This window comes from Symsagittifera roscoffensis, chromosome 3 (genome assembly GCF_963678635.1).
Source record: "Symsagittifera roscoffensis chromosome 3, txSymRosc1.1, whole genome shotgun sequence".
NCBI classification, from domain to species: domain Eukaryota; kingdom Metazoa; phylum Xenacoelomorpha; order Acoela; family Convolutidae; genus Symsagittifera; species Symsagittifera roscoffensis.
Window position 1 is genome coordinate 31,031,871 of NC_087064.1, and position 64,340 is coordinate 31,096,210.

The window sequence follows — 64,340 nt, forward strand, 5'->3', positions numbered from 1 at the left end:
GATTAAGCACAAATTGCTGCACAGTTTTTTAAACGAAATATAAAAACATGTTCCATTTAGTTCTCTTTTCTTTTAGGCTGTCAAACATTTTATTTGATGACCCCGTCGGTCAAGAACAAACAGATATTCCAGGAATATCTGATGCAGCAATATCTGGGTTGGAAACCGATGTTTCCCGGGGATGACCCTCGCTGTGATGCTGGAGGGTGTCAGAAAGTTGTTCTGACGGAGCGCCAGGCCCTTGTTATGCCAGGTGACATGATACACATGGTGGAAACGCATTCAGAGTCAGTGGCTCTGGGTGTCAATTTCATTCATCGTGGACAACTGCTGACGGCTGCCAGAGGTTTTCGACATGAGCGGAAAGATGAAAAGCCTTTCAGCAGTTGCTACCCTGCTTTTCCGATGTCGGCTCTGAATGAGCTTATGGTGCATCTGTGGTTTGTATCAAAGATTAAACATACATTTTTGTCAAAATAAATGGAAATAGAGAAAGTTAATTTTATAGCACCAGAGACGCGATCCCGCCGCAAGAATTAAGGATCTGCAGGAGGTCTGGAGAATTCTGAAAGCGCACGACAAAGCCTTAATTACCAATTTGCTTAATTGGAAAATTAATTTTGGATTCTGTTGTGATTTTTTAATTTGGCCGAACCGGCTTGGCCAAACTTAAGGAAACAATTATGAAGCTTCCTAGCGTCATAATTGTTTCGATATTTTTTAAGCCGTCAAATAAAATAGTCACTAATTGTTTCTTGAGTTTGATTAATCGGATTTTCAAATGTTTCATAATCCAAATGGTTATGGTAATCGGAGGAGATAAACCAAATGGTTATGGTTATCGGAGGAGATCACTAATTCTTGAAATACCAAGTTTAACTGTACCTTGTAATTCTAGGTTTTACCCTTTTTTCCTGTGATTTTTAACTTGACCTGGGTTAAGCTTCAAAGCCACCGGATAGACTTCATAATCAACTAGAGTCATAATTGTTTTGATACTTTTTAAGCCGTCAACTAAAAGAGTCACTAATTAGTGTTTCTTGAGTTTGATTAATTGGATTTCCAAGTGTTAGATTTCATAATTAGTGATTACCATAGGCTCCTCATATACGCTCGTCGTTTTTTCTGTTATATGCTTTCTTGGAAAAAGTGTTTCACCTTCTAAAATAATTTTTTCCAGTAAACAAAACACAAATTATATCATCGTTTCTGAATTGTATGAGTAGCCGTTTAGTTTATTAACCCACCCCAACTACGGAAATAGTCCGTTCAGCTTTGCAAAATCTCGTTAATGGCGCCGTTCAGTCTATTTATCATCCCAAATACTGAAGTAGTCGTTCGTTCGAGGTTTGTAAAATCTCAAATCTTGACGGAGAGGAATGTGTAATGGCGCCGTGCAGTCTATCCCAAATACTGAAAATCTCAAATTTTGACCGAAAGGTGCCGCTCAGACTATTGCCCATCCTAAAAACTGAAATAGTTTGTTCTAATTTTGCAAAATCTCAATAGTTGTTGTTGCAGTTTAAATCAATCTCAAATACTGATCAGTTCGTTCCAAATTACATTACAAATTTTAACTCAATGAGAAAATCTCAATATACACTGACAAGTTTTTTGCAGTTGCAAAATCCCAAACACTGACAAAATCCCACTACTGACAAATTCCCAAATATTGACAAAATCCCAATTACTGAGAAGATCCCAAATACTGAAAATCCCAAATACTGACAAAATCACAATTCATGACAAAATCCCAAATACTGAAAAAATCCCAATTACTGAAAAAACCCAAATGCTGACAAAATCCCAAATATTGACAAAATCCCAATATATGACAAAATCCCAAACACTGACAAACCCCAATTACTGACAAAATCCCAAATACTGACACAATGGCAAATATTGACAAAATCCAAATTACTGACAAAAAATTCTGCATTTGCAGAACTCTTTTTCAGTAATTGGGATTTTGTCAGTACTTGGGATTTAGCAGAACTGCAACGAACTATAATCAGTATTTGGGATTTTGCGGAACTGCAACAAACTATAATCAGTATTTGGGATTTTAAAATGGGGGGTAGTTAACAGGGTAGAAAACTCGTGGGGGCAATTTAAGGGTATATATCTTTATAGGGTGATATTCCCCAGGTTGCGCCTTATAGTGGGCAAACCGGGTCGCTACAAAGGTACCGCAGAGGGGAGAAAATAACAAGATCCAAAACCTCGGTTTTGGATCCTGTTATTTTCTCCCCTTTATGGTACCTTGTAACGAATATGCCAACAATAATTTTAATTTAAATTATTATTTCTTGAAAATTGATTTTTAGTATTGAAAAACCGCGGTTGATCTTATCACTTTAATTTAAATTTATTTTCAGATCTCATTCGGTTTTATTTTCGATTTGATTTCTTTTATTCATTACCGATCAACCCAATTTATGACTGGCTTCGAGTGCAAAAGTAAGTTTATCATGATTCTTAACGTTTATCTTAGAATACTAACGGGTCTGATGGCCTTGAGGTAAAGAATATGGCTCCCGAACAAGAGGTTAAGTGATCGAATCCGCGCCTCTGCAGGATGTTTTTAAAACAACGAAGTAAACGTGCATCACAATTATTGTGGCCTAAAAGACTTTTTAAAAAAAATAAAAATGTGTATCATGATAAAATTTAATGCTCGCATTTCACAATTGAGGTACCGGTTTCACATCCTAAAGGTTATCACAAAGTTGATGTGACAAATGTTCTAAAATTTTTGATCCTGGCTTCCAAAAAAATGATATAGATAGTGATTAAAAATTTGCGGATTCCACTAAAATCATTGGATCATTTTCATTTTCCCCGACCTCACACATGAACCAATTTTATATTGTATGGAGGGCTTTGCTATTAATCCTTTCTTGGACTGATTTTTTTCTTTTCGTTTCCAGATTACGACCTACAATTTTCACAGAAAAGCAACATGGTCCGTCATTTTGCTGAAAAGCGATGCCAGAAGAGGGGTGCGAAACTGCAGAAAATGATTTGCATGTTCTGTGGCACGGAGGGCTTCAGCGATTGCTACAGAACTGCAGAGCATGTGTTGTCGCCTGGATGCTGGGAGAGATCGAGGATCTGGTCTCAAACGAAAGCTGCTGTCTCCCACTAGTAAAAGTTATGAACTTGTGCGGGACACTTATGAGGGGTGCCAATTACCATTCAGAGCGAAGCAGAGGAGGGCAAATTTGATCTGCGAAGATTCAATCGGCGATGATCAGAGTGAGTGAAGATGTGTGCTTTTGAAATAAGATATATATTAAGATATGTTTTTTGACTTCATATTTAAACTGTTTTAGCACAAAGACAAATAATTCAGTCTACGTCTGCGCAACTAAACTGTATCACGACAACGACAAAGAGGCAGACGAACTACCGTAAGAAATGCGTTGAGAGCCAGCAGAAAGACAACCAAGACCAAGCCGACGAGCAGGACGACCCCCTGGAACAAACACGAGCCGTGCAGAAATGGGCATGATGTGACGACTACCTGGTGCAAGCAGGAACCAAACATGCCAGATGCGATGAGCGGGTACAAGAAGGAACAATTGGCGATGTTTTGGTGCAAAATGGAGCCGGAGGATGAGGAACCCAGTTTGACCATTCAAATTGTGTGTAACAAAACACCGTTTTTCTTTTATGCAATAGTCTGCAATTAAATAAACATCACTGTTTTAGTTCTCTATTTCATTGAATGACGGTGAAATCTCCAAGGGCACTGCTCCAGGTACTGTTGGTACTACAGTTACTGCTTCAGAAACGACAATTACTATCAATGAACAAGGGCACTGCTCCAACGGCACTGCTCCAGGTACTGTTGGTACTACAGTTAGCACTCCAGAAGTGACAAGTAATATTGATGAACATACCTCGAAAAACACCCATCGGTGCGCTAAGTTGCCCATCGGTGAGCCAGCTGCGCCAATTAGGATGGTATCACTTCCCGAGATACCAAATGGACCGTGTCTGAGGCCAGATCAACTTCCTCTCGAACCAAAATTCGTTTCGCATTTTCCTCTACCAGGCTCCATTTCGCCACTTCATAGTCTGGTTGAAGCAGATCTGAGAACAGATGAACAACCTCCTCTGGTGCGGATACAGAAACCAAAAGCTCTTCGGGAAAAACCGCAGAGTTTTGCCGTGGTTTTAGGCAGCTCTTGTAGCACGAGTGCCAGTCAGATTGGAATGTTACCTCCAATTGACCATGGCAAACCAAGAGAGAGACTTTCGCAAGTAAGCATCTGAACCTAAAACTAGCTCAAAGTCGTTATAATTACATTTTGATCAACTTTTTTGGGTATTTTGTTAGCTCATGCCTGCCTCAAGTCTAATACAGTGCATGCCTGCGGTTGATCTTGTCAACTGAATCCAGTCAGACTGGTTTATTGGCCAACAAGGAGCTTTGTTAGCTCCATCGGCTAAATCCATCAAAGGGTTTTAAAGCCAACTAGCGGATAGTTGCCAGTTTCACAGCCGAATGTATGGGGACAATTTCATTCACGAAATTTTAAAGGAATACCCCGAGGAACTCAGAGCTAGGCGGTACATCTTATAGGAAAAGGTAATCAGTTTGTAAAGTAATTAGATTCCTAATAAGACTCCAGTTTTCAAATAAGTTTAACCTCACATTTGTGTTCAATCCTAGGAATATATACGATCAATTAAGCTGTTCAAACTTTGTTCAAACTTTGTTCCGATCAATGCCGCCAATGTTCTGGAATATCATTGATGCTGATGCTTCCTTCTCGGCTGCCACGAAATTCTCTGTTTCAAAAGCAGTCAAGGATGTGTCGTTGGGACACATACATAAAAGGAAAATGGAGAAGACAGAAGTACCGACGAAGGAGTCAAGCTACCTGCTGTTATCGCAGGCTGGTGCAATAACACCATTTCACCAGGATTTCTCCGGTACATCTGTGCTGTACTTTTTAGTGAAAGGTTAACCACAAATTGCTGCACAGTTTTTTAAACGAAATATAAAAACATGTTCCATTTAGTTCTCTTTTCTTTTAGGCTGTCAAACATTTTATTTGATGACCCCGTCGGTCAAGAACAAACAGATATTCCAGGAATATCTGATGCAGCAATATCTGGGTTGGAAACCGATGTTTCCCGGGGATGACCCTCGCTATGATGCTGGAGGGTGCCAGAAAGTTGTTCTGACGGAGCGCCAGGCCCTTGTTATGCCAGGTGGCATGATACACATGGTGCAAACGCATTCAGAGTCAGTGGTTCTGGGTGTCAATTTCATTCATCGTGGACAACTGCTGACGGCTGCCAGAGGTTTTCGACATGAGCGGAAAGATGAAAAGCCTTTCAGCAGTTGCTACCCTGCTTTTCCGATGTCGGCTCTGAATGAGCTTATGGTGCATCTGTGGTTTGTATCAAAGATTAAACATACATTTTTGTCAAATTTAATTTTATAGCACCAGAGACGCGATCCCGCCGCAAGAATTAAGGATCTGGAGGAGGTCTGGAGAATTCTGAAAGCGCACGACAAAGCCTTAGATAACCACCTTGCCAGAATAATTTACGTAAGTACTTCTGGCCGAATTTCATCCTAAAAACTGGAATACTTACTTCCGTATCCCAAAAACTGCACCCAGTTTAATCGCATAAACTGAAATACTCAATTGATCCCAAAATTGAGTTTCGTCATCCCGTATACTGAAAGGCTTAATTCATCCCAAAAACTCAGTTCAACTTCTCATGCTAATTTTTGATAAATTTGTATTTTAAGCCAACAACTAAGGAAAGGCTGGCGAATAAAGAAGAGATGAACATTCTCTTCCAACACCATCGTGGATCATGCGGAGAATTGCCAGTGGGGGCGTTGCCGGCCCAAATATCAGTCAAAAGGGCCTGAAGACTTTCTAATACCACATTCAAATATATAATCAGGACAGTTTTTGTTAATTGATATTTAAATGACTAGATTTATTAATTGATATTTTAAAAACTATTTTTTTTTCTATAATTTGAATTATGATTCTAATTTTTAGAATGCCGTCTGAGTAACTAACTGAATTAATAAATTTCAGAAAACATGAAGGCGACTACTTCAACAGATAGTGAAATGTGCCCCATCTGCTGTCATGATGGACGGCATCTGTACAAGATACACGATGGGGCTGTGGAGCACGAGCTAAGCTTTGTCTGCTGGCGGATGGCACAGGATGAGCCTCATCCAAAGTTCCACTTCTGTCGACAGGACCTGCCGCTTTTCTCTAGCTTCTTGCCGCACTTGTAACTATTGCTTTTGACCTCGTTTATTGCATGTTAAACTAACTAAGCCTGGTGCCATGTGAGCAACCTCTTCTTTCCACCTCTTACCACTAACTTGAACCTTCCCAATGTAAAACAAAAAAGAACATCCAACCCTTCCTCCATATCGATCATCTTTTACCTTTGCTTAGTTCCTCTGACACAGACAAGGATACACATAACGAGGATGACGATGAGGTGGGAGGAGACCAGATTGAAGCCGAGACGGTGGTGTGGGAGGGGAAAGCGGGCGGGGGCGCAGTCGCGGACGAGCAGCGCCGTCAGTTACCGCGACTGCAAACCTGCCACGTGGTCGTCCAGTATCAATGCTACGAAATGCCCTACTTATCAGTAAAAGGTTCAAAAACTCAAATCTAAAAAAGTATTGCAAATTATTTTTATGACTAGTTTATTAAAAAACTGTTTTTTAGCAGTCACTCCAGAGCGCTCGTCCAGTATCAATAAAACAAAACGTCCTATTATCAGTAAAGGTTGAAAATCTCAAATCTCAGAATATATTAAAAATTATTTTTTTGACTAGTTTATTAGAAAACTGTTTTTTAGCAGTCACTCAACACTCCTCACCCAGTATCAATCCTACAGTATGCCCTATTTATCAGTAAAAGTTCAAAATCTCAAATCTCAAATTATATTACTAAAATATTTTTTGACTAGTTTATTAGGAAACTGTTTTTTAGCCGTCACTCAACAGCGTTCGTCCAGTATCAATGCTACAAAATGCCCTACTTATCAGTAAAAGGTTCAAAATCTCAAATCTAAAAAAGTATTACAAAATATTTTATGACTAGTTCATAAGGAAACTGTTTTTTCAGCCGTCACTCAACAGCGTTCGTCCAGTATCAATGCTACAAAATGCTCTACTTATCAGTTAAGCTTCAAAATCTCAAATCTAAAAAAGTATTACTAAAATATTTATGACTATTTATTAGAAAACTGTTTTTTTTAGCCGTCACTCAACACTGCTCGTCCACTATCAATGCTACGAAATGCCCAACTTATCAGTAAAAGGTTCAAAATCTCAAATCTAAAAAAGTATTACAAAATATTTTATGACTAGTTTATTAGAAAACTGTTTTTTTTAGCCGTCACTCAACAGTGCTTGTCCAGTATCAATGCTACGAAATGCCCTACTTATCAGTAAAAGGTTCAGAATCTCATATCTCAAAATATATTACAAAAATATTTTATGACTAGTTTATTAGGAAACTGTTTTTTAGCCGTCACTCAACAGCGTTCGTCCAGTATCAATGCTACAAATTGCCCTACTTATCAGTAAAGCTTCAAAATCTCAAGTCTCAAAATGCGTTAGAAAAATATTTTATGACTAGTTTATTAGAAAACTGTTTTTTTAAGCCGTCACTCAACAGTGCTCGTCCAGTATCAATGCTACAAAATACCCTAATATCAGTAAAGGTTCAAAATCTCAAATCTCAGAATATATTAAAAAACTATTTTTCGACTAGTTTATTAGAAAACTGTTTTTTAGCCGTCACTCAACACTGCTCGTCCAGTATCAATCCTACAAAAAGCCCTATTTATCAGTAAAGGTTCAAAATCTCAAATCTCAAAATATATTACCAAAATATTTTATGACTAGTTTATTAGGAAACTGTGTTTTTTAGCCGTCACTCAAGAGCGCTCGTCCAGTATCAATGCTACAAAATGCCCTACTTATCAGTAAAAGGTTCAAATTCTTAAGTCTAAAAAAGTAGTACAAAATATTTTATGACTAGTTTATTTAAAAACTGTTTTTTTAGCAGTCACTCAAGAGCGCTCGTCCAGTATCAATGCTACAAAATGCCCTATCATCAGTAAAAGTTCAAAATCTCAAATCTCAGAATAAATTAAAAAATTATTTTTCGACTAGTTTATTAGAAAACTGTTTTTTAGCCGTCACTCAACACTGCTCGTCCAGTATCAATCCTACAAAAAGCCCTATTTATCAGTAAAGGTTCAAAATCTCAAATCTCAAAATATATTACCAAAATATTTTATGACTAGTTTATTAGGAAACTGTGTTTTTTAGCCGTCACTCAAGAGCGCTCGTCCAGTATCAATGCTACGAAATGCCCAACTTATCAGTAAAAGGTTCAAAATCTCAAATCTAAAAAAGTATTACAAAATATTTTATGACTAGTTTATTAGAAAACTGTTTTTTTTAGCCGTCACTCAACAGTGCTTGTCCAGTATCAATGCTACGAAATGCCCTACTTATCAGTAAAAGGTTCAGAATCTCATATCTCAAAATATATTACAAAAATATTTTATGACTAGTTTATTAGGAAACTGTTTTTTAGCCGTCACTCAACAGCGTTCGTCCAGTATCAATGCTACAAATTGCCCTACTTATCAGTAAAGCTTCAAAATCTCAAGTCTCAAAATACGTTAGAAAAATATTTTATGACTAGTTTATTAGAAAACTGTTTTTTTAAGCCGTCACTCAACAGTGCTCGTCCAGTATCAATGCTACAAAATGCCCTAATATCAGTAAAGGTTCAAAATCTCAAATCTCAGAATATATTAAAAAACTATTTTTCGACTAGTTTATTAGAAAACTGTTTTTTAGCCGTCACTCAACACTGCTCGTCCAGTATCAATCCTACAAAAAGCCCTATTTATCAGTAAAGGTTCAAAATCTCAAATCTCAAAATATATTACCAAAATATTTTATGACTAGTTTATTAGGAAACTGTGTTTTTTAGCCGTCACTCAAGAGCGCTCGTCCAGTATCAATGCTACAAAATGCCCTACTTATCAGTAAAAGGTTCAAATTCTTAAGTCTAAAAAAGTAGTACAAAATATTTTATGACTAGTTTATTTAAAAACTGTTTTTTTAGCAGTCACTCAAGAGCGCTCGTCCAGTATCAATGCTACAAAATGCCCTATCATCAGTAAAAGTTCAAAATCTCAAATCTCAGAATAAATTAAAAAATTATTTTTCGACTAGTTTATTAGAAAACTGTTTTTTAGCCGTCACTCAACACTGCTCGTCCAGTATCAATCCTACAAAAAGCCCTATTTATCAGTAAAGGTTCAAAATCTCAAATCTCAAAATATATTACCAAAATATTTTATGACTAGTTTATTAGGAAACTGTGTTTTTTAGCCGTCACTCAAGAGCGCTCATCCAGTATCAATGCTACGAAATGCCCAACTTATCAGTAAAAGGTTCAAAATCTCAAATCTAAAAAAGTATTACAAAATATTTTATGACTAGTTTATTAGAAAACTGTTTTTTTTAGCCGTCACTCAACAGTGCTTGTCCAGTATCAATGCTACGAAATGCCCTACTTATCAGTAAAAGGTTCAGAATCTCATATCTCAAAATATATTACAAAAATATTTTATGACTAGTTTATTAGGAAACTGTTTTTTAGCCGTCACTCAACAGCGTTCGTCCAGTATCAATGCTACAAATTGCCCTACTTATCAGTAAAGCTTCAAAATCTCAAGTCTCAAAATACGTTAGAAAAATATTTTATGACTAGTTTATTAGAAAACTGTTTTTTTAAGCCGTCACTCAACAGTGCTCGTCCAGTATCAATGCTACAAAATGCCCTAATATCAGTAAAGGTTCAAAATCTCAAATCTCAGAATATATTAAAAAACTATTTTTCGACTAGTTCATTAGAAAACTGTTTTTTAGCCGTCACTCAACACTGCTCGTCCAGTATCAATCCTACAAAAAGCCCTATTTATCAGTAAAGGTTCAAAATCTCAAATCTCAAAATATATTACCAAAATATTTTATGACTAGTTTATTAGGAAACTGTGTTTTTTAGCCGTCACTCAAGAGCGCTCGTCCAGTATCAATGCTACAAAATGCCCTACTTATCAGTAAAAGGTTCAAATTCTTAAGTCTAAAAAAGTAGTACAAAATATTTTATGACTAGTTTATTTAAAAACTGTTTTTTTAGCAGTCACTCAAGAGCGCTCGTCCAGTATCAATGCTACAAAATGCCCTATCATCAGTAAAGGTTCAAAATCTCAAATCTCAGAATAAATTAAAAAATTATTTTTTGACTAGTTTATTAGAAAGCTGTTTTTTAGCCGTCTTTCGACACTGCTCGTCCAGTATCAATCCTACAAAATGCCCAATCATCAGTAAAGGTTCAAAATCTCAAATCTCAGAATAAATTAAAAAATTATTTTTTGACTAGTTTATTAGAAAACTGTTTCTTTAGCCGTCACTCAAGAGCGCTCGTCCAGTATCAATGCTATAAATTGCACTACTTATCAGTAAAGCTTCAAAATCTTAAGTCTCAAAATAGATTACAAAAAATTTTTTTGACTAGTTTATTAGAAAACTGTTTTTTTTAGCCGTCACTCAACAGTGCTCGTCCAGTATCAATGCTACGAAATGCCCAACTTATCAATAAAAGGTTCAGAATCTGAAATCGAAAAAAGTATTACAAAATATTTTATGACTAGTTTATTAGAAAACTGTTTTTTTAGCCGTAACTCAACAGTGCTCGTCCAGTATCAATGCTACGAAGTGCCCTACTTATCAGTAAAAGGTTCAAAATCTCAAGTCTCAAAATATATTACTAAAATATTTTATGACTAGTTTATTAGGAAACTGTTTTTTTAGCCGTCACTCAACAGCGTTCGTCCAGTATCAATGCTACAAATTGCCCTACTTATCAGTAAAGCTTCAAAATCTCAAGTCCCAAAATATTTTACAAAAATATTTTTTGACTAGTTTATTAGAAAACTGTTTTTTAGTCGTCACTCAACACTGCTCGTCCAGTATCAATCCTACAAAATGCCCTATTTATCAGTAAAGGTTCAAAATCTCAAATCTCAAAATATATTACTAAAAAATTTTATGACTAGTTTATTAGGAAACTGTTTTTTTAGCCGTCACTCAACAGCGTTCGTCCAGTATCAATGCTACAAAATGCTCTACTTATCAGTTAAGTTTCAAAATCTCAAATCTAAAAAAGTCTTACTAAAAAACTTATGATTAGCTTATTAGAAAACTGTTTTTTTAGCCGTCACTCAACAGCGCTCGTCCAGTATCAGTGATACAAAATGCCCTACTCAACAGTAAAGGTTCAAAATCTTAAATCTAAAAAAGTATTACAAAATATTTTATGACTAGTTTATTAGGAAACTGTTTTTTTCAGCCGTCACTCAACAGCGTTCGTCCAGTATCTATGCTACAAAATGCTCTACTTATCAGTTAAGGTTCAAAATCTCAAATCTAAAAAATATTACTAAAATCTTTATGACTAGTTTATTAGAAAACTGTTTTTTAGCCGTCACTCAAAAGTGCTCGTCCAGTATCAATGCTAAGAAATGCCCAACTTATCAGTAAAAGGTTCAAAATCTCAAATCTAAAAAAGTATTACAAAATATTTTATGACTAGTTTATTAGAAAAATGTTTTTTTTAGCCGTCACTCAACAGTGCTCGTCCAGTATCAATGCTACGAAATGCCCTACTTATCAGTAAAAGGTTCAAAATCTCAAATCTCAAAATACGTTAGAAAAATATTTTATGACTAGTTTATTAGAAAACTGTTTTTTTAAGCCGTCACTCAACAGTGCTCGTCCAGTATCAATGCTACAAAATGCCCTATTATCAGTAAAGGTTCAAAATCTCAAATCTCAGAATATATTAAAAAACTATTTTTCGACTAGTTTATTAGAAAACTGTTTTTTAGCCGTCACTCAACACTGCTCGTCCAGTATCAATCCTACAAAAAGCCCTATTTATCAGTAAAGGTTCAAAATCTCAAATCTCAAAATATATTACCAAAATATTTTATGACTAGTTTATTAGGAAACTGTTTTTTAGCCATCACTCAACAGCGTTCGTCCAGTATCAATGCTACAAATTGCCCTACTTATCAGTAAAGCTTCAAAATCTCAAGTCTCAAAATACGTTAGAAAAATATTTTATGACTAGTTTATTAGAAAACTGTTTTTTTAAGCCGTCACTCAACAGTGCTCGTCCAGTATCAATGCTACAAAATGCCCTATTATCAGTAAAGGTTCAAATTCTCAAATCTCAGAATATATTAAAAAACTATTTTTCGACTAGTTTATTAGAAAACTGTTTTTTAGCCGTCACTCAACACTGCTCGTCCAGTATCAATCCTACAAAAAGCCCTATTTATCAGTAAAGGTTCAAAATCTCAAATCTCAAAATATATTACCAAAATATTTTATGACTAGTTTATTAGGAAACTGTGTTTTTTAGCCGTCACTCAAGAGCGCTCGTCCAGTATCAATGCTACAAAATGCCCTACTTATCAGTAAAAGGTTCAAATTCTTAAGTCTAAAAAAGTAGTACAAAATATTTTATGACTAGTTTATTTAAAAACTGTTTTTTTTAGCAGTCACTCAAGAGCGCTCGTCCAGTATCAATGCTACAAAATGCCCTATCATCAGTAAAGGTTCAAAATCTCAAATCTCAGAATAAATTAAAAAATTATTTTTTGACTAGTTTATTAGAAAGCTGTTTTTTAGCCGTCTTTCGACACTGCTCGTCCAGTATCAATCCTACAAAATGCCCAATCATCAGTAAAGGTTCAAAATCTCAAATCTCAGAATAAATTAAAAAATTATTTTTTGACTAGTTTATTAGAAAACTGTTTCCTTAGCCGTCACTCAAGAGCGCTCGTCCAGTATCAATGCTATAAATTGCACTACTTATCAGTAAAGCTTCAAAATCTTAAGTCTCAAAATAGATTACAAAAAAATTTTTTGACTAGTTTATTAGAAAACTGTTTTTTTTTAGCCGTCACTCAACAGTGCTCGTCCAGTATCAATGCTACGAAATGCCCAACTTATCAGTAAAAGGTTCAGAATCTCAAATCTCAGAATATATTAAAAAACTATTTTTCGACTAGTTTATTAGAAAACTGTTTTTTAGCCGTCACTCAACACTGCTCGTCCAGTATCAATCCTACAAAAAGCCCTATTTATCAGTAAAGGTTCAAAATCTCAAATCTCAAAATATATTACCAAAATATTTTATGACTAGTTTATTAGGAAACTGTTTTTTAGCCATCACTCAACAGCGTTCGTCCAGTATCAATGCTACAAATTGCCCTACTTATCAGTAAAGCTTCAAAATCTCAAGTCTCAAAATACGTTAGAAAAATATTTTATGACTAGTTTATTAGAAAACTGTTTTTTTAAGCCGTCACTCAACAGTGCTCGTCCAGTATCAATGCTACAAAATGCCCTATTATCAGTAAAGGTTCAAATTCTCAAATCTCAGAATATATTAAAAAACTATTTTTCGACTAGTTTATTAGAAAACTGTTTTTTAGCCGTCACTCAACACTGCTCGTCCAGTATCAATCCTACAAAAAGCCCTATTTATCAGTAAAGGTTCAAAATCTCAAATCTCAAAATATATTACCAAAATATTTTATGACTAGTTTATTAGGAAACTGTGTTTTTTAGCCGTCACTCAAGAGCGCTCGTCCAGTATCAATGCTACAAAATGCCCTACTTATCAGTAAAAGGTTCAAATTCTTAAGTCTAAAAAAGTAGTACAAAATATTTTATGACTAGTTTATTTAAAAACTGTTTTTTTTTAGCAGTCACTCAAGAGCGCTCGTCCAGTATCAATGCTACAAAATGCCCTATCATCAGTAAAGGTTCAAAATCTCAAATCTCAGAATAAATTAAAAAATTATTTTTTGACTAGTTTATTAGAAAGCTGTTTTTTAGCCGTCTTTCGACACTGCTCGTCCAGTATCAATCCTACAAAATGCCCAATCATCAGTAAAGGTTCAAAATCTCAAATCTCAGAATAAATTAAAAAATTATTTTTTGACTAGTTTATTAGAAAACTGTTTCCTTAGCCGTCACTCAAGAGCGCTCGTCCAGTATCAATGCTATAAATTGCACTACTTATCAGTAAAGCTTCAAAATCTTAAGTCTCAAAATAGATTACAAAACAATTTTTTGACTAGTTTATTAGAAAACTGTTTTTTTTTAGCCGTCACTCAACAGTGCTCGTCCAGTATCAATGCTACGAAATGCCCAACTTATCAGTAAAAGGTTCAGAATCTCAAATCGAAAAAAGTATTACAAAATATTTTATGACTAGTTTATTAGAAAACTGTTTTTTTTTAGCCGTAACTCAACAGTGCTCGTCCAGTATCAATGCTACGAAGTGCCCTACTTATCAGTAAAAGGTTCAAAATCTCAAGTCTCAAAATATATTACTAAAATATTTTATGACTAGTTTATTAGGAAACTGTTTTTTTAGCCGTCACTCAACAGCGTTCGTCCAGTATCAATACTACAAATTGCCCTACTTATCAGTAAAGCTTCAAAATCTCAAGTCCCAAAATATTTTACAAAAATATTTTTTGACTAGTTTATTAGAAAACTGTTTTTTAGTCGTCACTCAACACTGCTCGTCCAGTATCAATCCTACAAAATGCCCTATTTATCAGTAAAGGTTCAAAATCTCAAATCTCAAAATATATTACTTAAAAACTTTATGACTAGTTTAATAGGAAACTGTTTTTTTAGCCGTCACTCAACAGCGTTCGTCCAGTATTAATGCTAAAAAATGCTCTACTTATCAGTTAAGTTTCAAAATCTCAAATCTAAAAAAGTCTTACTAAAAAATTTATGACTAGCTTATTAGAAAACTGTTTTTTTAGCCGTCACTCAACAGCGCTCGTCCAGTATCAGTGATACAAAATGCCCTACTCAACAGTAAAGGTTCAAAATCTCAAATCTAAAAAAGTATTACAAAATATTTTATGACTAGTTTATTAGGAAACTGTTTTTTTTCAGCCGTCACTCAACAGCGTTCGTCCAGTATCTATGCTACAAAATGCTCTACTTATCAGTTAAGGTTCAAAATCTCAAATATAAAAAATATTACTAAAATCTTTATGACTAGTTTATTAGAAAACTGTTTTTTAGCCGTCACTCAAAAGTGCTCGTCCAGTATCAATGCTAAGAAATGCCCAACTTATCAGTAAAAGGTTCAAAATCTCAAATCTAAAAAAGTATTACAAAATATTTTATGACTAGTTTATTAGAAAAATGTTTTTTTTTAGCCGTCACTCAACAGTGCTCGTCCAGTATCAATGCTACGAAATGCCCTACTTATCAGTAAAAGGTTCAAAATCTCAAATCTCAAAATATATTACTAAAAAATTTTATGACTAGTTTATTATGAAACTGTTTTTTTAGGCGTCACTCAACAGTGTTCGTCCAGTATCAATGCTACAAATTGTTCTACTTATCAGTAAAGCTTCAAAACCTCAAGTCTCAAAGTATATTACAAAAATATTTTATGACTAGTTTATTAGAAAATTGTTTTTTTTTAGCTGTCACTCAACAGTGTTCGTCCAGTATCAATGCTACAAAATGCCCTAATATCAGTAAAGGTTCAAAATCTCAAATCTCAGAATATATTTTAAAAATATTGTTTGACTAGTTTATTAGAAAACTGTTTGTTAGCCGTCACTCAACACTGCTCGTCCAGTATCAATTCTACAAAATGCCCTATTTATCTATTTATCAGTAAAGGTTCAAAATCTCAAATCTCAAAATATATTACTTAAATATTTTATGACTAGTTTATTAGGAAACTGTTTTTTTAGCTGTCATTCAAGAGCGCTCGTCCAGTATCAATGCTACAAAATGCCCTACTTATCAGTAAAAGGTTAAAAATCTCAAATCTAAAAAAGTATTACAAAATATTTTATGACTAGTTTATTATAAAACAGTTTTTTTAGCAGTCACTCAAGAACGCTCGTCCAGTATCAATGCTAAAAAATGCCCTTTTATCAGTAAAGGTTCAAAAGCGCAAAGCTCAAGTCTCAAAATATATTACAAAAAAAAAATATTTTATGACTAGTTTATTAGAAAATTGTTTTTTTTTAGCCGTCACTCAACAGTGTTCGTCCAGAATCACTGCTACAAAATGCCCTAATATCAGTAAAGGTTCAAAATCTCAAATCTCAGAATATATTTAAAAAATATTTTTTGACTAGTTTAATAGAAAACTGTTTTTTAGTCGTCACTCAACACAGCTCGTCCAGTTACAATCCTACAAAATGCCCTATTTATCAGTAAAGGTTCAAAATCTCAAATCTCAAAATATATTACTAAAACATTTTATGACTAGTTTATTAGGAAACAGTTTTTTTAGCCGTCACTCAACAGCGTTCGTCCAGTATCAATGCTACAAAATGCTCTACTTATCAGTTAAGGTTCGAAATCTCAAATCTAAAAAAGTATTACCAAAATATTTATGACTAGTTTATTAGAAAGCTGTTTTTTTTAGCCGTCACTCAACAGCGCTCGTCCAGTATCAATGTTACAAAATGCCGTACCCATCAGTAAAGCTTCAAAATCTCAAGTCTCAAAATATATTACAAAAATATTTTATGACTAGTTTATTAGAAAATTGTTTTTTTTAGCCGTCATTCAAACAGTGTTCAACCAGTATCAATGCTACAAAATGCCCTATTATCAGTAAAGGTTCAAACTCTCAAATCTCTGAATATATTTAATAAATATTGTTTGACTAGTTTATTAGAAAACTGTTTTTTAGCCGTCACTCAACAGCGTTCGTCCAGTATCAATGCTACAAATTGCCCTACTTATCAGTAAAGCTTCAAAATCTCAAAATAAATTACAAAAATATTTTATGACTAGTTTATTAGAAAATTGTTTTTTTTTAGCCGTCACTCAACAGTGTTCGTCCAGTATCAATGCTACAAAATGCCCTATTATCAGTAAAGGTTCAAAATCTCAAATCTCAGAATACATTTAAAAAATATTGTTTGACTAGATTATTAGAAAACTGTTTTTTAGCCGTCACTCAACACTGCTCGTCCAGTATCAATTCCACAAAATGCCCTATTTATCTATTTATCAGTAAAGGTTCAAAATCTCAAATCTCAAAATATATTACTTAAATATTTTATGACTAGTTTATTAGGAAATTGTTTTCTTAGCCGTCACTCAAGAGCTCTCGTCCAGTATCAATGCTACAAAATGCCCTACTTATCAGTAAAAGGTTCAAAATCTCAAATCTAAAAAAGTATTACAGAATATTTTATGACTAGTTTATTAAAAAACTGTTTTTTTAGCAGTCACTCAAGAGCGCTCGTCCAGTATCAATGCTACAAAATGCCCTTTTATCAGTAAAGGTTCAAAAGCTCAAATCTCAGAATTTATTTAATAAATATTTTTTGATTAGTTTATTAGAAAACTGTTTTTTAGCCGTCACTCAACACTGCTCGTCCAGTATCAATCCTACAAATTGCCCTATTTATCAGTAAAGGTTCAAAATCTCAAATCTCAAAATATATTACTAAAACATTGTATGACTAGTTTATTATGAAACTGGTTTTTTAGCCGTCACTCAACAGCGTTCGTCCAGTATCAATGCTACAAAATGCTCTACTTATCAGTTAAGGTTCAAAATCTCAAATCTAAAAAAGTATTACCAAAATATTTATGACTAGTTTATTAGAAAACTGTTTTTTAGCCGTCACTCAACAGCGTTCGTCCAGTATCAATGCTACAAAATGCTCTACTTATCAGTTAAGGTTCAAAATCTCAAATCTAAAAAAGTATTACCAAAATATTTATAACTAGTTTATTATGAAACTGGTTTTTTAGCCGTCACTCAACAGCGTTCGTCCAGTATCAATGCTACAAAATGCTCTACTTATCAGTTAAGGTTCAAAATCTCAAATCTAAAAAAGTATTACCAAAATATTTATGACTAGTTTATTAGAAAACTGTTTTTTAGCCGTCACTCAACAGCGTTCGTCCAGTATCAATGCTACAAAATGCTCTACTTATCAGTTAAGGTTCAAAATCTCAAATCTAAAAAAGTATTACCAAAATATTTATGACTAGTTTATTAGAAAACTGTTTTTTAGCCGTCACTCAACAGCGCTCGTCCAGTATCAATGCTACAAAATGCCCTATTATCAGTAAAGGTTCAAAATCTAAAATCTCAGAATATATTAAAAAAATATTTTTTGACTAGTTTATTAGAAAACTGTTTTTTAGCCGTCACTCAACACTGCTCGTCCAGTATCAATCCTACAAAATGCCCTATTCATCAAGCAATAAAGGTTCAAAATCTCAAGTCTCAAAATGTATTACTAAAATATTTTATGACTAGTTTATTAGGAAACTGTTTTTTTAGCCGTCACTCAACTGCGTTCGACCAGTATCAATGCTACAAAATGCTCTACTTATCAGTTAAGGTTCAAAATCTCATATCTAAAATAGTATTACTAAAATATTTATGACTAGTTTATTAGAAAACTGTTTTTTAACCGTCACTCAACAGTGCTCGTCCAGTATCAATGCTACAAAATGCTCTACTTATCAGTTAAGGTTCAAAATCTCAAAACTCAAAATATATTACTAAAACATTTTATGACTAGTTTATTAGGAAACTGTTTTTTTTAGCCGTCACTCAACAGCGTTCGTCCAGTATCAATGCTACAAAATGCTCTACTTATCAGTTAAGGTTCAAAATCTCACATCTAAAAAAGTATTATAAAAATATTTATGACTAGTTTATTAGAAAACTGTTTTTCTAGCCGTCACTCAACAGCGCTCGTCCAGTATCAATGTTACAAAATGCCGTACTCATCAGTAAAGGTTCAAAATCTCAAATCTAAAAAAGTACTACAAAATATTTTATGACTAGTTTATTAAAAAAACTGTTTTTTTAGCAGTCACTCAAGAGCGCTCGTCCAGTATCAATGCTACAAAATGCCCTATTATCAGTAAAGGTTCAAAATCTCAAATCTCAAAATATATTACTAAAACATTTTATGACTAGTTTATTAGGAAACTGTTTTTTAACAGTCACTCAACAGCATTCGTCCAGTATCAATGCTACAAAATGCTCTACTTATCAGTTAAGGTTCAAAATCTCAAATCTAAAAAAGTATTACCAAAATATTTATGACTAGTTTATTAGAAAACTGTTTTTTAGCCGTCACTCAACAGCGCTCGTCCAGTATCAATGCTACAAAATGCCCTATTATCAGTAAAGGTTCAAAATCTCAAGTCTCAAAATGTATTACTAAAATATTTTATGACTAGTTTATTAGGAAACTGTTTTTTTAGCCGTCACTCAACTGCGTTCGACCAGTATCAAAGCTACAAAATGCTCTACTTATCAGTTAAGGTTCAAAATCTCAAATCTAAAATAGTATTACTAAAATATTTATGACTAGTTTATTAGAAAACTGTTTTTTAGCCGTCACTCAACAGTGCTCGTCCAGTATCAATGCTACAAAATGCTCTACTTATCAGTTAAGGTTCAAAATCTCAAATCTCAAAATATATTACTAAAACATTTTATGACTAGTTTATTAGGAAACTGTTTTTTTAGCCGTCACTCAACAGCGTTCGTCCAGTATCAATGCTACAAAATGCTCTACTTATCAGTTAAGGTTCAAAATCTCAAATCTAAAAAAGTATTATAAAAATATTTATGACTAGTTTATTAGAAAACTGTTTTTCTAGCCGTCACTCAACAGCGCTCGTCCAGTATCAAAGTTGCAAAATGCCGTACTCATCAGTAAAGGTTCAAAATCTCAAATCTAAAAAAGTACTACTAAATATTTTATGACTAGTTTATTAAAAAAAACTGTTTTTTAGCAATCACTCAAGAGCGCTCGTCCAGTATCAATGCTACAAAATGCCCTATTATCAGTAAAGGTTCAAAATCTCAAATCTCAAAATATATTACTAAAACATTTTATGACTAGTTTATTAGGAAACTGTTTTTTTAGCCGTCACTCAACAGCATTCGTCCAGTATCAATGCTACAAAATGCTCTACTTATCAGTTAAGGTTCAAAATCTCAAATCTAAAAAAGTATTACCAAAATATTTATGACTAGTTTATTAGAAAACTGTTTTTTAGCCGTCACTCAAAAGCGCTCGTCCAGTATCAATGTTACAAAATGCCGTACTCACCAGTAAAGGTTCAAAATCTCAAATCTAAAAAAGTATTACAAAATATTTTATGACTAGATAATTTTAAAAAAACTGCTTTTTACTAGTCACTCAAGAGCGCTCGTCCAGTATCAATGCTACAAAATGCCCTATTATCAGTAAAGGTTCAAAATCTAAAATATTTTTTGACTAGTTTATTAGAAAACTGTTTTTTAGCCGTCACTCAACACTGCTCGTCCAGTATCAATCCTACAAAATGCCCTATTCATCAAGCAATAAAGGTTCAAAATCTCAAGTCTCAAAATGTATTACTAAAATATTTTATGACTAGTTTATTAGGAAACTGTTTTTTTTAGCCGTCACTCAACTGCGTTCGACCAGTATCAATGCTACAAAATGCTCTTCTTATCAGTGAAGGTTCAAGATCTCAAATCTAAAAAAGTATTACTAAAATATTTATGACTAGTTTATTAGAAAACTGTTTTTTAGCCATCACTCAACAGTGCTCGTCCAGTATCAATGCTACAAAATGCTCTACTTATCAGTTAAGGTTCAAAATCTCAAATCTAAAAAAGTATTACTAAAATATTTATGACTAGTTTATTAGAAAACTGTTTTTTTAGCCGTCACTCAACAGCGCTCGTCCAGTATCAATGCTACAAAATGCCCTACTTATCAGTAAAGGTTCAAAATCTCAAAACAATTTATTAAAAAATTTTATGAACAGTTTATTAGAAAACTGTTTTTTGTAGCCGTCACTTAACAGCGCTCGTACCAGCTTTATCAGAGTCACTCAGGCAGAGTCACTTCATCACTCTATCATTCAGTCAACCACAGTATGCCTCACATTATAATCATATCAGCCCACTTATCGGTAAAGAAGTCTATTATAAAACTTTGGTTAGTTAGTCTTTTGTGCCAAAACTACTTTGCTTCCTACTGTGCTTTCTACTGTGCTTCCTGATGTGAAATCTTCTATATTGATGCACATATCATTTAAATTGTTTAGTTTTTGTAGTTAGTGGAATTAAATTACCAAATATTTTTTTTTGATTTGAGAAAGTTGGCTCTATCGAAGCTAATTGTAATTGTTTTTCGGATCCACTCGTGTAATATTATATATGCGCCCAAATGATAAAATTTTTTTTGGCTGTATAAGTTAACTAAGAATAAATGCTCACACTCAAAACGGGCTCATGACGATCGAAATGTAGCGGTCTTCTCCTTTCTTAAAAACTATAGAAATAAATCTTCAATCCTCATTTTATTAACTCACTGTTCATACCTTCTTTTCCCTTCTATAGCTACGTCAGAACTCGCCGGTCCAATATCAGATTTTCCTGGATTTTCAATTGATCGCTTCAATGGTGAGAACCTCAAATCTACGGTTTATTTTTGTTCGCACTGTCATACAGATCACATGATGGGCCTTATTGAGCCTGAGCTCTTCGAAAGGTTAAAACATTATAACTTGAAAATTTATTGTCATAAAGTTTCGGCTGCTTTCTTGAGTGCATTGCCGCTTTATGTTCTTTTAACTCCATATATAGTACCTCTGGATTCAGATAATGAGACAACATTGAATGTTTCATTGGAAGGGGACGAGACTCACACCCTAACTGTCACTCTTATTCCTGCAGGTCACTGTCCAGGTTCAGTAATGTTGCTTCTAGTTTCCAAAGAAAAATCTGTCCTTTTTACTGGCGATTTCAGATGGCAAGATGGTCATACGAAGCAAACCAGTCATCTTTATCGACAATTTACAAGAAGCTGTAGTTCATAATTTTGATAACATTTTCACCGACACAACGTTTTGCAAAACAGATTACAATTTCATACCTTGTAGGGAGAGCTGTCTTTCAGCCATCTTTCAAGCCGTGTCCGCATGGCTCTGTTCATTTCAAAATAATGTGGTCCATTTTTGTAACAAAACTCGCTACGGTTATGAGTTTATTATGAAAAAGCTTGCACTTAGATTCAACACTAAAGTTCACGTTTCATTATGTCAGTATCAACTGTACAAATTTGTTCGGTTAATTCAAAATTGGCTCACCTTAGATGGCAAAAAAACCAATATCCATTTCTGCAAGCCGTCGTCTGCGTCTGCGAACATAAAACTGCCTTGCAAGCCGGGAATCCCAAGTCCAGAAGTGCTTACAAACATTCCAACTGCAATGTTCTTCAAAAAAATTGATGCCTGGGAGATTGGTTAAGGCAGTGTCTGAGAGAACCATTCGGTGCTGTTGTTCTTCGCACTCTTCAGCTGACGAAAAAATTGATTCCTTTCGAGTCTGCAGTTCGGAAGTATTACAACCTTCGTTTGTCCGGATAAAGATACTCCACTTGACTCTGTGAAAGCTTTTATTTTAAATACACTCAAACATCAGAATCCAAACACGTCAAACGATTCGAGTACAAAATTATGGAAAGAGAAAACTGTATTCAATAACAGAAGTAAACGCAAACGAAGGAGGAATTTTTGGTTCAGAAACAGCCAAAACAGCCGAGGAGACAAATATTTCAACAAAAACACCAAACTATGAATACTATAGTGAGCCATTAAGGGAACACAGACGCTTTGACGAAAGTGGAGATTTCGAGGAAAAGGATTCAGAAAAAAAAACAGAAAAACTGATCCAACTGCTCAACAATATTTAAAAACAATATTTTACTTTTCGTACTGTATTTTTTAGTTAACGCTTGTATAAGTTTTCCTTTTCAGTTTTAATTAAACGAGGAGTTTCAATCCGAATAATTGATCCAACTGCTCAGCAATTTTTAAAAACAGTCTTTTACTTTTCGTACTGTATATTTTAGTTACCGCTTGTAGAAGTTTTCCTTTTCGGCTTTAATTAAACGAGGAGTTTTGATCCAATTTTCAGGGGAAATTTCAGTTCAGCTTTCAAAAAATACAATTGAGCCGTCCTTTTTTGGAAAGGGTTCAGAAACAGCCAAAACAGCCGAGGAGACAAATATTTCAACAAAAATACCAAACTATGAATACTATAGTGAGCCATTAAGAGAACACAGACGCTTTGACGAAAGTGGAGATTTCGAGGAAAAGGATTCAGAAAAAAAAACAGAAAAACTGATCCAACTGCTCAACAATATTTAAAAACAATATTTTACTTTTCGTACTGTATTTTTTAGTTAACGCTTGTATAAGTTTTCCTTTTCAGTTTTAATTAAACGAGGAGTTTCAATCCGAAAAATTGATCCAATTGCTCAGCAATTTTTAAAAACAATCTTTTACTTTTCGTACTGTATATTTTAGTTACCGCTTGTAGAAGTTTTCCTTTTCGGTTTTAATTAAACGAGGAGTTTTGATCCAATTTTCAGGGGAAATTTCAGTTCAGCTTTCAAAAAATACAATTGAGCCGTCCTTTATCTCGTCTCAAATGCTGATGAGTGCAATGATGATTTCTGAACCAACTAAACCATCTCATCTTAAATACTGATGAGTGCGATGATAATTTCTGAACCAACTGAACCATCTCAACTCAAATACTGATGAGTGCGATGATAATTTCTGAACCATCTCATCTCAATACTTATGAGTGACTTAGCTGCCATTTCAAACTGAACCATCTCATTTCAAATACTGATGATGATTTCTTATGCAGAAATGAATGATCTCATCTCAAATACTGATGATTGACTTAACTGCCCCCATTTCAAACATGAATTGTCATTTCAAACCCTGAAAGATTCAAACGATGCTACCAACGAATTCCATTTTTTTTAAACTTTTTTATTTTTTTTATTTTTAGGTTTCAACAAACCTACTTATGGGAGACAACCAACCCCTGTGGATGAGAATATAGCACACACACACACACCAACAGCACCTTTAAAAGTACAAAATTGCGCAAAACCTATCCTTTACAAATGTTTTGCCGAGAAAATAAAGGACAAATCTTTCCCTAGGATCACACTCAAATCATGAACATGATGCAAACAGAAACCAAATTGCTCATTTTAAGTGTAGACCACACTATACGAATGATAGTTACTTGCAGATAATTGAGCAAAATCATAGTGTTAACTTTCGTTCTCTAAACGATAATGGTTTGAGCCAACAATGAGCCGATATCTTGGATCCCTCCAGCGATTTTTTCTTATCCCTCTGTTTCATCGCTCATCCTTTTTTGCTGCTATCAAAGACCTCCTAACCTCTCGGCAACCGGTACGACTTTCATTTCTTCCCACTATATCCTCTATTTCATTTCTTATGCACTCTGACGATTCGACACAAACCGCTTTTAGTCTCCGCAATTTTTTTATACAAATCTCAGAAGTAGAGGCTCCAGACAATTTTTTAGACTCGGAACCCAGTTCAAACACCAAATGTTCCCCTATCACTTCATAAGCCCCCGTCATTGCCCTTTCATCAAACTCCTGTTCTTTTTTCACTGACGCTACCCCACTTGAAATTCACTAACCCTCTTAGTATCCCTTCTAAAAAATCGACAATGATAACCTACCAGCCATCATTATACGTCAACTGACATGCACAAATCACCTCGACGATTTCAATAAAATAGCTCTTTCTCAAACACAAAACAGATGCGTTGCACGAAAATCTAATCAACTTCTCATCGCTTATTATGATCATAATGTTCACAGATACATGGAATATTCACCACGTAAATATGATGCCGATGTTAACCCGCAACTAACCGAAAAACTAGAACCAGGAACCGAGAACGTTTCATCACTGATTTGAAATAGAACGAACACAAATATTTCAATCACTAGCACCAGCAGTTTTAAACATATATTATGCAGGATACCTCCTTTTAGGAAAACGATCAAATTTTATCGATTACAAAGGAAACATCTCTTGATAATACACATTTATGAAATTAGTATCAACTCTAAAAGTTTTTGCAGATAAAGGATGCCACCAAAACAAACCAACTTAATAAAAATTGTTTAAATCTTTTTATAACTTCGCGCGATAATTTTCAGTTAAAGAAAGTATTTCAAACTTCGCAAACCGTTGATAACAACTCTTACCAGCTTTCGCGGTTTTCAAATTTTCTTTTCAAGCGATTGGAACAAAGCATGAATAACCAACGCAGCAGCCTATTCATCACCTCCGCACTACTAACGCACTACCAACATTTACAGGGAATTTCCTCTGAAACCAGATCAAATTGGATGAATATGCTTTTGCAACCAAAAACCGATTTTAATTAAGAACAAATATAACTGATGTAAGCACCCTATACACTCATCATAGACAAGCCATTTTAAACAAGTGAATACAACCACAAAAAATAATTGACAGAACACCAGGTAATAGAAAAGAAAAAGTTGTAATCAATAGAAACATTTACTTAAAAAACCACTCCCAGGTATACTCCGACAATTGGCGTAACCCCAGCAGAAAATCCCGAGCAAGCGCTAGAGCCGGCTTCTTCAACCGAGCTACTGCACGCTTAGACACATGGCTCTTTTTTAAGCTAAGAGTGGCTCTAGTGTGACCTACCCTTCAAAATAGCCAAACTAAGATAAAAGCTTCTGCGATAACAACTAATTTATAACTAAAACTGAAATTACTTAAGTGCATAACTAAATTTGTAAAGAGCTGGACTGGCTCTGATTTTGTGGTATGCTCATTCGCTCAAAACCATCAGCAGTATTTGAGTTCGAAATAGTTCAGTTTTGTTAAACTTACTCTGTAGTCAAAAAAGGTTTTTCAAAAAACGTTAAGAATACAGAATTAATAGCAAAAAAATTGCAGAAAAAAATACCTTTTCAATTTCGCCTCCTTAAGTTGATGAAAAAATTATAGTGTTTACGTTTTCAAACTTCGGAAAAGTTAAAACCGTTTAAAACACAACCATTGCAAAAAACTGAGCAATTGTTCCGAATCACTCATCTGGCTTTTTTTCCTTTTGATTGCAGCCGCGATCCCTTTTTAGTAAATCCCTTCAATTACAGAAACTATGGCTGTAATAATTACCATTTCAACATTGAAAATGTCTTTTTCTTACAGTTTCAATTAAATTAATCAATATAATTTCACAATAGTTAATCTTCTACATCTGGTCAGATTAGATATAACTCATTTTAATACCAAACATTTGGTTTATTTGGACTTGCTTCCATTGCCCATAGCTGCGAGCACGGTCTGCTTCTGTACAGTCTGCTGTACAGTCTTCTTGGTGCCCGCCAATTCCACCTTCCCCTCCAACGCATCCTTCAATTGGTCCTTCGACTGACCTAGAGCACAAATTGAACACTTGTCTCATTACCATCATCATGTTATAAACAATACAGTATAAATATTAGTACATTTCATTATACTTTATAATCAACGTTTAATTCATAAATTCATAATAAAAATTCATACTTTAATGAGATGTGTCAGTTGAAAAAAAAAATTGACGTGAGTTATTCACACCAATCGCATATGTGTGAATTTGACTTGTTTACAAATTTACTCGGTCGCGGCTAAAGTTTTGTTTTGATTCGCTGTTATTTTTCTTTGGTAGCGTCGGCCGTGAATATTTTTTCTCCATCTGCGCCAGCCGCGGTTATCTTTTCCTGGGTCGCGGATGCATCTGCTCGGTTTGCAAAGTTTTGAAGTACCAAGTTTTGGTCGCGGCAGTTTATTTTCTGCCTCACTGGGGTCACCGAGACAAACAAGACTGCTCGTATCAGCGCAAAGCAGTGATTATTTCCCGTATTTCAAAGTTTTCAATTAAAAAAAATTGCGGCTAAATCTCAAAAATTTCAAACCAGTCGTTTTCGACAACAGGACAAATTTTTTATTTTTTTATTTCGTTCGAATTACGACTGAAAGGGCTTTAATACGAAATAAAACTCGACCGATTCCGATGATCTTTTGTGGTTCCTGATTTTGCAGGGAAAACAAAAAAAGAAAAAAAAAGGAATACAAAGTTCCGAAAAACAGAACTCAAATACCCGAACACAAAGTTCATCTCCATTTTCAATGGTCGGAACAATAAGCAAAAGTAAGATACCGAGAAACTCTGTATGACTACGGTTCAATTCGTTTCAACAACTATAGGGCGATTTCAGATTATTTTCCCGAAAGCCTTCACAAATGAGGGTTTCAAATCAGTTGCAATAGAGAAAACTGCTCAAGGCCCTCAATGAGATGATGCTGAATAGATTGCAATTGATGGATCAGTACAACAGTGCCGAAGTACAACAGTGCCGAAAAAAAATTAGTTAAACAGAGCCGAAAAAGAAAACTTTGTTAAACAGTGCCGAAAATTTGAACCAATTTCAACAAATTAAGTGCGGCAATCAAACACTAAGCGGCAAACTTTTACAATCTTAGGTGCCCTTGTAAGATTTTGACCGAGAAAATTTGCGAAAATAATTGTTTAATTTGCAAATTTGCAATTGCAGACAATTTGGCACCAAAATTGGAGTAATTACTTAGTTAATTAGCGTCATTATTTTCCCACTCTTAAGAAAATGTTGGAAAATGCGTTTAAATTATTCTGAAAGTTTCCCGCCTTTTTCGGCGCTATTGTACTTCGGCACTGTTGAACGCCCCCAATTGATTTTTCTCCCTATGTCTGCTCCTGGTATTTATTTAGTTTTGTTGCTATAGTCTGTGTTACTCTCCTTTTGCTGTTTTTCATTCTCAGCGTTTTTATATTAGCGAATTTTATTTCTGCTGCATTCCAATTGGTCGAAAGTTTGAATGCTTTATATCGTATTCGTATCATTCAATTGCGATTTCTAGTTTTGCTGCATTCTGATTGGCCGAACATTCGACTGTTTCATTCAACTGAACAATTTCTCTCCTTTCTTAAAAAGAGGAGATTGTTAAGTAGATCCAAAGACGAGAATAATGAAAAAATTGATGACAGCGACGATAACGATAATAATTTACAGACAAAATCATGAAATGTAAAAAAAAGCTTTTCAAAAACAGAAAACACAAAATTTTTACATAGAATTTATCTTTGTAAAATTAGTTTTGAGGAAGACGTCATTGATTACAAAATGTTAGCAAAAACTGACAGTTATATAGTTTATTTTTAAGTCGATGGTTCAAAAAAAAACTTTTTGAAACTAAATCAAAATTGAATTATTTTTTTTGATACAAAATGCATAATTTTCTAGGCTGAAATTGCAGATTGGAAACTCGACGAAACTAAAACAATCTATAAGCGTTTACCAGTCTTATTCAGAACTACTAATTTGCAAAAATAAAAGAATTAATTGATTTCAAGTTTTCTCGAATGCTTTGTTATGGTAATTAAATTAGATCACGAATCATTTTAGTTCTATTTCCATATATTTCATTAGTTTAATTCAATCTGTCAAGTTCTGGTACTCGCAGGTGTTGACCTTCGGAGTTGTTCGGCATCTTTGGTTGACTTCCAAAGGTGACGATCAACCTTATGCATTCGAAAGCTGTCCTTTTATACATCAGATATTAAGCGTACTGATTACTCTTTTCCAACATGGCGCAGCCAACAGACAAAGTGGGACTAAAAACCTCTGTTCAATTAACTTAATTTTGGACACTGAAGCTTGCGGAACCACCCATTATATGAAAACAATGGTTCAACCTAGTTCAATGGGGGATGGTAACGAAGCATGGGATTATTTCGATTTTTTGTTAATGCTTGAACATGTTAACGATAGCCCAAGTTGCTGCTTCAGCGTCGGTAATAGACGGAAAAAAACTACTTGGGCCGGAACAAACGCCAACGTCTCATTTTTGCCGTTGACTGGGGAGAACGGACAGGATGAATTCCACAGGCGAAATACGACATCTGGATCTGGGGACGACCTGTTATTCGAAGGTCCTCGTTGCGGCTGAAGCGCAGTTTAAAATAGAGAGAAACGAAATTTACGAACCTTGCAGCTGTTATCGAGAAAACAAGCACTTCAAGGGATGCATTAATTGAAAACAAGAATAACCGAGAATGAGCTCTGCAGATCAACCAAAACGTCGACAAAGGTCATCCGGATAGCCTTATCCTACAAGCGAGGTGATAAGTACATAAAAAATTTACGTGCCAAGACCAAGCGGAAAAACCGGCGGAGCGTTCCAAATAAAAACAGAAAAAGTGGGAGCAAAAAAGGGAGGATAGCATGTCAACCGACCACGTGCACGAGGGCCATACCAAGGACAGCCCGAGTTCCGACGGCGAGCACAACCAGGAAGTCGACGATGCTATAACTGCCGACAGGTTGGGTTACAAAGATCCAGCGAGAGGGACTACAAGTAATTTCTCCTGGAAAGTGGGGCACTATGAATTTATCTGTCGGGAAATGCGCAGAAATTGAGAGCCAACCACAGTGGGGTTAGTTTAAGGACAGGAAGACCGAGACATGAAAGAGTCGGATGAGATGGAATATGTCCTCTTACAACATGAAAGCTCGGTAGGCTGGGTTAACATGTCGGCGGAGAAACACAACTCATAGGATTTGGGCAGCTCAGAGGATTACGTAGTGATGGCGATGCAATCAAAACAAAAAACTGAGTTAAAGGTAGCTCGAGCGAAATTGCCGCTTAAAATCAACGGGAAACGGACAAATTTGAGGATCGACCGTGGCTCAATTTCACAATCAGCGAACTATAAAGGACGTTGGGCACTGCATGCGAGAAACTGAACATTTTGCAACCGAAAGACAATGAAATCCGTGATTATGGAAATAACTCTTTTTACTTGGAAGTGGAGCTGGATTCGAATGGATGCGTGGTTTCGTCAAGAATCAAGTTGATTGGAGGAAACCGACCGAAGTGGAATTGGAACTGGAGTCAAATGGCCGTTGGAAGTGGAAATGGATTCGATTGGATGGGTGCAACGACGCGAGGCGTGCAACGACATATACACGTAGATCAAGGAACAAACTTCATGTCTAAAGATGTCAAAACTTTTTGAAATGGAGAAGGAATAGAGATCATTCAGCCGCCGGTGAACAATTATCAGGCGACAAGGTGGGTAGAACGAACGACTGATAGACAAAAATTTCAGTATTAACAAATGCTCGTGAAGACAGATCGGAACCCTTTAAGACGATCGAGCACTAAAATTTTCAAATAAGCTACTCTTAAAATTAAACTATTTGCAGCGCACCGCGGTCGGGAAGCAAATACTGTGCTAAGGAAGCTCACAAGGAAACCATCATTAAGAAAACTAAACTTGTATAACGTAAAGCGATCAAGTTCTGCTTGCTTAGATGTACGACACCCAGCGGTCTGAAACATTCCGCATCTATTGGATACGTACTGCGGTTTCTGATCAGAAATCGAATAAAACGTTAGCAATAGAAACCATCCGATTTGGCTGGCGAAAGACCAAATTACAAACCACGAAGCCGTTGGTTCGGACAAAGAAAGGACCTTCAGCGAAATATATTTCCAAGAAGAAAAGGAATGTTATTTTGAGTAAATTAGTTTACGAATCATTTTAGTTCTAATCCCATTACTTTCTTTACGGTCAACCAATCAGTCAAGTTCTGGTACTAGCATGCTGAAGCCTTCGGAGTTGATCTCCAATTCATTGTCTACGATGAGCCTTTTATTCAGCTGCCCATTTACACATCTTAAAGTAACAGTGCTGATTACTCTTTCTAACAGATGATGACTTTCAACGTGCCAATTTCCTTGCGACTTTTTTATGCAGTTTTTTCTAAAAACTAATTTCAATTTTTTAAAAAGAAATCACGAGTTTTCAGTTTCATTTTTTCCATCCCTCTCAAGCATCATCCCTCACACGCAATTTCAAGCAAAAATGATATTTTTTCGTCTATTACCGTAATTTTTGGATAATTAATTTAACTCAATTCAACTTGAAGTAATGTCTGAGCCGGAATAGTTCGCGCTGTCTACGTAACTTGTTATTAGACGATTGTTTGCTCGCCCTAAAAATAAAAATCTCAAGTTGTCCGAAATTCCAATCTACAAATCTACAAACTCTCATAATTTTATCAAAAATGACCACCGAATATATATATATATATATATATATATATATATATATATATGTATAAAATATATTTAATTTTGAGTACTAAGTAACATTTCTCTCAGATAGTACTAAGATTTCCTTAAAAATTATCAGCTGAAACGTAAAATTTCGTCTGGATAAAAATCAGCACGAGCTCAAATACTCCGTCACTTTCTTTACAAGTTAAAAAAAGAAGAAATTGCTAGCTAACCGCAAATGAAGCTAATGTTATGAAAAACGTTTTTTCTTGGAAAATTGATTAGTTCATCAAAATATTAGTTTGAAACAAATTATTAAAGCATAACCTGCCGGTTGAATAAAAGTGGAAACGAGTCGGCATTGACATTGATAATTGGCATTTGAAATAAACACCTTTGCCAAGTTTGGAGCCTGTAAGCACTGTTTTTAGGGAATCGTTTGACTTTTTGCTCGTCTTGGTTAGAGCTGTTACCAGGGCCATTGACTTCTCAGCTCCACATAGAATGCAATCACTCCCGTTTTTCAGGCGCTGCTTCCTGGAACACATTAAAACTTTTCAAAACTTCAAGAAAACTTTGATATAAATCCGAAAAAAGTGTAGCCTATAATTTTGCCCAATTTCGTACCCGTTTAAAATTTCAAAATTTTATGATTTCTATTTTCTTCGATAAAACCTGCAGAATTTGAGAAAACTGGACCAAAATGAAAAAAAAATTTGAATCAGCTTATAAAGATAAATGTCAAGCTTCGTTTTTAGCGTTTTTTTGTTATTGGAGAGCGCAATTGGCCTTCCCACTTGAAAACTTGAACACAAATCAAAAATCAAAATTACCAAAAATCAAAATTACCAAAAATCAAGTAGAAAAATGTACATGGATAACATAAAGATTTTTCCTGAAAAAAAGATATATGGCCAAAATAAGTGAAATGCTCCACAATTTATTTACATAAAAACACTCAATGCATGTTTAAGGGGCAGTCGCATTAGTCAGAGCTCTGTCTTTTTTTGGAACAACTGTGGGTCTTTGAATTACCTTAAGTTTAAAACATGCCAAATTTGACAGGGTAATTTGTAGTTTACTCCGACAAGTACTTGTAAAAATCCCGTGGGCCGTATTTTTTCCTTCACAAATAGTTCGAACTGGCACACACCCAAAAACGTTGCAATTAAAACATTTGCATAGAAAATTCTTGCTACTGACATTAAATTCTGCTGGTGAGCAAACCTCAAAGCATTGTACAATTAAATACAGTTTTTTAAATTGCACTTTGCTTTGAGGTTTGCTCACCAGCAGAATATGATGTCAGTAGCTGGAACTTTCTGTATAAATATTTCAGTCGTAGATTTGTAGGGTTTTGCATTTGTCGGGATCCATGAATGAATGCTAGCTACGACTGAAAAGGAAACGCTAACTGAATGCATAAATTTGGTTTTTTAGAATTAATACCCAACTTCATATGATGATAAAAACTGAGTTCAATAGCATCTGAATTCACTTCAACGAACTAACCGAAAAAGAAATAGAGAATTGTAAGAAATCAAATATGAAAAAAAACTGCACGAAAAATTTAATTTCTGAAGATGAACTCACACGCCGAGTTTTTCCTCGATCTGGTCCACATTACACTTGTTGCATGTGTCCATTTCACATTTCTTACAAGTGAACAGAACTGCAGGCGCCTTACACTCTTTACACACCATGTTTAATTTGCTTGCACTTCTTCGGAATCAGATAAAACTCAAAAATTTAAAGCACAAAGAATGAATGTTATGGTATACTTAGATGTTGGTATGCGAAAATTTTTGAACTGTGTAAAAAGCGTAGTTTATAGTTGACTTTTATGGTTAGTTATCTTTCATATGGTAATTAAGAGATGTAAAAAATAAAGAAGAGTTTGTTGAAGAGTGCAACGCACAACCACTTACAATAAATTTTCTTGGCTATGAATGATGTCATGCTAGTGAAGCCAGTTCTTAAATGACTACTCTCGTTTTTTGAAGAATCTAAGAGCTCATATACGGCAATTGACTAATTTCTAGGCTAATTTCCAGACCAAATCAATGAAGCAATTAATTTTAGACCATGTTTCGACTAAACTTTAGACCATGTTTCGACTTATTTTTAGACCATTTCAGGACCAATTTTAGGAATAGGTCGCGGTGATTTTTCCGCGACTGAGATAAGGTTTTTTCACACTTCGTCCGCGACTATAAAACCCTGTCCAGACAAAGTCAAAAAATTAATCGCAGACTTCGAACCAGGAAACTTGAGTTTAAGTCCGGGGTGGTCCTAAAGTAATTTCGGATGAGGCAAACCGTCTGTTCGTCATGCTCATTTTCGGCCGGATAGAGAGAGAGAGAGAGAGAGAGAGAAGAGAGATGAAAAGAGAGGTATTTTCACACTTCGTCCGCGACTATAAAACCCTGTCCAGACAAAGTCAAAAAATTAATCGCAGACTTCGAACCAGGAAACTTGAGTTTAAGTCCGGGGTGGTCCTAAAGTAATTTCGGATGAGGTAAACCATCTGTTCGTCATGCTCATTTTCGGCCGGATAGAGAGAGAGAGAGAGAGAAGAGAGATGAAAAGAGAGGTTTTTTCACACTTCGTCCGCGACTATAAAACCCTGTCCAGACAAAGTCAAAAAATTAATCGCAGACTTCGAACCAGGAAACTTGAGTTTAAGTCCGGGGTGGTCCTAAAATAATTTCGGATGAGGTAAACCGTCTGTTCGTCATGCTCATTTTCGGCCGGATAGAGAGAGAGAGAGAGAGAGAGAGAGAGAAGAGAGATGAAAAGAGAGGTATTTTCACACTTCGTCCGCGACTATAAAACCCTGTCCAGACAAAGTCAAAAAATTAATCGCAGACTTCGAACCAGGAAACTTGAGTTTAAGTCCGGGGTGGTCCTAAAATAATTTCGGATGAGGTAAACCGTCTGTTCGTCATGCTCATTTTCGGCCGGATAGAGAGAGAGAGAGAGAGAGAGAGAGAGAGAGAGAGAAGAGAGATGAAAAGAGAGGTATTTTCACACTTCGTCCGCGACTAAAAAACCCTGTCCAGACAAAGTCAAAAAATTAATCGCAGACTTCGAACCAGGAAACTTGAGTTTAAGTCCGGGGTGGTCCTAAAGTAATTTCGGATGAGGTAAACCGTCTGTTCGTCATGCTCATTTTCGGCCGGATAGAGAGAGAGAGAGAGAGAAGAGAGATGAAAAGAGAGGTATTTTCACACTTCGTCCGCGACTATAAAACCCTGTCCAGACAAAGTCAAAAAATTAATCGCAGACTTCGAACCAGGAAACTTGAGTTTAGGTCCGGGGTGGTCTTAAAGTAATTTCGGATGAGGTAAACCGTCTGTTCGTCATGCTCATTTTCGGCCGGATAGAGAGAGAGAGAGAGAGAGAGAGAGATGAAAAGAGAGGTATTTTCACACTTCGTCCGCGACTATAAAACCCTGTCCAGACAAAGTCAAAAAATTAATCGCAGACTTCGAACCAGGAAACTTGAGTTTAAGTCCGGGGTGGTCCTAAAATAATTTCGGATGAGGTAAACCGTCTGTTCGTCATGCTCATTTTCGGCCGGATAGAGAGAGAGAGAGAGAGAGAGAAGAGAGATGAAAAGAGAGGTATTTTCACACTTCGTCCGCGACTAAAAAACCCTGTCCAGACAAAGTCAAAAAATTAATCGCAGACTTCGAACCAGGAAACTTGAGTTTAAGTCCGGGGTGGTCCTAAAGTAATTTCGGATGAGGCAAACCGTCTGTTCGTCATGCTCATTTTCGGCCGGATAGAGAGAGAGAGAGAGAGAGAGAGAGAGAGAGAGAAGAGAGATGAAAAGAGAGGTATTTTCACACTTCGTCCGCGACTATAAAACCCTGTCCAGACAAAGTCAAAAAATTAATCGCAGACTTCGAACCAGGAAACTTGAGTTTAAGTCCGGGGTGGTCCTAAAGTAATTTCGGATGAGGTAAACCATCTGTTCGTCATGCTCATTTTCGGCCGGATAGAGAGAGAGAAGAGAGATGAAAAGAGAGGTTTTTTCACACTTCGTCCGCGACTATAAAACCCTGTCCAGACAAAGTCAAAAAATTAATCGCAGACTTCGAACCAGGAAACTTGAGTTTAAGTCCGGGGTGGTCCTAAAATAATTTCGGATGAGGTAAACCGTCTGTTCGTCATGCTCATTTTCGGCCGGATAGAGAGAGAGAGAGAGAGAGAGAGAGAGAGAGAAGAGAGATGAAAAGAGAGGTATTTTCACACTTCGTCCGCGACTATAAAACCCTGTCCAGACAAAGTCAAAAAATTAATCGCAGACTTCGAACCAGGAAACTTGAGTTTAAGTCCGGGGTGGTCCTAAAATAATTTCGGATGAGGTAAACCGTCTGTTCGTCATGCTCATTTTCGGCCGGATAGAGAGAGAGAGAGAGAGAGAGAGAGAGAGAAGAGAGATGAAAAGAGAGGTATTTTCACACTTCGTCCGCGACTAAAAAACCCTGTCCAGACAAAGTCAAAAAATTAATCGCAGACTTCGAACCAGGAAACTTGAGTTTAAGTCCGGGGTGGTCCTAAAGTAATTTCGGATGAGGTAAACCGTCTGTTCGTCATGCTCATTTTCGGCCGGATAGAGAGAGAGAGAGAGAAGAGAGATGAAAAGAGAGGTATTTTCACACTTCGTCCGCGACTATAAAACCCTGTCCAGACAAAGTCAAAAAATTAATCGCAGACTTCGAACCAGGAAACTTGAGTTTAGGTCCGGGGTGGTCTTAAAGTAATTTCGGATGAGGTAAACCGTCTGTTCGTCATGCTCATTTTCGGCCGGATAGAGAGAGAGAGAGAGAGAGAGAGAGAGAGAGATGAAAAGAGAGGTATTTTCACACTTCGTCCGCGACTATAAAACCCTGTCCAGACAAAGTCAAAAAATTAATCGCAGACTTCGAACCAGGAAACTTGAGTTTAAGTCCGGGGTGGTCCTAAAATAATTTCGGATGAGGTAAACCGTCTGTTCGTCATGCTCATTTTCGGCCGGATAGAGAGAGAGAGAGAGAGAGAGAGAAGAGAGATGAAAAGAGAGGTATTTTCACACTTCGTCCGCGACTAAAAAACCCTGTCCAGACAAAGTCAAAAAATTAATCGCAGACTTCAAACCAGGAAACTTGAGTTTAAGTCCGGGGTGGTCCTAAAGTAATTTCGGATGAGGTAAACCGTCTGTTCGTCATGCTCATTTTCGGCCGGATAGAGAGAGAGAGAGAGAGAGAAGAGAGATGAAAAGAGAGGTATTTTCACACTTCGTCCGCGACTATAAAACCCTGTCCAGACAAAGTCAAAAAATTAATCGCAGACTTCGAACCAGGAAACTTGAGTTTAGGTCCGGGGTGGTCTTAAAGTAATTTCGGATGAGGTAAACCGTCTGTTCGTCATGCTCATTTTCGGCCGGATAGAGAGAGAGAGAGAGAGAGAGAGAGAGAGAGAAGAGAGATGAAAAGAGAGGTTTTTTCACACTTCGTCCGCGACTATAAAACCCTGTCCAGACAAAGTCAAAAAATTAATCGCAGACTTCGAACCAGGAAACTTGAGTTTAAGTCCGGGGTGGTCCTAAAGTAATTTCGGATGAGGTAAACCGTCTGTTCGTCATGCTCATTTTCGGCCGGATAGAGAGAGAGAGAGAGAGAGAGAGAGAGAGAAGAGAGATGAAAAGAGAGGTATTTTCACACTTCTTCCGCGACTATAAAACCCTGTCCAGACAAATTCAAAAAATTAATCGCAGACTTCGAACCAGGAAACTTGAGTTTAAGTCCGGGGTGGTCCTAAAGTAATTTCGGATGAGGTAAACCGTCTGTTCGTCATGCTCATTTTCGGCCGGATAGAGAGAGAGAGAGAGAGAGAAGAGAGATGAAAAGAGGTATTTTCACACTTCGTCCGCGACTATAAAACCCTGTCCAGACAAAGTCAAAAAAATTAATCGCAGACTTCGAACCAGGAAACTTGAGTTTAGGTCCGGGGTGGTCTTAAAGTAATTTCGGATGAGGTAAACCGTCTGTTCGTCATGCTTATTTTCGGCCGGATAGAGAGAGAGAGAGAGAGAGAGAGAGAGAGAGAGAGCTCCCTCATATCTACGCAAGCAGCAGTAAATTATAACTAAGATTGGATTGTGTTTTGCCAGTCGTTTTTGAAATCCGAATTGCAACTGAATAAAAAAACTTTATATGATTCTTCATTAGGATGATGATGGCAATGCAAATATCAAAAACCCATTTTGAAGGGTCGCAATTACTCCTATTCGCTTTTTGTGGGTTTTCTTCCTTCAATTTTTCTTTTAGCTGTATCCATCAATGTGAAGTATCAGAGTATTGTATACCAAATATTTAAACAAGCATCTTGTGACAAATCTCAAGCCGACGTTGAAATTTTTTTAAACAAAAATTCCGGGCATATACGGAATTTTCATGCCGTCAAAAACTAGATAGATATATTACTACTTGTTCTGCACTTAATTTACGCTTATTTGAGTGGGTAGCTTAGCTTTTCAACCGCAACATCTGTTTCACACAGCCTCACTTTGAATCGGATGGAATCCTTCATTGGCGAAGGACCAAATAAGCGAAAATAAAAATCAGTCAATCTGATTTCAGTATTCAAAAATTGGAAAGAAAGCGTGAAATTCTTGAAGAATGTAATTATTAATAACATTAATATTGGTCAAATATCAGTACGGCAGAAATATGCAAAATTTTCGAACTGTCCTTTACCGCTGACAAATACGAATAAATCTAATATTTCAAAGTTTTCATTATAGAAAAAACAACAGACTTAAACACCGTATTTATTACAGATGCGTCGATTATAATTGCAAAGCCAAATTAAGTACAAAGATCCCTCAAAAAATAATTCTTTCTGTCGACGAATTTTTTCCCAATGTACCCAATCATCAATGTTTTGTCAGAAACAAAATTATAAACACAAAAGAACAAAAATTTCAAACTTTTTGTGCGAAATGTTTGCCAAAAGATTCATTCCTCAGAAACAGAATTTAGTAACAGTTTACTACGATCGATTTAGAAAAAAAACAAGATTGAATTGTGGAATGTATACAGCAGGCCCTACAATTTACAAACAGCTAATATCTGCAAAATCTGACATTCCAGTTGATACCTCAAAATTTCCCGTGTCAGACCAGTATTGAGGACGATAATGCTGTTCTATAAATTCAGTATAAGAAAAAGCAGATAATTTTTCCCGGATAGAAAATGGCGAAAAAGCAACATAACAGACAATCAAATGGCGGCAGCTGCACGCAAAAGTACGAGAGAACCTTACGAAACTGGTATTGTAACTCTGGATCAAAATGAGAACAATACTTTCGTTGTTTCCCTAGATTTGTAGTTTTTTATACTTGTTTTGATATATTATTCAACTTAATTTGATTTATTTTATTATTTAAAATTGGCAATTGGCTCATTTTAATAATTAAACTTTGACTGTTTTTGTTTTGATTCAGAATCGTAAATTTTTGTCCAGTATGAACGGTAGAAAAATAAACGATCTGTGATCGGTTGAAGTTTTTCAACCATTCGGTTCTCCGCCCATGAGAATTGCCCCATTTTAATTGGCCAAGCAGTATTTTCTGGGCGTCCTTTACTGTTCCATTCGTTGAAATTGCTTAGGGTTTCTCCGATCAAAGTGCCAAGACTTTTGTTTTGCACTCTATAAGCGTGTTTTTGGTAATAGTATGAGAAATTGAAAATCGAGAAGAGCTTCAGATTTTCTTTTGTTTTATTATCATTTATGGAACTGTTCGTGTTGCTGTAGACAAATTTTATTTCAGTTATTGGTTACAACATTAAAAAAAGGATCTCGCACATAGTCGCTTCAACCTTAATATCATTTTTCATGTGAGATAGCATTCAAGTTTTTAGTTTTTTTTGGGTTCTCCGTTTTTCCCAGTAAGCTGAACGAACTATACTTGTGTAGAATTTTTTTTGAACTTTTATATATGCTCTTTTACATCTATTGTCCTTGTGTAAACTGGCTCGAAAATGCATAGATTTTTTCGGAAAAAGTTTCTTTCAACAACAGAAGGTAAGTTTAAGCGCCAAAAAACACAAATGAGCTTCAGTGTTAGAGTCTGCTTTATCTGGTCCGTTTGAACGGGGTTTAAGGTTTATTTGTCCAGTCGAGCATTTTATTTTCATCCGACCGCAATTGCTTCAAGTTTACCTCAAAATTTGTGAGCGCAAATGGAATATTCTGGACATAACAGTGTAGTTCATACGGTCCTTCAAAACTCAATCCAAAACTAATTCCACACTGAAATTCCCGGTAGCTCAAAGATTTTATGGCGCAATTTTTTCACAAGTAAAAACTTTCAATTGCTGAAGAACACTTCCATCATTCCCCAATATATTCCTCCAGCTTTCGATCATGAGTAGAGCACCTCAATCGGTGGCTAAAAAAGTTGGGATTTATTAACAGCAGCTTCTCATATATAATTTTTTTGTTATTTATTTTTATCCAGACTGGCATAGTCAAAAGATCAAAAGTAACTCTTTATTCGGGATATTTCTTTTCTTAAGTCAACCATCCGAAGCCTAACCAGAAGGTTATTTGTATAGAGTTGCAAGAGCGCATGTATCTAGCGCCTATTAAGCTACGATTTACCTGCAAGAAGTCACGTTGCAAATTGCAGCGCATGTTCATATGATTGCTGGGCACCATCACAACAGTTAAGTTAATTATACAGAACATATCGTAGTATAACAAACAGAGCTATCACGAGGAGGAAGTCGGTAGTTGTTCTACTAATACTACATTTGCATTGTTGATAAATTGTCCCAGTTCGCTCCTTCTTTTGAAACATCAGTTTGACCTACAATAGCATATAGTGTTTTCATGTTTTTCAAATTGAGATATTTGGTGAAGCTTTCTAAGACTGAATCAGTTCCTCGGCCGCATCCGATCTTTTCTACTGATTTCGAAATGTTTTGACTCTTGACCATAGCTACCGGCTCGATGTATCTCCGATGTTAAGGTCATCAAACTCTCAAACAAGTCAAATAACTCAAACCCACTTAGGGTTTCGTTTCTCAAATTGTTGAGTTGCTTAGCTCATTCAAAATTTTTTTTTGATATAATTGTTGTTCTACAGCGTACAACAACTTTACTTGTAGTAGTTCGGATTGGATAACCGCTGATTTAATTGCAGCGCACCACTTGTAAATTATATGATTTGTAAAATACTTGATTTTCGCTAGTCACATGTTTAAATATGAATGACGTAAAGTTGAAACTTAAATTGAAATTACAGATATTTGTGAAAAATTAGGACTTAATGACCAGCGATATAATTTTTTCAATGTTAACATACATTGCGTAAGCTCGGTGGTGTAGTGGTTGCCTTTCCTCCCGTCGATCATTCAGCCAACATTCGAGGCCGCAACGTGAAACGCATTTACTCGTTGCTTAAGTCTGAGAGGAGATTATCCAAACCGCAACCATCTTGATGTAAAAACAACACTACTCATATATCAGAGCAAAGCCCTGAATAATCCGACTGCCGCATAATTGGAATCGAATAATGGAAAAAATTTGAAAAAAAAAAACAAAATTTAGACAAAATTTAAAAACAAGTGTCAAAAAATGAGTATTATGAAATTATTCACCAATTAATTTTCTTCGATTCAGTTTGGAACAATTTTGAGAATAAATAAACCAGCCGAAAAAAAAACAACCGAAAATGCGCGGAGTATATAAGCCAGCCGAAAAATTACATCATATGAATGAATTTGCATAACTTGCGTAACTGTTACATAATTTTTACATATCTGTTATATAACACTTACGTAGTTTCGGCTTCTTTATATATCACCACAATTTTATGGTGCGGGATATTTCATCTAACATATACAAAACTCATTGAGCTTTCAGCATCATAAATAAAATCTTCACAGCGCGCATAAATTAGAACAGAAAATGGCATAAATGTCAATTTTCAAACCACCGACGCTTTAAAAATATAATCAAAAATGAACTTTCTTTTCACATTTGAACTCAGGGAGTCAATATCTTTAATTTGGTATCAAAAAACTTGAAGAAAACTATGATTTCGATTGTCGAAATTTCATTGAATGACAAAACCACCCCATCAAACATACATTTTCCGCGTTTCTTCGACAGTCGAAACAAAAACACTGCTCGTATATTAAGGCCATGCTTTGAATGTTTTGAGAGCAATTGAAGGCCAAATAAAAAGTTTAGAAAATTGACGCACTAATTGAAAAAAAAATCTTCATACATACTAATAAAAACTCAAGAGGGATATATTTAGCGTCTCGTATCCCAAAAAAATGACCTGCCTTAATTAAATTTGGAATGCAATTAAAATTGGATCCGCCAATAAAACTGAGTCTTTTAGCAAACCAGCGTAATAAAATGATACATGATTGATTGACAGACTCAAAATGGCGCTCAATCTGGGATCAAGCTTCCCCAATTCACACAATTATCTCACAATTTGTCAAAAAAATTATCAACTTCAAAAACACATCAGTCTTTGCGCAGACAATAACACTGGTGTTGAATGGAAGCTCAGCAGAGCAAGCGGACGATAATCGCCAATGCCGCGTTTGAAGTTAGCTTTCTGTCTAAAAGAGAGCTAAAAGAGTGATATGCTGCAAAACCGGTCTGCTAAAAGAGTGATATGCTGCAAAACCGGTCTGCTAAAATACGTACCCCCAGCAGTGTGTCTAACGTCTTCAATACGTTTGTTGACACCTATAGAAAGGAGCTGTCATTCGCAGACCACATTTTGTTACACCATTTTGCGTGTCTCAAGAAAATTTAATTAGTTAAGCATTGTAAGAATGGCATATCAAGTTCCCCACTCGCTGAAAAATGGCCGGTTGGCTCTTCAGGCATGACCAAAAGCATTTCTTGATTAATTGCATTTTTATAAACTTTTATTGCGCAAGCTCGAATACGCAATTAGCGGCGGCAAAATGTTTGATCCTAGTTAAAGATGCAGTTAGTTCGTATCTGTCCCGTGTCTGTACAAAACAGTCCCATACAAAACAGTTCAAAACAAAACAGTCCGAAAAAACATAGCAAAGTACAAAAAAACAGTCCCATACAAAACAGTCGAAAAACAGTCCCATTGATCGAAGTGATAATTGTTCTAGAAGCTGATAAGTAAATTTATCTCATATTAAACACATTTTGATTCCAACTAATTCGGATAACAATAGATTGCTCAAATTCAGTTTTGTTTTTTCCATTTGAGTCAAAGTGTCTGGCGACATGTTCAGTCGTCAGGCAATACTCACAATTACAACAGTGACCTTAATTTTCGCGAACTTATTCGAATGCTTCTCGCAACAGCATTTCTGCCCGTAGAGGACGTCCCCGCAGCTTTCGAGCTTCTGCAAGGTATGGCATCTGAAGAAAGTCAACCGATTTTCAATTATTTCGAGGACACATATATTGGTAGACTGACTTCTCAAGGACGACAGAAGCCCAGATTTGATATGGAGCAATGGAGTTGCCATGAAAGAGTAAAAAACGACCTTCCCCGCACCAACAACGCTGTAGAAGGTTGGAGCAGCAATTTCGTGAAACTGGTCAATAGTAAGCATCCATCATTCCCAAAACTGATCGAGAAGTTCCAGGACGAGCAAAAAAATGCGGAAATACTGTTGGAAAAAATGTGCGCAGGACAAAAAGTAGCCAGACTCAAAAAAGCTAAATACCAAAAACTCGACACAAACTTGATCACTATGATTAAGTCATATCAACCCAACGATATCATTGGGTTTTTGAAAGGATGTAGTTGTAATTTTAAATTATAATCAGATTTTTCTTTTTTTTTATTTTTCACATTTATTCCATATTGCCAAGCAATAAAACTTTTCCAAGTTAATTAATTTCCTTGGTTTTTCAAAATTGAGCTAGAGTCGATTTGAAATCGGCGAAATAATGAATACATACAAGGTGTTGATTTTTCTTTTCCCTCCGCTCAACCCTCTAAGGTTGAACCCTTTGTTGTACCCTACATATACCCGTTATCATATTTACCCGAATTTCAACTTTTTTCGAAAATTGGAAAATTTTTTGGCCACCGGAGGTTCGATCCTTTGATCTCAATAGTTTGAGACTAACGCTTTAACCACTATACCATAAGTCCTTTGATTTTCATCCGAATTATTGTTCCAACTTTGGCTCTTTGATGTTTAATTGCTCCTATTTGAGTTTTCAAAGCGTAGATCAATTCTGTCGGAGCCAAAAGATCAAGGCCAAGAAATTCAACTGGTTTTGGACTGTTTTGTATGGGACTGTTTTTAGAACCTTTTTTGATGTTTCGGACTCTTTTGTATGGGACTGTTTTGTATATGCTCCATCTGATCTTGGAATACGCTGATTGTGGACATTTAGTGCATCGGCGGCTCTTTCATGATGGAGGGACCGAAGGTTGAAATTTATTTTCAGCCAATCAGAATTGAGTATTAAAAACTCTCAAAGAAATCGCGAAAACCTCAAATAAAGCGAATAAACCCAGGCCATTTAAATTAAAATTCACCGAAAGTAAGCAGATACGTTGTTCAGATACTGCGAAATCGAAGTAAGTATTGGAAAAACTTAAAACGCATTACTACAAAACAAAACAAAAAAACATTATTCTATATCTGCACGAATTGTATATCAAAACTTTGCTCTGTTGTTATAATTCATTTTCTGTTAAAAATAACTTCGGTTTTAATGAAAAAAAATTGAGCGTTTGTTCAATAGGAACCTCTAACGATTCTGATTGGTTCAAAGTTTTCCACCACTCTAACCCTCCATCATTAAACCGAAACGGAATCAATTAAATAAAATTCAAAAATCAAAATGGGTTTAAAACAAGGTTTTACAGAACAATATGAATCATCTAAGTTCATCGCGTAACATCGCGTCAATATCAATAACTGAATTACGCTTCATATAAATTGTTTTCTCTTTATTCTTTCGCAAGTGCAAAATTCACGTCATCAACGGAAACGCCAAGAATAACTTTTTGTGCCAGTCCGTATTTGCTTCCTGAAAACACAATCAACTTCATCGCGTTCAACTTTCCCGCCAGTCTGATCAAAACCGTCGGTTCCACAGGTATTTGTCCTTCTAAATTACAAACTGTACGGTACTGCGTGTAAACATTGACCATCTGCGCTTCTTCCAGACCACACTTCCGAAACTCGCTCACAATTGCTTTTAGAAGAAACTTCTCATGCATGTTACACTTTTTGAGAGCCTGCAACTTCTTAGATGAGAACATTTCGTTGAAGGCATCTGTTATGTTATTGATATTCACAAGTTTTTGGTTGCTACTCTGGGCCAGTTCGGTCGCTCTTCTACATATATCCAGGGATCTCCTCGCATCTCCAGACAAGGCTGACATTTTTCTGGCCGCAAATTCAATTGCACTCTCTGTGAACACTCCGCTGGATTGAACTCGCGATGAGATAATTTGCTGCAATCAAATTAATCAATTTATCTTTCTTAAATATATAATTTTTATTTTGGCCAGTCTTCTTAGTTTGCTTTAATTTAATGATAGAAGCCTCAAAAATAAATTCCAGCATTGAATGACATCTTTTCAATGTGCGCAATTAGAACTAACTCAATCAGGCCTTTGATTCTGTCTCACATAATTGATGGGGGAGGGGGGGGGGGTTTGGCGTAGCAATATACAGTGCATGAAGACAGCCATTTCACAGTTACCTTTAGCTGCCCGTGTGTGTATGGTTGGAAAACGACTCTGCTCATTCCGAGTCTGCTCGACACTCGTTTCATCATCACTCTCTCGGGCAGATCCATTGTGTTCGCAATACACACCACAATCAATTTCGACTTAGCTTTACTCGATGGCCACTCGAACAAGTTGTACAAAATATCCTGCTTGCTAGTCAGCAGTAAATCCAATTCGTCTACAAGTAAAACAACAGGCTCTCGGTTAAATGAATGTTCTCGGAGAAAAGTTTCTTCCAAAGACGCCAGGGCGGCATCCGCTCCAATATAAACACACTTGAGTTGATGCCAAATCTCCGAGTAAACCTGCTGCGGAGCTGTTAGTTTCATGCCATTTACTTCCAAGTACTTGAACGTTGGCAGCTCTTTCTCTTTGGATAGGTCAGACAGGTAGCTGCAATAAGTCACATATCTGATAAACTTTGAAACACTACATACGAAAATTGGAACATTTTGATGCTGATTTTGGGGTGTAAAAATAGCTATTTCGCCCGATGCTAATGCACTTCTTGAACCAATGTATTTCCCAAAACTTTTAATGCAGAATCACTTGGTTCTATTAAGCAAAAATTGACATAATTACTTTCGTAAAATTGATCAACAAAAGTTCAAATAACATTAGCTTAACGCGGTTTCTACTGCTGAAAATTAATAATCTTTGCTTCTTAATCACATGTGATTTCAGTTTCAAACAATATTTTCAATCAGAAACCCAAAAGAGCTGTAGTACAATTTTACACCAGTGTTATGAAGCCCATCACACAAAACTCACAAGAAAAAAGCATCAACTTTGTTGAAGACTTGGTTGATGTACATTGCCTAATTGATACACTGTTTTAATTGTTATACGTTTAACTATTAATGCTTTTGCCCAACGGCACACTCCACTTTCTTCAACTGGAAGCACAGAAACCAGTTTTTGTACTGGTCGAGATACGACATAAATTGAACCATCATGCCATTTTCACTTCGACATCTTTTATCAAACCGTCTCTTCCTCGAGCAACATCTTTAATTATAGTATTTCCATAAACCCCTGATTGAATTAGAATCTTCCACCAAAACATTGACCTTTTTGATAATGCGTTGAGTTCTTTTCCGACGCTTATAGAACGCCATTCATGGCAAATATTTGTTCTGCCACTTTATCCAGAACGCATCTAAAACGTTTTCAACTAAATTATGCCTCGCTGACTCGTGGTTAGACGAACTAATGAAAGGAGAGTACCCATTAGAACTTCTCCCCAACAATAAATTGTTTGGATATAGAAAGGAACCATCATAAGGATGAGTGGGATTGCGTCCGATTGGCATCTCGTTAAGCAGATAAGCAGCCTCAAACAGAACAGTTTGAAACACAGTAATTGACAGCACTTGTTTGCCGATAGATATTGTCAGGCATTTTTTACCTGAAGTACTTACCTTTTCAGCGCACGCCTATTGCCATGGAGCTCCACCTGGTGAAAATTCCCATCGTAAATCTTCTAGACCCAATAGACTTCTTAATGTACTTTTCAGAAGTGCAAGATTTTTCTGTATTAAATTGTTAACGCCGACTATTGGTCAGAATAAATAATTTCAGGGCAGCCTCGCAAGGCAATAAAACGCCTCAAAGGAAGTACCAGCTTGTCAGCACAACAATCTTCCGTAAAATCTAGAAAGACTGCTCTTAAAAATAGACACGCTATGATTCAACTAAAAATCTTTTTCAACGTCTTTAAGCCCCATTTAACTTCGTACGGCTGAAAAAGATCTATGCATACATTCGTGAAAAGTAGGGATGACTCCAGTTGATGACTTCTATAAAACTCATTTGCGTTCCTCTTGTTCAATAATCTGCACTTTACACACTTATGTATATGATGTTTACAAATATGCAATAAATCAATAATCCAGTAATGTGTACGTAATTTGCTTGCTGTAGACAATTTGGCCAGATGACTCGGCTCGGGAAGTTCTCGAACACTCAAATCAGTTAGCGTAGATTTGCGCAGAAGTGGAACAGGCTCAGTAATACGCTGTCCAACCACAATAATTTTGTCGCTGTTCTCAACATTAACGAGGCTCCGGAATTTCTCATTTTAACACTCTTTAGGAATCTCTGTATTGATGGAAAAGAAGGTTTTTCCACAATCTATCGATCATTTTAGCATCCGATTCGCGTCGCATTAAATAGAGTGAGTGCGTTTCTTTCAATGTTGAGAGATGTGCTACTATTCTTTTCAAAATTGATACTGAAATGACTACAATCAATAAAAATGAAAGCCATAGCTCTCGTTTTTGACAAGAAACCTGTAGTTTTTGGCAGCTCCGGCAACTCTAAATCAATAACACATTTACAATGAACAGGCTACATTTGGAATGGCGGTTTGTTCACAACCATTATTTGTTATTTCAAGTTCTACGTCCTGGTTATCCGAAAGAACCTAGTTTCTTATTTTGAACAATCCTTTTAAAAGCATTTTTTCTACTTCTTTCATTCTTTGATTAGCTACGTTTTCTCTGACTCGACGCTATCTAAGATATCATCCATGTAACCATAAATTTTCCTCGAAATTGTAACAGAATACCTAGCAGGTTACTCAAAAGGTCGGGGCTTTAGACCAATAGTCATTCAAAACACGACCCTTAAAGTTTGCCAAAGAATTGAAAAAAGCGACATGGGATGGAAGCTGATTCTTTGAGAACCTCATGAAGACTTGTGTCGTGAATAGGTCAGTCGTAGTTCATGTCGTCTTTAGTCAACTGTTTAGCAACACCTTGTTCAACCATATCCATGATCTGCTTCTGGTATGTAGCGGCATTCTTCTCATTTTTCAAAAGCCTTTTTCTGTCCCAAATAACATTTTTCAGCAAAAAAAATCTGTTGTTAGGCAGGTTTGTCTTGTCTTTGAACCATGGATTAGCAGCAGTCCAAAAATAATCGTTGAGAGCCACACCAGAATCTATCAACTCGAGTTACTTTTGTTCTCGAAACGAAAAATTAGAAGTACCGATGGCACAATTTCCGCGACAGCAGTTTCCACATTAAGACTTGCAGTTCACTCCCAAACACTCAATTTCGTAAAAATTATTCAATCTGACTTAACAATTAGCAAAATTGACTTTCTGGATGCACGAACAATTCATAGCTCCCTGAACAGTACCTCCAATACATCTTCCAAACGCATTTTTCATTTACACCATGTCAGCTTTATACTGCAGTACCTACAAAACATCTTCCAAAACCGATGCTATGCCTGAAAATCCATAATCTATAGGAAATACGTCTGGAAAAATATCATGATTGCGCTTTAAGTCAACGGAGTTATTCGAGATGCGACTGGCACCATATGCATGCAGAGAAAGCGTGATGCCCTTACCGTCCTCATGATCTAAAGAATACAACTTTATTTGCACATTTGGAAGACGATCTAAGGTTTCCATCCTGATGGTTACACGTTTGCTAGGCAGACGCAGTTTTGCGCCACTGAATTTCGAACTAAGTAAAACGAAACGGTAGCAGACGAATCCCAAATACAAACATTTTCACGCGCGAACCTACTACAAAGATCAATTGGCATTTTTTTGCAGAAAAGCTTCTTTGCTAGTGTTCAGTAGTCTACATTTGGCCGCAAATTCACGAGTACTATCATTGGGAGGGGTTTCAAAAGAGTGGTTTATCTTATTTTGAACGATCCTTTTAAAAGCATTTCATCTATTTCTTCCATTCTTTGATTAGCTACGTTTTCTCTGACTCGACGCTATTTAAGTTATCATCCATGTAACTAAAATATTTCCTCGAAATTTTAACAGAATACCCAGCAGGTTATTCAAAAGTTCGGGGCCTTTAACCCAATAGTCATTCAAAACACGACCCTTAAAGTTTGGCGAAGAATTGAAAAAAAGCGACATGGGATGAAAGCTGATTCTTTGAGAGCCCCATGATGAATTATGTAGTGAACAGGTCCGTCGTAGTTCATGCCGTCTTTTGTCAACTGTTTAGCAACACATCGTTCAACCATATCTATGATCTCCTTCTGGTATCTAGCGGCATTCTTTTCATTTTCTAAAAGCCTTTTTCTGTCCCAAATAACATTTTTCAGCAAAAAATCTGTTGTTAGGAAGGTTTGTCTTGTCTTTGATCCATGGATTAGCAGCACTCCAAAAATTTATCACACCAGAATTTATCAATCCAAGTTCCTTTTGTTCTCGAATCGAAAAATTAGAAGTACCAATGGCACAATTTCCACGACAACAGTTTCCACATTGAGAATTGCAGTTCACACCCAAACATTCAATTTCGTAAAAATTACTCAATCTGACTTCACAATTAGCAAAATTGACTTTATGAATGCACGCACAATTCATAACTCTCTGAACAGTGCCTCCAATACATCTTCCAAACGCATTTTTCGTTTAAACCAAGTCATCTTTATACTGCAGTACCTCCAATACAGCTTCCAAAAGCAATTTCATTAACACCAAGTCAGCTTTATACTGTATGGCATCAGGGTAGTATCGTGCAATTTTAAGCCCTAATAAAACCGATGCTGCGCCTGAAAATCCGTAATCTATAGGAAATACCTCTGGAAAAATATCATGATTGCGCTTTAAGTTAACGGAGTTATTCGAGATGCGACTAGCACCATATGCATGCAGAGAAAGCGTGTTGCCCTTACCGTCCCCATGATCTAAAGAATACAAGTTTAATTGCACTTTTGAAAGACCATCTAAGGTTTCCATCCTGATGGCTACACGTTTGCTAGGCAGACGCAGTTTTGCGCGACTGAATTAAAAACTAAGGAAAACGAAACGGTACCAGCCGAATACCAAATACACAAAACATTTTCACGCGCGAACCTACTACAAAGATCAAATGGCACTTTTTTTGCAAAAAAGCTTCTTTGCTTGTGTTCAAAAGCCTACATATGGCCGCAAATTCACGAGTACTATCATTGGGAGGGGTTTCAAAAGAGGGGTATCTTATTTTGAACGATCCTTTTAAAAGCATTTCCTCTATTTCTTCCATTCTTTGATAAGCTACGTTTTCTCTGACTCGACGCTATTTATGATATCATCCATGTAACCAAAAGATTTTGTCGAAATTTTAACAGAATACCTAGCAGATTATTCAAAAGTTTGGGGCCTTTAGCCCAATGGTCATTCGAAACACGACCCTTAAAGTTTGCCGAAGAATTGAAAAAAAGCGACATGGGATTAAAACCGATTCTTTGAGAACCTCATGATGACTTATGTAGTGAAAAGGTCCGTCGTAGTTCATGTCGTTTTTAGTCAACTGTTTAGCAACACCTCGTTCAAGCATATCCATGATCTGCTTCTGGTATGTAGCGGCAATCTTCTCCATTTTTCAAAAGCCTTTTTCTGTCCCAAATAACAATTTTCAGCAAAAAATCTGTTGTTAGGAAGGTTTGTCTTGTCTTTGATCCATGGATTAGCAGCAGTCCAAAACCTTTTATTGAGAGTCACACCGAAATCTATCAGCTCAAGTTCCTTTTGTTCTCGAATCGAAAAACTAGAATAGAAGTACCAATGACACAATTTCCACGGCAATAGTTTCCACATTGAGAATTGCAGTTCACACCCAAACACTCAATTTCGTAAAAATTACTCAATCTGACTTCACAATAAGCAAAATTGACTTTCTGAATGCACGCACTATTCATAGCTCCCTGAACAGTACCTCCAAAACATATTCCAAACGCATTTTTCGTTTAAACCAAGTCATCTTTATACTGCATACTTCCAATACATCTTCCAAAAGCAATTTCATTTACACCAAGTCAGCTTTACACTGTATGGCATCAGGGTAGTATCGTGCAATTTTAAGCCCTAATAAAACCGATGCTGTGCCTGAAAATCCATAATCTATAGGAAATGCCTCAGGAAAAATATCATGATTGCGCTTTAAGTTAACGGAGTTATTCGAGATGCGACTGGCACCATATGCATGCAGAGAAAGCGTGTTGCCCTTACCGTCCCCATGATCTAAAGAATACAAGTTTAATTGCACCTTTGAAAGACCATCTAAGGTTTCCATCCTGATGGCTACACGTTTGCTAGGCAGACGCAGTTTTGCGCGACTGAATTAAAAACTAAGGAAAACGAAACGGTACCAGCCGAATACCAAATACACAAAACATTTTCACGCGCGAACCTACTACAAAGATCAAATGGCACTTTTTTTTTTGCAAAAAAGCTTCTTTGCTTGTGTTCAGAAGCCTACATATGGCCGCAAATTCACGAGTACTATCATTGGGAGGGGTTTCAAAAGAGGGGTATCTTATTTTGAACGATCCTTTTAAAAGCATTTCCTCTATTTCTTCCATTCTTTGATAAGCTACGTTTTCTCTGACTCGACGCTATTTATGATATCATCCATGTAACCAAAAGATATTGTCGAAATTTTAACAGAATACCTAGCAGGTTATTCAAAAGGTCGGGGCCTTTAGCCCAATAGTCATTCGAAACACGACCCTTAAAGTTTGCCGAAGAATTGAAACAAAGCGACATGGGATTAAAACTGATTCTTTGAGAACCTCATGATGACTTATGTAGTGAAAAGGTCCGTCGTAGTTCATGTCGTTTTTAGTCAACTGTTTAGCAACACCTCGCTCAACCATATCCATGATCTGCTTCTATTATGTAGCGGCAATCTTCTCATTTTTCAAAAGCCTTTTTCTGTCCCAAATAACAATTTTCAGCAAAAAAAATCTGTTGTTAGGATGGTTTGTCTTGTCTTTGATCCATGGATTAGCAGCAGTCCAAAAATTTTTATTGAGAGTCACACCGAAATCTATCAGCTCAAGTTCCTTTTGCTCTCGAATCGAAAAACTAGAATAGAAGTACCAATGGCACAATTTCCACGGCAAAAATTTCAACATTAAGACTTGCAGTTCACACCCAAACACTCAATTTCGTAAAAATTACTCAATCTGACTTCACAATTAGCAAAATTGAGTTTCTGAGGGCACGAACAAATCATAGCTCCCTGATCAGTACCTCCAATACATCTTCTAAATGCATTTTCATTTACACCAAGTCATCTTCATACTGCAGTACCTCCAATACATCTTCCCAAAGCAATTTTATTTACACCAAGGCATCTTCATACTGTGTGGCATTAGGGTAGTATCGTGCAATTTTAAACCCTGATAAAAACCGAGGCTGTGCCTGAAAATCCGTAATCTATAGGAAATACGTCTGGAAAAATATCAAGATTGCGCTTCAAGTTAACGGAATTATGCGAGATGCGACTGACACCATTTGCATGCAGAGAAAGCGTATTGCCCTTGCCGTCCTCATGATCTAAAGAATACAACTTTATTTGCACATTTGGAAGACGATCTAAGGTTTCCATCCTGATGGTTACACGTTTGCTAGGCAGACGCAGTTTTGCGCCACTGAATTTCGAACTAAGTAAAACGAAACGGTAGCAGACGAATCCCAAATACAAACATTTTCACGCGCGAACCTACTACAAAGATCAATTGGCATTTTTTTGCAGAAAAGCTTCTTTGCTAGTGTTCAGTAGTCTACATTTGGCCGCAAATTCACGAGTACTATCATTGGGAGGGGTTTCAAAAGAGTGGTTTATCTTATTTTGAACGATCCTTTTAAAAGCATTTCATCTATTTCTTCCATTCTTTGATTAGCTACGTTTTCTCTGACTCGACGCTATTTAAGTTATCATCCATGTAACTAAAATATTTCCTCGAAATTTTAACAGAATACCCAGCAGGTTATTCAAAAGGTCGGGGCCTTTAACCCAATAGTCATTCAAAACACGACCCTTAAAGTTTGGCGAAGAATTGAAAAAAAGCGACATGGGATGAAAGCTGATTCTTTGAGAGCCCCATGATGAATTATGTAGTGAACAGGTCCGTCGTAGTTCATGTCGTTTTTAGTCAACTGTTTAGCAACACCGTTCAACCATATCCATGATCTGCTTCTGGTCATAGCGGCATTCTTCTCAATTTTCAAAAGCCTCTTTCTGTCCCAAATTACATTTTTCAGCAAAAAATCTGTTGTTAGGAAGGTTTGTCTTGTCTTTGATCCATGGATTAGCAGCAGTCCAAAATTTTTTGTTGAGAGTCACCAGAATCTATCAGCTCAAGTTCCTTTTGTTCTCGAATCGAAAAATTAGAATAGAAGTACCAATGGCACAATTTCCACGGCAACAGTTTCCACATTAAGACTTGCAGTTCACACCCAAACACTCAATTTCGTGAAAATTACTCAATCTGACTTCAAAATAAGTGAAATTGACTCTCTGAATGCACGAACAAATCATAGCTCCCTGATCAGTACCTCCAATACATCTTCTAAATGCATTTCCATTTACACCAAGTCATCTTTATACTGCAGTACCTCCAATATATCTTCCCAAAGCAATTTCACTTACACCAAGGCATCTTTATAATGTATGGCATCAGGGTAGTATCGTGCAATTTTAAGCCCTGATAAAAACCAAGGCTGTGCTTGAAAATCCGTAATCTATAGCAAATACGTCTGGAAAAATATCATGATTGCGCTTCAAGTTAACGGAATTATGCGAGATGCGACTGACACCATATGCATGCAGAGAAAGCGTATTGGCCTTAGGGTCCTCATGATCTAAAGAATACAACTTTATTTTCACCTTTGGAAGACGATCTAAGGTTTCCATCCTGATGGTTACACGTTTGCTAGGCAGACGCAGTTTTGCGCCACTGAATTTCGAACTAAGTAAAACGAAATGGTAGCAGACGAATCCCAAATACAAATATTTTCACGCGCGAACCTACTACAAAGATCAATTGGCATTTTTTTGCAGAAAAGCTTCTTTGCTAGTGTTCAGTAGTCTACATTTGGCCGCAAATTCACGAGTACTATCATTGGGAGGGGTTTCAAAAGAGGGGTATCTTATTTTGAACGATCCTTTTAAAAGCATTTCCTCTAATTCTTCCATTCTTTGATTCGCTACGTTTTCTCTGACTCGACGCTATTTAAGATATCATCCATGTAACTAAAAGGTTTCCTCGAAATTTTAACAGAATACCCAGTAGGTTATTCAAAAGGTCGGGCCTTTAGCCCAATAGTCATTCAAAACACGACCCTTAAAGTTTGGCGAAGAATTAAAAAAAAGCGACATGGGATGAAAGCTGATTCTTTGAGAGCCTCATGATTACTTATGTAGTGAACAGGTCCGTCGTAGTTCATGTCGTTTTTAGTCAACTGTTTAGCAACACCGTTCAACCATATCCATGATCTGCTTCTGGTCAACCGGCATTTTTCTCAATTTTCAAAAGCCTTTTTCTGTCCCAAATAACATTTTTCAGCAAAAAATCTGTTGTTAGGAAGGTTTGTCTTGTCTTTGATCCATGGATTAGCAGCAGTCCAAAAATTTTGTTGAGAGTCACCAGAATCTATCAGCTCAAGTTCCTTTGTTCTCGAATCGAAAATTTAGAATAAAAGTACCAATGGCACAATTTCCACGGCAACAGTTTCCATATTAAGACTTGCAGTTTACACCTAAACACTCAGTTTCGTAAAAATTACTCAATCTGACTTCACAATAAGCAAAATTGACTTTCTGAATGCCTGAACAAATCATAGCTCCCTGATCAGTACCTCCAATACATCTTCTAAATGCATTTTCATTTACACCAAGTCATCTTCATACTGCAGTACCTCCAATACATCTTCCCAAAGCAACTTCATTTACACCTAGGCATCTTTATACTGTATGGCATTAGGGTACTATCGTGCAATTTTAAGCCCTGATAAAAACCGAGTCTGTGCCTGAAAATCCGTAATCTATAGGAAATACGTCTGGAAAAATATCATGATTGCGCTTCAAGTTAACGGAATTATGCGAGATGCGACTGACACCATTTGCATGCAGAGAAAGCGTATTGCACTTACCGTCCTCATGATCTAAAGAATACAACTTTATTTGCACCTTTGTAAGACGATCTAAGGTTTCCATCCTGATGGTTACACGTTTGCTAGGCAGACGCAGTTTGCGCGACTGAATTTAGAACTAAGTAAAACGAAACTGTAGCAGAAGAATCCCAAATACACAAAACATTTTCACGCGCGAACCTACTACAAAGATCAATTGGCATTTTTTTGCAGAAAAGCTTCTTTGCTAGTGTTCAGTAGTCTACATTTGGCCGCAAATTCACGAGTACTATCATTGGCAGGGGTTTCAAAAGGTATTAATTTACCATGATTTTTTCCACATTTTGGTTACTCACACTGATTTTTTGTTTTTTACATTTTTGGGCAGTATGGCCAATTGATAAACAATTAAAACATTCACGATTCTCTTTCACTAAAACACACCTTTCTTAATTAGTTTTATTGTAAAAATTCCGCAATCAGCCATCGTATGTAGCAAACATGTACTGTTAGTTGTTGTAGCAGACTTTTCATCAGAGGTTTTTGCGAAATTATTCTGCGCCTATTGCTTAAATTAATCATTTTCTCGAGAGATCTGCAGAGACTATTCAATCATCATTTTTCGCTCGAGTCTTTCAACCCAACTTTCTTTAACTCTTCCGGTAGTTTTTCTTCAATCATACTAATGATTGTGCTGTTTCTGAATCTCTTCCCAAATATTTAAGTTCTAAACTTGCCTTTTCGATTACATCAATGAAAGTGAGAGGACGCTTTTCTTCAATGCTTCTCAAGTGACGAAAACTTTAATGTCCTTTACCACAATTTCTACAACTTTTCCTTTATCGCCGTATCTCTGATCAAGAAGTTTCCAAATTTCAACAAGATTATCATCATATTTCGTTCTTGACTTTTAACATCTTCAGGTAAAGAACTACGAAGTGCATAAGAAATAGTGGCATCGTCATCAAGCACAGTTAAAATTTGACTTATAACATCCTTTTTAAACTGAGGCCAATCACGTCAGTTTCCACATAACTTAGGGTATTTCAGTTTCTCCAAGTGTACAACAGGTTTTTTTGCTTCAATATGATCCCACGAGCCTCCAATTTTTCTAAAGGTTAAACATCCAGAATCCTCCTGAAGCTTACGGTTTGAAATTGTCTATCCAAATCTTGCTTTACAGCTTTCAATTTTTTTCGTTTACGTTTTCGTTGTGATGAAAGCGTTCACAGATATTAGTTAACGGAGTATTCGTTAACCCATTATTCGTTAGTCTTTTAGTAATTAAATATTTATTTCCAAAAAATCTGTTTTTCTTGATTTTGATCAATTTTTAGTTTGGCTGATACATCCTTTTCTGATGCTACAATTTCATAATCTCTTTCATGTTCACGTTTTTTAGATCGCAATGTAAGAAGCTTTTTTTCAAAGCCTTCTAATCAACAAAAATCATCAACAGTTCTTTAATTTAAACTCAAAATATACTGCTCTTGTTTCGCCTGAACTATGAGCCAGGTATCAACAAATTTCTCGGATTATCTCTTTGTGTTCCTAATAATTTACACTTTTATCATTAAGAAACATCTCATACCTGCTGGAAGCTTTATTAAAATTCCTCGCAGCAAGAGATCTTGCCCTTCGTTCTATAGTTACCGCTGTGTTGCAGCAACATAACCCAGTGAAATTTGAATTTTGCAGCACGTAGACTTGTAATTTGAAAAACTCGCCCGATTCTATTACGCAAAAATTGACATGATTATTTTCCGTAAATTGCTCAGCAAAACTCAAATTACATTAGCTCAACGCGGTTTTTACTGCTGAAATTAAAAAATCTTTGCTTCTCAATCACAGGTCATTTTCAGTTTCGAACAGAACACTTTCAATCAAAAATCCAGAAGAGAGATGAGTTCAATTTTACAGCAGTGTTATAAAGCCCATAACACAAAACTGACTAGAAAAAAGCATCAATTTTGTTGAAGACTTGGTTGATGTTTATTGTCCATTTGAAACACTTTCAATTGTAATACATTTAATTATTAATGCTTTTGCCCAACGGCACATTATCATCTTATATCACCATACCTAGTTTCTTATTTCACGGCATTCACAACAGTGTAGACATTCACAGCAGTAATGGCATGTAGACATTCACAACAATATTAAGTAGCAAAAAAAAATCAGAAAATCAACTTTAAAAGCACTTAAAAAATTAGCCGATAGCAGGATTCGATCTAACGACCTCTAGAATACAAGTATAGCGCATCCGGCTATACACCATCTTGCTTTGTCGTCAAAAGTTGTGACTCATCTAATAGAAAATATCAGACAGCAATAAATGCACAATTTTTTAGAGCGGATGAAACATGCCAATTAATTGTCGAACAAAATTTGAGCAATTTATATTTTGACATTAAAAGAACTTTGCACCAGCTTAAAAAGTAAAGCTTGAGCCAGGCGCGGATCTCATTTCATAAAAAAATTATCGGCCTTTTCAGGCCCCCAAATATCAATTGATTTTCTGAATTCTCCCAGTGAGACAACTTCCTTTTCTTTTCTATCCACTCATACGGAAGAAACATTAATTCCACACAATAGCACCGCTACTAGAATCAGCGTAAGATTTTGCCGGCGTTCAAGAAGTGCCGATTTCAAGTGGTCGACCTGACGCTCTGATTATACAGCCACAAATAGCTGTACCTAACCCTCCCCATACAGGGGTACGCAGAAAGCATGCTATTTTCGGGTTCTTAGTTTCGAAGCTTCCTAAGTCGGTCGGGTCGATCCGTCTATTAATCTTAATCCGACTCGTCGAAGCCCGCATTATCTCTAATACTGGTCCCTATACCTGTTCCCCTTTCAAACAAATTTTTACGAACCCAAGCCAGCGTCTGGTGCCCAACGCCAGCGTCTGTTGATTGGTTTCATTTAAATGTAGCGGTCTTAAAAAGCTCAAAAAGCACAAATGAGAGTTTTACGTCCCATCTTGTACTAAATCCTATATATTGCCCCCTCTTGTGACTAACAAAAATAAACTTGCTCGCAAGCCCGTAAACATCTTAATGCTCGCAAGCCCGTAACTTGCTCGCAAGCCCGTAAACAAACAATTAATTCCCACCCACTTATCACACCTCCCCTTGTAACCAACCAAACTCCAAGTTTGCGTCATGATTCAAACCCCCTACTGCAACGTACCCCGCAATCAAACAAGCAAACCTCCTCTGTACCAAGTTGTCCAAAACCCTGCAAATAACTTGTAATGGCAACTGGGAAAGCACAAAAAAAGCAGCTCAAATAAGCGAATTTTAAATCCAAATTGCGGTTTTTCATGAACCTATGTTAAACTTGAAAATTGCATCCCCTTGTTGGGCCTAAATTTTACCAGTCTCTGTGTGAATTATTATTATAACCATTCACACAGAGGCGAAGTTGTACTTCGCATAAAAGCAAAAATAAGACCGATAACGCTACTGGAAAAACTGATTAAAACTTTGAGTCTGCACAAAATTTCTTAAGTGACGCACGCCAAATATATTGCATTAGCAGTACCAGTCAATTAGAAAAAAAAAAGAAATTTACCAACTAACATGGCTCAATTTATAGAGCAGTATTAACATAAAAAATTAAATGCAAAAAAAAATCCACATTTTTTTAAATTTGAGATTTTTTTGTGGAAATAATCCCCCCGCGCAACTAGTAAGATATCAATTATGGCAAATAAGCTTCCTTTAACCAATTTGGAACAATTTCTTTGGCGGATTAAATCTCGGCTCATGTGTCAATAGCGCGAAACATATCGCGCGTGAATTGTCCCAAGCTGGCGTTTCAAACCCCCCATAACTTTACGAAAAATGATCACAGGTGAAATATCTTTCCAAATTTAAGCTCAGGACAACAATATTTTTTGAGTGATATAAAAAGATCTCGTCAAAATGGCTAGTTAATAAGTCAAAATTTAACTGAAAAAAAAACCACCCCGAGCACAAATATTCCATTACTTTCGTTACGGAAGTCGGAACAACAATCGTATTTGTTAATCTCCTTTGTAATGGCTGTACTTAATAGCTGGTTATTGATCAAAATGAACACTTTCGAAACGAACACACTTTATCGCAACAATACTTGCGTCGCAACAATATTTTCGACTTAGGTTGGGAAAAAGATAGTTCATACTTTAACACAAGCTTTACTTGTGTAATAAAATCGCTAGAATTCTATAAATACCATTTGCCAGGAGTTACTAGCATTAGTAGCCAGTAAAAACAAGTGAATGTTCAAGAAATTCAGCATATCAGCTGCACGAATGATTCAAGTGATTTTGCTACAAATTGTTGGCCCAAAAAAGCCTAAACGAAACCGATGTCATTCGCAAGCACTATCGAGAACACGACAAAAAAGCAGCTCTATAAAGTGCAATGAGAAAGTAGAAATAAACTTCGAACTAGTAAAAATTCAACTCGACTCGTATTCGATCTGCGACCTACAGATCATGAGTTTCATACAGTTACCACCCAGCCACGGAAGCTTAATACGTCGCAAACACTAGCCACAGATAAAGCAGAGAACAGATGCTACGAAATTTCCAATACTACAGATCGTGATTGTCGCCAAAGTGCCATCAAATAAGTAAACACTTTATTGCAAATTAGATTAGAAAAAAAGAAGGTTCGTACTAATACACTAACGCTCGCCTGACCTCAAGTATCGATGCAAGTAAATCTGATATTTCGGGTTAAACTCTTTCTTTATAGTTTTATTCACTTCCTGAAATGATCGAAACATACAAAAAAACAAGTGGTCATACTTAACAGCTTCCAGCACGGTCGCAGTTTTTCCGGTGCCAGGAGTTCCAGAGACATAAATGCAGCCACTGGTTCCATTTCTCAGGTGATCGTGAACAAAAGAAAAGATGTTTCCAAACTCAACCTCCCTACATGGAAGCTCAAGAGGCACGGAAGACACTTGCAACATGGCCAAAGCCCTGTCAAAACCACACGTTAGGCTGCAGATTCGTTCCAGTTCCACGGATAATGGAGCTCGGTAGCTTAGAAGATTCAAATGCGCCTGAGTTGGCTTAGTGTTTAACTTTTTGGCGAAAATTCTTGTTTTGCGACTGCGAGACTTCGATAGAACCTTTCTCTGTCGAACTCGAGCTAAATGCGTACTTTGGGTGACAATTTCATCAGAGCTGGAGCTGACATCTGGTCTTGCTTCATCTGATTGATCTTCGCTATCACTATCCTCAGAATCACTCTTGCAAGGCTCATAATTCTGGACCATATTAGTTTCTCTCCAATTTCTTGACTCTTTTAGTTTAGCCTGCTTGGGAGGCGAAATATTTTCTTTTTCTTCACTGTATTCAAGCTTCTTTTTGCAACTACGAGGTGTCCAATATTTACTAGTTTTTAAGTCACATTTTTCCTCTTTTAGCTTAGGTGTCTGCGGAAGATACCTCTGCAGCTCTTTCAGTTCGCCTTTAGAACTTGTGAATCTCAGACAATATTCGTTTTTAGACTGTTCCGGTTTCTCCGAAAAAAGGTCCAATGAATTAACTACAACGACGACTTTGACTTCTGAGATGCCCGCTTTAATAGGCGAAACATCGCCCAATTTCACAATTTCGTTAACTAATGGCTTGACTCCAAATTTAGTAAAAGCATCCAGTAGTAAGTCAGAAATGACGTATTTTGAGCCTTCAATTTTTACACAATTATCATCATTCATTATCCTTTTAACTTTGTAGAAGAGTCCATTTTTTGCTTTTAATGTCACAAAGGATCCAATCTTAAGAATAACACCAGTTGAAATTTTTGTAGAGTTCAACTGATTGGACGTGAACGGCATTTTAATCTGCAAATGTGACACTAGATAATTCACACAATCAACCTATGAAAAAAATCATTGTTTTAATTCAGAAAAAAATTAACAAAAAATTTTGCATGAGAAAAATTTTTCGATTACGTTAAAATTGTTAATTGAACAAACGTTTTCGCACAATTTTACAGCATCTTCAGGTTTAAAAATCAAACTAAGTAACGGTAATTTGGCCTTTTTGGATTTAAATGTTAACGTGGACTCAGGAAAAAAAGTCGCATGTGTACCATTCGACGGAAAATGAAGCTAGGTTGTAAAACGGCTGGCTAGCGTCTAAGCACAGCTCTACATGCTTTTAACCGTCTCTACCAAAGCCAGTTCTTTGTGTGGTACTTTTAACATCGGGTCGACAAAATCGTTACTGTTTTGGGCTATCGGCCAGAACGCTCAGATTAACTTAGTTACATGCAAAAATAGTGAGCTAATGACTGGGACCCAGTATCCCCAGACCACGAGGCCACTCATAAAAACAGGTTCATTATATTTCTATTGTTTTTGTTCAGTAGATAAAAATCATCATATCCATCCGAGATGGATCAACCATATCCCTAAACTCCTAGCTTCTCATACTCTGAAAATGAATTGGATGTTAATTAAATTCAACTCAGAACATTCCAGAGAGCTAAAACTTGTTTAAAATAGAGTTTCAGTCCTCTTCCAGAGACCCTTCCGGATTCTGGAATCCGGACGAAGAGCGGTCTTATCTCCCTTCCGGAAGGCTGGTAAAATTGTCCTTATACCCTTCTTGTTTCTCGGGAAGTCTTTGGTAACGATTGTACAGTTACAATCGTTACAATTCGGAATGTTCTTCCGTTAAGGTCGCCAACTATAATTTCGTCATTCGCTATAACTTCTCGTACGTCTTCTCTTTGTCAGCGATTATTGTTCTTCTAATTTCTCACTTTCAGTTGTAGCGAAAACTCAAGGTCGTGACGTGTCTATATTTCAGTGTGCCATTCCCCCGGATTGGCACAGTCAAGCCCGCCGCGGCTTTAGGAAAAGTACGATAAATGCCTTAGCAACCGATTATCAGTGAAAAGGAGGGTCAGAATATTCTGGAATTTTTAATTTTCAAAATTTCGATTCTCAGCAGTCTATTTCTGAGAAACGCGGGAACAGCCATTTTGAACCAGAAAAGGCAACAAAAAATACAATCAGAATGGCAAGACAAGAATCAGTTGATAATCAGCGGGACAGCCGGAGTGGATCCGTACCCTCCTGTGCCACAGGATTGAAGAGAAAAGAGTGTTATCTCAGGGGTAGATCGGAATTAAAGGTCCGGTGCCCAGAGACTCAGTAGACTATAATAAACCTTTTTTCAGTTGCTGTGATGCCCTGAATAGCTGAAATCCTTCCAATCTTGTTTTGTATTTCAGAGCATGAGTAGCTAGAAAGAGGAAAAATCAATCCAATCCCAATGGATGTAGTAAATAACTGCCACTAAAAACATAGTAAATAATGGCTTCCCAGCCATGTCTTCAATAGTAATCACGTAGTCTGGGGATCCGAGACCTAATTATGTGGTTATTTTTGCATACTAATGAAAGCTGATCAAAAGTCGCTTGACTGATGGCCTAGAAATAGTAACTTTTTACTTAGCCATAAACAGACCAGAAAACTAACTGGCTAGGTCTCAACGGTGAAAAACCAGTAGAATTAGGGTAACTGACGTCTGCCATTCGTCAATAGGTGCTCTTTCTACGCTCCGTCACTATGTAATTTTTGGGCGAAAGTTACATAGATGTTTTTATGGCGCTCCTGGGCGGGCCTGTTAAAGGTAAAAGTTTAGAAAGTCCTGTTTTGTATTAGGCGGAAAGTACCGACCCTCCGCCTGGTACTATTTAGCTTTTTTTTATTTTAATTAAGATCCAAAATTCCGGGGGCCGGAGGGTTAGGTGGGAAGTCATGAGCCCGCTTATCCCATGGCCCTTGGACCAAAAACAATTAAAGAGAAAGCGTAAAACCAAACAAAAACAACGTATAACCAAGAAAAAGCCAAAAACAAATTTACTTGAAAACAAAAAAGTACAAAAAACGGTAACAAGATCAAAAAAGATCAAAAACAAAAAAAACATAAAATGACAGTTTATATATTCTTTCCGGACGGGATGTGATCTGACCTTCGTGTTTGTTAAATGGTGGGGGGCACATTTCGCGCGGTCCGATTGCATCCTCCATCGATTGCAAGTTTCCAAGTTAAGGGTCTTAATTTGGGTGTGTTGATGCAAAGGAGGGTTTAGTTATATTTTTTAACGGCAGTTATTATGTTATTATCCTTATTAAATATTACTTACCTCCCATTTAGACCCGAGAAACACCCCAATTTTGTCAAAAAATACAGATTTTTGACCAAACTGCCAACCCCAAAAATTTTGGCTGTCTGAGTTTTTCGAACATCAAGAAGCTTCTGCGCAGTGAGCTACTACGCAGTCGGAGCCCACTAACTAAAAAACCCGCGGAAAAAGACATAGTTAGAGCGACAAAACCTTTTGCGTTAGGAGCCTGAAGCATAGCGAGCTAGTTTGCAAGAACGATTTTTGAGTAACCCTACGAATAGCTCCGTGGATAGAACTGGAGACTTAAAGATGGGAAAAAGAAGGGTTCGGAGGGTCCAAATTTGATAGTTTTTGACCAAATTTTTGTTTCCAAATCAATTTTTGTCCGGTTTTTTGCATTATTCCATTGCTGTACAGGGCTACTCTATTCAAGAGTTTTTAGGCACTTTCAAAAAAAGCCGATTTAGCAAACGTGTTGTTGTTGATTTCTGAAAGACTAACAAACCGATCGAAATAAATTTGGTACCATAAGTCGACGTTTTTGACCATTTTTCTGAAACGCAACCGTTTTTAGGTTGATAACTTCAGGAGAGAAAAAATTTTTTAGACTTTGTTAGTTCGGAGGGTCCAACTTTTACTGAACCCTCCGAGCGGCAGATATTTTTTTCATAAAACCACGTTTTATTCCCACTGGGTAGATTGAACCACCTTGTTCTAAGCAAGCTAGACCGCAATTGGAGGCATAAGAGCGGTGAAAATACTTTTTTTCGTGATTTTTGAACCCTCCGAAGCAACGCTCCGGAGTCAGCTGAGCCCCTTAACAACCCTCCTTAGTGGAAATTTTAACTTTTCACGGAACCCTCCGAGATAGTTCAAATAACCCCCCAGAGTAAATTTAGCCTGTTTGGACTCTTTTTAGCACTAGCTGGAGACCCCTTTGAGGCGAGACTTAAAAAAAAATGGAAAGTTGAGGGAACCCTGCGAAGTAACCCTTTGGAGTGTAATAGGCATCTTATTGACCCTCCTTAGTGAATTTGGGGGGACCCTCCGAAGCAACTTAGTTGTTTAAGCTACCCTCCGAGGTAACACTCCGGAGTAAGCTAAGTTATTCAACAACCATCCGAAGTAACCCTACGAAGTGACTTAAGCATTTTAACAACCCTCCTTGGAGGGACCCTCCGGGACAGTTTAAACATCTTAAATATCCTCTAAAATCCAAATAGAAGGTCGACTACTCACGAGACGTGTATATTAGGAATATAGTAGTCCAGTTGACACGGAGATTCGCGAGCAACTTTGGATTCTAAATCGGGTTCATCAGAAGTTTCCGAGCAAATTTTTTTCGA

General features: G+C 36.4%; 2 protein-coding genes across 2 annotated transcripts; both read right to left on the reverse strand.

Moving 5' to 3' along the window:
• Positions 1-26,248: 26,248 nt before the first annotated feature.
• On the reverse strand, positions 26,249-33,064 carry LOC134842877 (uncharacterized). Its single transcript, XM_063859382.1, has 3 exons — positions 32,786-33,064; positions 31,520-31,729; positions 26,249-26,487 (listed from the first exon to the last, which is right to left on the reverse strand). Exons 1-3 carry the CDS (start codon positions 32,893-32,895, stop codon positions 26,319-26,321), a joined length of 489 nt encoding a protein of 162 aa, XP_063715452.1. The 5' UTR covers positions 32,896-33,064; the 3' UTR covers positions 26,249-26,318.
• A 10,974-nt stretch (positions 33,065-44,038) lies between these two features.
• LOC134842876 (origin recognition complex subunit 1-like) lies at positions 44,039-60,690 on the reverse strand. Its single transcript, XM_063859381.1, has 3 exons — positions 59,649-60,690; positions 44,936-45,356; positions 44,039-44,684 (listed from the first exon to the last, which is right to left on the reverse strand). Exons 1-3 carry the CDS (start codon positions 60,686-60,688, stop codon positions 44,175-44,177), a joined length of 1,971 nt encoding a protein of 656 aa, XP_063715451.1. The 5' UTR covers positions 60,689-60,690; the 3' UTR covers positions 44,039-44,174.
• Between the last annotated feature and the right edge of the window lie 3,650 nt (positions 60,691-64,340).

Excerpts from the sequence above, each read along its gene's own strand:
- LOC134842877 (XM_063859382.1), bottom strand. The coding sequence starts at position 32,895 with ATGGTGTGTAAAGAGTGTAAGGCGCCTGCAGTTCTGTTCACTTGTAAG. Across the intron at positions 31,730-32,785 it reads ATCGAGGAAAAACTCGGCGT|GAAGCAGCGCCTGAAAAACG; the intron begins GTGAGTTCATCT and ends AATGTGTTCCAG. Across the intron at positions 26,488-31,519 it reads CACTTTTATTCAACCGGCAG|GTCAGTCGAAGGACCAATTG; the intron begins GTTATGCTTTAA and ends TTTGTGCTCTAG.
- LOC134842876 (XM_063859381.1), bottom strand. The coding sequence starts at position 60,688 with ATGCCGTTCACGTCCAATCAGTTGAACTCTACAAAAATTTCAACTGGT. Across the intron at positions 45,357-59,648 it reads ACCGTGCTGGAAGCTGTTAA|CTACCTGTCTGACCTATCCA; the intron begins GTATGACCACTT and ends GACTTATTGCAG. Across the intron at positions 44,685-44,935 it reads ACACACACGGGCAGCTAAAG|CAAATTATCTCATCGCGAGT; the intron begins GTAACTGTGAAA and ends ATTTGATTGCAG.